The 71916-nt window shown below is 43.2% G+C and overlaps 5 long non-coding RNA genes across 6 annotated transcripts; 2 read left to right on the plus strand and 3 right to left on the minus strand.

The window, feature by feature from the left end:
- Positions 1-4750: 4750 nt before the first annotated feature.
- On the minus strand, positions 4751-12735 carry LOC115304392. Its single transcript, XR_003914421.1, has 3 exons — positions 12694-12735; positions 9262-9417; positions 4751-4831 (listed from the first exon to the last, which is right to left on the minus strand). It is a non-coding gene; the product is annotated as an uncharacterized LOC115304392 (long non-coding RNA).
- On the plus strand, positions 7682-11201 carry LOC115304339. The gene is made up of 3 exons (XR_003914402.1): positions 7682-7767; positions 9480-9543; positions 11070-11201. It is a non-coding gene; the product is annotated as an uncharacterized LOC115304339 (long non-coding RNA).
- A 287-nt stretch (positions 12736-13022) lies between the features above and the next one.
- LOC115304216 lies at positions 13023-16427 on the plus strand. 2 transcript variants are annotated; one of them, XR_003914356.1, is made up of 5 exons: positions 13023-13168; positions 13455-13485; positions 14471-14494; positions 15246-15355; positions 16133-16427. It is a non-coding gene; the product is annotated as an uncharacterized LOC115304216 (long non-coding RNA). The 2 variants fall into 2 exon arrangements; XR_003914350.1 differs by having other exon boundaries at positions 16139-16427.
- A 2106-nt stretch (positions 16428-18533) lies between these two features.
- Positions 18534-26776, minus strand: LOC115304290. Its single transcript, XR_003914376.1, has 3 exons — positions 26402-26776; positions 21910-22020; positions 18534-18656 (listed from the first exon to the last, which is right to left on the minus strand). It is a non-coding gene; the product is annotated as an uncharacterized LOC115304290 (long non-coding RNA).
- A 23190-nt stretch (positions 26777-49966) lies between these two features.
- On the minus strand, positions 49967-59955 carry LOC115304444. The gene is made up of 3 exons (XR_003914451.1): positions 59601-59955; positions 54283-54483; positions 49967-50170 (listed from the first exon to the last, which is right to left on the minus strand). It is a non-coding gene; the product is annotated as an uncharacterized LOC115304444 (long non-coding RNA).
- Positions 59956-71916: the final 11961 nt, after the last annotated feature.

A 71916-nucleotide genomic window follows, 5' to 3' on the forward strand; every position in this document is an offset into this window, starting at 1 on the left:
ATATTTCAGGGCACTTGCAATTTGTCTTTAGTGTCATGTCCTTGGCTCATTTTTCTGTTGAGTTTTTGGCCTTCTGTATTTTTAAAAGCTCTTTGTTAGAAAGATTAATGAATTAAAAACATTTCTCACCTCTACTTTTGTCTTTCTGTGGTTTTGAAATTATTTTAAAGAACTAATAACTATTGAATAATTTATTTAATAAATAAAAATAATAAATTCTACAGGAGGTCTCACCAGACACTGAATTTGAAGGCATCTTGATCTTAGATTCCCCAGCCTCTAGAACTATGGGAAATAAATGCTTGCTGTTTAAGCCACACAGTCTATAAAATGACTAAGACTATTACCCTACTCCTGAAATATCTGAATAGGAATAGCTTATGTAAATGAGACAGGATGTTAAGAAAAAGAAACAATCCGAAACTAAGATAGAATTCTCAGAAGTTAAAACATTTGATTGTAAAATATTAAAGTTTAATGGCAATGATAGAATATAAAGTTGAGAAAAATCTAAAATATATAGGAAAAATGGAATAATGTGTAAAATATGAAGGAAAAAGGCACAGAAGATCAATTCCAAAGTTCTGACATCTGCTTTTATTTAAGAGTTCAAAACTGAGAACAATGAAAAGACAAAGGAAAAATAATAAAGGAAATAATAGAAGAAATGGTTCAGAATTTTCCAAACTAAAGGGCTACCAAATGCCCAGCAGGATGACGAAGAAAAAGAGGAGGAGAAAGAATAGAAGGAGAAGGAGAAAAAGAAGGAGGAGGAGGAGGAGGAGGAAATAATGTTTCTAGAACACCAAGGATCAGAAGATTCTAAGAGATCCCAAAGAGGAAAAAAATAAGTCCCTTGTTTTTCCAATCCAACTGGCATCAGGTTTTGAATCCAAAACCACAGATGCCAAAATGCCTTAGAATAAAATTGTTTGGAGTTCTCAGAGCCAAATTATTTTAAAACTAGAATTCTATATCAAACCAAATATTTAAATGTGAATGTCTAATGAAGTCTGTTTCAGATATTCAAGAATGAAAGAAGTTACTCCCACATATGCTTACTGCAAGAGTTACTTAGTGTGTCAACTCCAGCAAAACTAAAGCAAAACTCCCAGAAAATGGCAAGTTTTTAAATAGAAGAAATGATAGAATTTACTAAAAAAAAATTCTGAATACCAATTGTCACTGACCTAACAAGCAATTAGTCTAAATTCGGGATATCAATGGACTCAAAAGAAAAATGTTTTCAAGAAGAATGGAATGGATTAAAAAAAAAAAAAGGTAAAGTGAGTAAAGGCTGAATATGATAAAGAAGGCAGATGTTTCTTCTACAAAAAAATATTACCAAAAGAAAAGGGGGAGCCTGGGTGGCTCAGTCAGTTAAGTGTCTGACTTTGGCTGAGGTCATGATATCATACTTCATGAGTTCGTGAGTTCCAGCCCCGCGTCGAGCTCTGTGCTGACAACTCAGAGCCTGGAGCCTGCTTTGGATTCTGTGTCTCCCTCTCTCCCTGCCTGTTCCTCACTCATGCTCTGTCTCTCTTTCTCTCTCAAAAAATGAAGATTAAAAGAAAAAGATTAACAAAAAACAACAACAAAAATACCCACTCAGAAACTCCAGGGGGGAAAAATTGTACAAATAGGCACTAAAGTATAGCATTATTTTGAGCAATTGGATGAGTGTGAGAAAGAAGACTCTATTTGTTCTTGAAACATTTTTCTTTGAGTGGTAGTGGGGCCATGACATTGGAACCGTAGAACAGAAATGTAATCGTGGCACACTGTTTAGCTCAGCAACAATATTTACCCATATCAGAAGCAGTGTTTTCTGGTTTTCCATTTTTAGAATCAACCTATAAACAAAGCAGGGGAAACTTAATTGTGGTTACAGAATAGATGGAATTTGAGAGGTAGAAGCGGATAAGGAAGTAGAAGAAAGAGACATTTGGCTTCCATCTTTATTTTACTGAATGAGGAGTCAAAGGTATCATTAACTGTTGACGAACAAGAATTAGAGGTTTGTCTATAGTTACAAGAGTACAGAGAAACCAAAATAGCTAAAACTTTCAAAACTTAGGAAGGAGTGGGGTGACATAAATTAAAACCTTATCTACCCTAGAAGGAAGTGGATAGATAATGTCTACTAAGGCTGTTGATCAAGACACAGCAGTATAAACATATTATTTGAAGATTCAGAAGAAACCACAAGCAGAACTAAAAACAGAAACCGATTAAAGTCTGTCATCTATGGGAAGTGAACGAGGGTAAAGAGAGGTGGGTCAGGGTACTGTTTCTTCACATTTACAAAATCTTTTGGACCGGTTGGTGTTTTAATCATGTGCATGAATCATTCTGATAAAATTTGAATGTGAGTCCCAGAGACCTATTTCACTACCACATCATTAAAATACTAAAATTGATTACAAAATAAATGAAATGTTCACAATAAAGTGAGAGAAAGCAGAGAAAACTCAGACAGGTGAAGTGATATTTTTCCAACTCACGCTGGCCTGTGGCTGAGAAGTAGGAGAGCTGGAATTTGAAAAGTACGCCTACTGGGCAGTCACCATTGGCCTATATGACAAAGATCCCATTTCTGCCTTTCAGGAATATAGGGTCTAAGTGAGGTATTGCCATTCTTTCAAGGACATTCCTTTTCTACACATCTGCTCCAGCTAAGCCCCAAGCTCAGTTCTGATTCTTGCACTGACTGTGTCTCCTTCCTCCTCCTGGACAGGATAGGTAGTTGCAAGTAGAATTTGAATTCTTCATCCTTTGGTGTTTTTGCCTGTTAAAAAGGATTATTCCCATCCTGGACCCAGCCTCTCATCTGCATTTATTGCTTCCTTGTTAAGCAAGATAAGAATATTGAGAAATTCCACTTCCAATGGGTAGCTTGACAGAAAGCCTTAAAGACTATAATCTAGAAACATAAATCAAATATGTATTTACATAGCTAGGAGGCCATTAGGGAAAAAATCCAAGTTCTTAGGAGGTAACATACAATCACCGAGTTGAGCCCTGAGAAAGAAAATATAGTCTGACAATGCCAGAGTTTGGAGGGAGAGAGCCTCTTCCCTGAATGTTGGAAAGACTTGGTGTAGGTCTTGGTTGTTGGGTTTAATGTAGATCAGACGGGCCTGAAGGTAAATAAACGTTGCCAGGTGGCAGGGATGGGGTGGGACTTTTGGCCAGGAGACTCATGTACAGTCACTAGCTGATGGGTGTTTTGGGCTCTGGGCAGGAGGGAGCTGACCTGACCTTCCTGAGTGTTGATATGAATCCTGATTGGGAAACCATCTGTTTTCCTTTAAGATCTCTCCTGAGGAACCCTGCACATTGCCAGTAGATCCAATGGGAGATGAGGGGTATTCTGGTTAAGTGGTCCTCAGTCTCCTGGGAAGCTGTAGAATTTGTAGGATGCCAGGTGCCCATGTATACATTCATGTGCAAAGCAGGCATGGATTCTGTCTTAGATGTACAAACTACCTTTTCCTACGTGTATATACATGATCTTGTGATTAGTAAACTACAATAATTGTATTTATTTATTTTCAAATACAAATATTTTTTAATGTTTATTTATTTTTGAGAGAGAGAGAAACAGACAGACAGAGCATGAGTGGGGGAGGGCCAGAGAAAAGGGAGACACAGAATCCAAAGCAGGCTCTGACAGCTCAGAGCCTGATGCAGGACTCAAACTCACACACCGTGAGATCATGAGCTGAGCTGAAGTCGGATGCTTACCTGCCAAAGCCACCCAGGAGCTCCTAAATACAAAGAATTGCAAAGCATTATTCAATTGACAGTAATGTTTTACATTACGTGGTTTCCAAAGGACATTAAAAATACAACCACAAGTCTTTTTTGTGCTCTCTCCGCCCCTCATTAGTTTTCTATATTACACTCAGATAGCTATGCTTTCTTTTAAAGCATTTAACACAATTTCTAATTGTATTTTTATTTTCATGGCCATTTATTTTATGTCCGTCTCTTCCTTACTAGACTATAAGCTTCATCAGGGCGGAGATGCATCTGTTTTTCTCACAGATTGTATTCCTAACTCCTAGTAGAATGCCTGGCACATAGTAAGTGCTCAGCAAATATTTGTTAAGCAAATGAATGAGGAGGCAGGGATTGGGGAAGGGTGTTCAAAAATTTTTTTGTTTGATTATTAAAACGTTTGGGGAGCAATGATCTGGTTATTTTACAAATATAACCAAGACCCAGAAGAGCCGAGAGACTTACCAAAGAGACATGTTGGTTCATTGCAAATATGGAGGCAAGCCCAGCGCAGTGATCTGTCCAACATCGTTGCCAGTTTCTAATAACATTTATTTTTGAGCTTATTTGTAAGTAATGTGATGCTGGACATGATTCAAAGCACATCAAGCAGAGGCTCAGCCTCTTCAGTGATTATAATCTAGAAGACTGTTCAATGGATATTTTGGGTTGATACTTTCTCAGAAGGTTTACCGTAAACTGTATACTTAGTCTCCCTCCCCTCCACCCCCCCCCCCCGCCAGGATGTATAATGGTGTCAGTCACAAACAGCAGTTTGCTAAAGGGAGGTGACTCTATTTTTTGCAGCTCTTTCCGCACTCCATTTACCCGAGTCCCTTCCTGAACGTGAAATTCGACTGTGCCATTTATGGAATAACAAAGATTAGAGAGAACTATTCTAGGTGCTGTGGGGAAATACACAGGACTTAGAAGGCATGGTACCTGCTTTAGAGGTGACAACAAGCACGTCTCCATTTATTTTCCTTTGTAGCTGGGGCTCTTTCTCTCCAAAGATCTATTCTGGGTACTCAGCAGCTACAGAATTGACCTGCAAATAAATTCAACCACATTCACAGTTCCTAAAAATTACTGTAACCAGTTCACTCACAGAGGTGAGAAGAAAATATTTGCAGAGAGAGCAGGGGTACATAAGAAAAAGTTGCATAAAATAAGTAAAAATAAAACAAAATAAAATAAAAGACCTGAGATTGCATTGAATAAACCCAACACAAATTCTTGGCTGTTAGAGCATAGCAGTCACTTTAGTTATGGAGAAAAATCTCAACATGCATCCTGCATGGGACCATGGCAGCAGCCTGTGGCACATGTCATTGTCTTTCTCCATTTACGGCAATCTGCTGCCGTTGCTTGACAAGGAAAGTAGGTGGGAATACTCAAAGACTCAACACTCTACTCCTGATCCACTGGGACTCCCAGCTCTGGAGGTCACTGCTGAGGAATAGGATGACCAAAACAAATTTCTTAAAGATGAAATTTCCTTTCACTTTGATCATTAACAGCAATACCTGGATTTCTCTTTTTTTAATGTCTATTTATTTATTTATTGAGCAAGAAAAAGAGAGAGAGAGAGAGAATCCCAAGTAGATTACACACAGTCTACTTGGGCGGCCAACACAGGTTTGAACCAATGAACCGTGAGATCATGACCTGAGCCCAAATCAAGAGTCCGATGCTTAGCTGACTGAGCCACCCAGGCGCCCTTCTGGACTTCTAAAATACCTTTCCTCGGGTCATTTAGATTAGTGTACTTAGAGATGGCCTCAGGGCAGAGAGTGGTATAAATAACCAGGTTACTGGTGATGGCATGAGGCCTGCAGCTTGTTTGGGATGGAAGGAGGGAAAATAATTTCAAAAATAATTTTTCCTCTACCATTCTATATTCTTGGCTGAGACCCCCTATCATAAAAAGGCAGATTAACAAATTTAATTACATACATACATACATACATACATATGCCCCACAAAGATAAAAGACTCCAAGGCGGACTGGCAGTTGAGGTTTATACACTATTCTGAAATAAGGAAAGGCGTAGGGGTGAGCCTCTCTCTTTTGTTTTTGGTTTTGGTTTTGGGTTTTTTTGGCTATTGGGAAGGGAAACCAGGTTCCTGGGAGATCTGCCATGTACCAGGAGCTGTACTGGGCATTTTCCATATAATAAGCTACTTAATCTACCCAACCACTCAGCGAGGGGCTTAACAGTCTCTTCATCTTGCAGATATTAAGAATAAACAAGTTCAGAAACATTAAGTTCCTTGCCCAAGGTCACACAGCTAATACATGCTGGAGGCAAGATTGGAAGCCATAATTTTTTTTATCACAAAGCAAGATTTACTTACAGGTGGGAACTGTGTTTACATCTACCAAGAAGCCCTCCAGATATCGTGCACAAAACAGCATTGTGACAGACTTTAGGAGAATTGGGACCTTCGCAGACCCCACCTTTTGCACTTGAGGAGCGGTTGCTTCCTGCCTTGCGGGGCAGAAGGGCAGAGCCCTGCTTTGGTTCCTCTGCAGAAAAAAGCAGGTGCATGACAGACACAGCAAGTTCACTCTTCAGACCTTTCTGTGAAACTGCAATATTGTCTGTTTCATGTTTCCTAAATTATTTGCAACAGGCAGCTGGGCTTGGTCAAAATCTCAGAGGTGCTGTGGGATTCCAGACAGGGTGGGGGCTGCCACCCTGCTCCCTCTGGCTGGGAATAATACAATTCACAAATGTGGAGCATCTGGGGAATTTAGGGGCTAAAAAGAGAAGCTCCTGACTGGAAGTGGCTAAGATTCTTGGACTTTTCGTGGTGTCACGGAATAGTTTCAGGGATGTTTTGCTTCTGCTGTGGAGCTAATAATAAAGCAGTGTGTATTGAGAGTCACTGTGCTGCAGGCATTGTACGAAAGGACCTTTTACAGGTATATATGCGCCCATTCCATCGGTCCTGACGGAATTTAATCTCCCAACTACCTTGAGAGGTACACATTAGCAAGCGCATATTGCAGATGAGTAAATGGAGGCTTGGAGATCATCAAGAATTCGCTCAAGTTTTCACAGCTTCAAGACCAAATTGGGATTCAAACCCAGGCTGCTTGACCTGAATGTTCATATTTTAAAAATTTTTTAATGTGTATTTATTTTAAGAGGGAGATAGGGAAGAGGCAGAGAGAGAGAATGCGGAGCAGAGCCTGCTCCGCCATGGGGCTTGACCCCAGGAACCGGGAGATCATGACCTGAGCCAAAACCAAGAGTTGGACGCTTAATCAACTGAGCCACCCAGGCGCCCCTCAATGTTTACATTTTTAACAACAGTATATTGTTGCCAATGAATTTATTGTGACATTAACGAATACATCAGACAGGTTTTTCTCTATTTCATACCCAGCAAATGTTTGGACAATTAAGATAGTTTGAGTTCACTTATGAGGGGAATGGAAAAACAGCACTTGGGCTTGTCCCAGTTACATGAATTAATTCCGTCTTGGGGTTCTGATGGCAGCATAAACCAAAGAGCCCAGAATCCCATGATGAAATTATATCATTAAAAGTCCTTGGCAGCTTAGCTATTATTTTATGTAAAATATATGCATGGCTTCTGAGAATTCCTCTCCACCAGCAGACAGGATGAAAAAAATATTAGCAACGATAGGATTCTTTGCTATCATGCCGGTATTTATGTGCCATTATTGATAGGAATGTTGCTTGTTTGGAATCTGGAAGGTAAACAGAGTTTCAAATTCCAACCCTCTATTGTGGAAAGTAATAACCCTGCAGCATGGCCATGCAAATTAAGGAACTCTGAAACCTCAAACCTCCAATCATAGCACCGTCGCACCAACATTCCAAACACGCCTCTCTCCCCAAAGAGAGCTTGGCTCATGCCACGGAATCTTTTCAGAGCCAGTATCAAAGGCTGCGTGAGGCTCAGTATTTGGGACATCTCATTGCAGCCGCAGTCCCAACGTGGGGCGAGGTCAGTGAGGGCAAATAACTAAATAGTTTTCTCCAAAACGCCATAGTTGGAATTCCCTCTCCTGGCCTGGGTTCCCTTGCCCCCTCCCCCCCTTGCTATCACACATCTCTTAGCCTTACAAAGTCCTTTGGGCCCAGTGCCTAGCTGATCCCCCCACCCCACCCACCTGCTGCACAGGGCAGTGCCCAGCCCAGGCATAAAAGAACTCAACTCCCGCAGAGAGGGACCAAGCTCAGCGCTCAAGACAGGCCCAGGCTATCTATAGAAAATCCCTCTGGAGGTTCTGCTGACAAGTCACTCGAGATCCCTCCTTGGGCTTTATTATGTCACAGGAACCCTGAAAGGAATGCAGAGGATTAAATTCCAAGCCCTTCCCAGTCGGCTGGGTCTCAAAGGAGGGGAGCCAGCAGCTTTTAGCCTGGCTTAGTGGCCATCTGGGCTCTCAGGTGCCCCCTACTGAATGTTTTCGTTCCCTGGTCCTGACGCCTGCAGCGGCTCAGTGCAATAGTCTAGGGCTCCTGAAGGAAAGTCTGGGGTCTGTTGGCAGCTAGACCCTCCGCTCCCTTACAGCCTCCCGGGTACATAGGTGGTAGGGTAAGAATGCAGTTTTGAACCTCAGAGCTCACTGAGTGGGTTTGAGCAAGTCGCTACTCCCCTCTGAGGTTTGTTTTCCCCCACCAAAAGAACCCTGGCTCATGAAACTGTCAACGTCATTACCATGTGGAAGTTGGAGAGCGTACAAGGGAAGGGGGGCATCTCAACAAGTGCTGAGGGGAGGTTTGGAGACCCCCAGTTATGGGTACAGGTCCACACACATTGAAAGATGGCAAAAAAGATGCCAGAGCAAGGAAACACTTCAAGCTTGGGCTAATTCTTTTAAAAGGCAAGGATATTGTCAGGTTACTTAAACCTAACAGCCTGTATATTCCTCATCTGTAATATGAGAGTAATAATAGTACCTACTAGATAGGTCTGTGGTGATGAATATGTGGGTTAATTCATCAAAAAGGCTTCAGGGGCGCCTGGGTGGCTCAGTCAGTTAAGCCTCCGACTTCGGCTCAGGTCAGATCTCACGTTCATGGGTTTGAGCCCCGCGTCAGGCTCTGTGCTGACAGCTCAGAGCCTGGAGTCTGCTTCTGGTTCTGTGTCTCCTCTCTGCCCATCCCCCTCTCATGCTCTGTCTCTCTCTGTATCATAAATAAATAAAACATTTTTTAAAAAATTTAAAAAAAGGATTGTTAAAAAAGGCTTCAAATAGTGCCTGGTATGTAATAAGACACCTATTGTTATTATTATTCTATAAGTTATTTATTATTGTTGTTGTTATTACAAGATCCCAGAGCTTTTATAGACAGTAATGCTTTGAAAAGATCGCTAGTTTGGGTAGCATTTATTGCACAATTATGGCATGTCAGTCATTCTGCTCAGGATTTAAAATAATCTACCATTTCAGAACAGCCCTGTGCAGTAAGTACTATCATTTCCATCTTTTACCTGTGAAGAGCCTGAGTGGTTAGTGACTTGCTCTAGGTCAGAGAGCTGGGAAGTGACTGGGCAAGCGTGGTCATTCCTGTCCCATCAGAGCTTGCCCAGGCTGGATTCCTCTCTGGCTGTTTGAGCTTGCACATGCCCTTGACCTTGCTGGATCTCCTATGGAGATAACAGGTCAGATATTAATACCTGCTTTTTTTCCTTCACATGGTTGTCTCCAGGAAAGTGCTGTACAAACTCACGTTCTACCCAAGAGTGGGAGGAATTTAATCTTCATAAAGAAAGGTAAGTCAAAGAAGGAAGTTGCGAACTTGAACAGTCACAGGGAGCCTGCATTTTCATGGGATTGTCTTGTTCTCTCTCAGAAAAAAGGGACTAAGGGGACAGAGTACACACTGGATTTAAGCCGGAAGCCCAGGAAGGCTCCTGTAGTCCCGGTGAGGCCACTTGTGCTATGAAAAGTAGATGGTTCACCACTTTCAGAATCTGTCAGATTTTGAATCTTTCAATGTGCGCGCATGCACACAGGCGCACGCACACACTGATGTTCTCAGTAATAATGCATCACTGGCTTCCACCTTAGCAGAGCATATGAAACATGTAAACAAATAATAAATTATGCCTGTGCCAATGGGGCATAGAAGCAGTAACTATAAAATACTACCCAGGGGAGAGAAAGTTTATTGAGACTGTGATAGAACACCCCAATCTCATTGCCAATGGCATTATTTCACACCCAGAGTAAGCTGGCAGGGTTGTTACTTCTTGAAGGAGAGCTTTGTCTTTTTCTTTTTTCTTAAACATTAGATTTTTTTCCCCCTTTAAACAATGCAAATCCTTCCTTCTGAGGGATCTTGAAGAGCAGATTCCTTCCATTGTTATAAAAGGAATGCAGGTTGCAAAGAATGAAGAAATTCCTGATAACAAGGTTTTTAACTACTGCTAATTTGGCAAGGTGGGTGTTGTGGTATCTTTCCTTTACATTAAAGGTAGACCTTGCTTGGTTCCTCCAGGGAAAAGATCACTTGGGGATCATGTCCCTATTGGACTGGGTTGAGAGAGGATGCTGCATAGACTAAAGTAATGGTCCAAGGTGGCGTGTCACACCCAGAGGGTACTATCCCCAAATTTGAAGTGAAGAAAGTATTGAATTTTTTAGATTTACTTTTATGTTATCAATACAAAACCTTTTTTTTTTTTTTTTTTGCTATTTAGGGTTAAATGTATATAAAACATAATAAAATTTTCGACTTCATGTACCCATATAACCATGTATCCATGAAACCATCAACTGACTTCAAAAATTATCAATTCGTGGCTCATCTGTTTTCCCCTCTTCATCCACCTCCTTGCTCTGTTCCCTTCTCTTCCCACATTGTTTGAAGCAAATGCCAGCTGATAGGTTGGGAAAGGCAGTCTTGCACATGCAGTCATTTGGCACCCCTCACCACCCCCCAGAACACTTCCTTATCAAGTGGTAAAGTGCCCACCCAGCCTATGCTGGGGTTATTGTCTTTTGTGGGAATATCATTCCCTATTTTAGGCTTTGTTCAAAGCACGCATATCAATGGCCCTCAGACCTTCAGTTTTCAGATATTTCAGACTTCATGGAGGAGAAGTTGGGGTCCTTCCACTCTGAGAGGAAGTGCTGGCAGGTTACTTGCCCTGTATTGGCTGCTGGGAGAGACCCAATGGCCATGGGTACCAATGCCCACTATTGAAGTTGATTTATTTCATTTCTTCTCTATGTAAGTAAAATGTTCTATCTGTTATTTTCCTTGGTGACTCCCATACCACAACGGAAAGGGCAGAAGAGTTTGGAGTCCGCATCTGGATTGGCAACCAGTGTACAGTGTTCTGCTCCCTGAAATTGATAACTGGTGCTCCATGCTTTACTGTATACTCTATCATGACAGCAATAAAAGTTTCAACATATGAATCTAAAGAAATTCCTCCCAGGGCACCTGGGTGGCTGAGTCGGTTAAGCGTCTGACTTTGGCTCAGGTCATGATCTCACAGTTCATGTGTTCCAGCCCCTCATTGGGGTCTATGATCACAGCTCAGAGCCTGGAGCCTGCTTTGGATTCTGTGTCTCCCTCTCTTTCTGCCCCTCCCTACCTCATGCTCTGTCTGTCTGCCAAAATTAAATAAACATTAAAGAAAATTTTTATAAGTTCCTCCTTCTTTAAAAATGTAACCACAATACCATCATTATATTCCAAAAGGATCAATGATAATTTCTCCATATAATTTAATATCTAACCAGTGTTCACATTGCTTCAATTGTCCTATATATATCTGTTTACAGTTTGAATAGGGATCTAAACCAAGTCTGTATGTTGTAATGGATAAAATATATCCCTTATATCCCTTTTAATCTATTGGTTCTTCACTCAACCTCCTGTTCTCTAATTTTGCAAATTGTTGAAAAACTTGGATTATTTTTTCTGGTTAAGATTCCACAGGCTAGATTCTGCTGATTATACTCCCATGGTATCACTTATCATGTGCTTTTATCCCTTGTATTTCCTATAAACAAAAAATTAAGAGTCTCCCTCAGGTTCAAATTAAATATTTCTGGCAAGAACACTTTGTTGAGGGTGCTATGGACAACTATCAGGAGAACATAATATTTTGGTTTTGTGTGTGTGTGTGTGTGTGTGTGTGTGTGTGTGATCAGCAATCTGTGATGATCATTGCCAAATCCTGTAATTCGCTAGGGATTACAAAATATGGTATTCTAATTCTATCTATCTGTCCTCATTTATTAGCTGGAATACTTCCGTTAGGAGAATCTTCTCATTAGCTTTTTGCTAACCCTGAGGCACAGTTATGATAGGAAAGGCAGGACAAATGATTCTTTTTCTTCATCAGTTTTCAAAATAATTAGTTCATTACCTAGTATTCTCTAAAAGTGATTACCAGGGTATTTTTTAAGTATTGCTATAAACATATGAATTTACATATATAAACATGAATATATATATATATATATATATATATATACACACACACACATATATACACACACACACACATCTATGGTCTAAAAAATGTGATCTAAGCCATTGTGGTTACTCTAAGTGTCCTAATTTTGGGCCAGAGGAAACCTATCCAAGTTGGCTCCTGAGTCCTTTTGGTATGATGCCAATAATAATTGATATCTTCCTTGCTTTCTGGTATGAAAAGATGTTCCAGGAGCACTTCCCAGACTTCTCCAAGGAGCAGATTCCTTCTAATGGGAAATGGTATTTAGAGACCACAGTCTATACTTAGAATTAGATTATCCCTTTATTTTAAATTCTAATATACATAATATATTAATACTATGGTAGATACATATAATTTATAAATGACAAACATATATACCCAAATTTTAGAGAATACTTGTTTACTGTATATGTTTGGTAAAAGTGCTTGAATTCTGATACTAACCTCTCTTCTTCTCTAGATGTTTAGCCTTTGTCAAGTTCTTTTTTCTCTCAATTTCTTCAAGAGTAAAATGAACAACATAGTTATAGCCACTTCAGGAGATATTGTGATGATGAAATAAGATAGATAGTAGATAGAGATAAGTAGATGATAGGTTAATAATTATATATATAGACATATAGATACATATATAAATAGATACATACATACATACACACATACATACATATATACATATCTTGGCCTCACTCAACGAATGGGAGCTATTCATAATATACCAACTGAGACCAATATTGACAGAGCTCTTCTCTTACAGAAGTTACTCGGTCTGCCCTCAAGGAGCTTGCGAACCAGAGGACTAGAGAAGCACTACACACGAGGAAACTCATGCAGCATCCATTGTCCCAAAGATTTATTGAGTAATATGAAGGTTAAGTCTTTCAGAAGGTCAGAGGAGAACTCCCTGGCACCTGGAGAGGTCTGGAAGTCTTTGTGAGAAACATAGGGTTTTAGCTGCACCCTGAAGGCTCACCTGAGAAGGTGGGAGTGGGATGAGGTTGCAGGGAAGGCATGCTGGGGTGCGGGAGATGGTCGGGTGCAGAAAGAAGGGGAGGCAACAGAATAGCTGTAGGTAGAGAAGCTATGGAAAGAAAGAGTCCCAGGAAAGAATGAGTGCTCCAAGGTTTCAGCCCTCCACAGAGGTGAGCCAGGAGAGGACAAGAAACAGGACCCTGTTGGCTATAAGAGCCCATTTTGTCTTTCAGTGGTGGAGGGAAGCCAGGCTGCACCTGAGAGGTAGGAAGAGGACGCGGTGAGCACAGAAGGGTTCCTGGTGGTTGGTCTATAGAGAGACAAAGTAGCCCAGATATGAGACAGCCACAGTGCCACCTAGAATCACATAGGCTGGCATCCCCCACCAGAAGGGAGATGCTGCAGGAAAATAAAGACTTCCAAAATGGCTTTGACAACCCTGGCCCCAGGAACAATGGAAACACAGTGTTTGCCTTTAAAAACTCTGCTAGGAGTCTGGCTCCCATCTGCTGGGCCATGTCAGGAACTCACATTCTCACGATTCATGCCAGGCACTGTCTTAAGCACTTAACATACATTCTCTCCCATTTAGTCCTCACCAGCAGCCTCCAAGATAGATAAAGTGTTCCCACCTAACAGATGAAAACACTGAGGGTACCAGAAGTCTAGCAATTTATTGCAAGTTAAGTACAAACTGAAGGTTGGATTCAAACTCAAGTCTGTCTCTAAAACACTTTCCCCTACACTTTCTGATTTCCACTGTTACCGACTTGCCCTTAAAATAATGATCCGATTCATTTAGTGCAGAATCTATGGTCCCCCCAGTTATAAGCTGCTATCTATTGAACATGTGCCTGACACATTCCACATTTTTTATATACATTACCTCTTTTAGTTCTCTCATGCCTTATGAGAAACTCTTCTATTACTCTTATGTTAGGAACTGAGACACAGAGAGGTTAAATAACCTATCCCAGGTCACATAGTAAGGGCAGGGCTAGGATTCAAACCCATCTGGATCTAGGGCCTGCATCCTTGACCTTGTGCTGCACTCTGCTTCACAGTGGGTGCCCATGTGGGCCAGGTGTCTTCTCCATTCCATGTTTCCTTGCAACCATGTGTCCACCCAGAAAGCACCGTGAGTGAGTAGGCAGGAAGACCGGCTTCACTAAAATAGCCTGGGAACAAGATGTTGGAGGTGGAGGTGGCAGGTGGCAGTTCTATGCTAACGACAACTGTTTCCTTGCAGCGGCAGCTCTGATACTAATGTGAGGTTAGTTCCATTCCTTTTGGCACTTGGCTTTGGGAATCTGAAAAGCCTGAATATTAGGGGTAACGGTGCACATAGCAGGGAGAGGGCCCATGTTACTACTGTGGTGTCAGAATTCTCTTTTTTTAATTAAACATTCTTCTTGGGAGATTTTATAGGGAGAGCACGAGCAGGTAGTGTTAAGAGTGGGGGGGAAAAATCTTCTTTGTCCCTTGGGGACTAAGAGCAATGCCTGTTTTACTGAGATTTGCAGTCCAATTTATCTCCCTTAAATGACCACATAGGAAAATGATGACAGCAGCGAGGTGACATTAGAAATGTGAACTGGATAAATAAAACGTTGGTGAGCGCTCTGGCTGTTGAACCCACTTGAAAAATGGAGATCTAAGGAGCACACAAACCAAACTAGAAGAGGACTTTAGAAGGAAGCCACTAGAACAAATGTCAAATATTTATCTGGACAAAAAGAGAAACTGATGTGCACAAGCCCTCAGGCCCCTTGCACAGTCCTTTCTTCTTGAGCTAGTCTGAACATTTCCACAGGTCATTTCCCCTCAGTGCTTACAGCTGCTTCTAGTAATGACGGAGCAGCACTGAGTGTTCCGAGCGGAAGGGGCCTTCGAGGTCACACTTTATAGTCTGACCACTTCACTCCCCAAATGAGGAGCCAGGCCCAGAGAGATGAAGTGACATGGCCTGACAGTTGACGTGCGTTTTCTTGGGGGATGTTTACAGAAGTCAAATCGTTTCTCAGATTGGCGTGCAGGCGGAAGCAGCAGCAACCGCAGACATCTGTGAACCCTACTACGCTCCAGACACCAGCGAGTGGCCACCAGGATGTCATCCAGGCTTCACCACAAGCCGGTGAGCCTAGGACTACACAGCCCAAATTTTCAGAGGACACTGAGGCCTGGGGAGAGATTAGAGGTCTTGCCCAGGGTCACAATGCTAGGAAGTGTCAGAGCCTCATCTCAACCCAGCCCTGGCGCCAAATTCCCTGCTCTTTCTCTATTGCCTTCTGACAAGAACAAGCAAATAGGAAAATAAACCAGGACATACCTCCTGGGATATCATTTTACAGTCATTATGAACTTTATGTAATAACATGGTAAATGTTCATTATATGGTGTTTAGTGTATTACGCTGTAATATCAGTGTAAAAATATGCAGAAGAAAAATGGAAGTAGAAGGTTTAAATACTAACAGTGGCTGAGTAGTATGATAGGCTTCTTTCTTTTCCTGCTTTTTACCCATTCTAATGTTTTTATGATGTGGTAGAGATCTTCCGTAACGAAAGAATGAATGTAACCATTTTTCTCCAAAACTAGTAGTATACTCTTAGAATCGATAAAGAAAAGGCTAAAATGAATAGTAATATATTTTTCTTTCCTTGGCAATAAAAGCTAATAAGTAATTGATTTGCAGCCTGAGATAGAAGACCATTACACAAAGTCCATACATAACACAATTCTCTTTTCACAATTCACTGATGCAACAAAAACTAAAACCAAAGAACTTAAAATGTGGAGCTACCCTATTTTTATGGCATGTGTAGCCTAGTCTATTAATAAAACGAGATGATAACCTTCCTATGTTTACCAGGGTGGTGACTAATCATTCTTTCCTCTGTCTTTAACTGAGTTCCAGCCAACAGTGAGACTCGTGGACACACTAGGAGAGAAGATTCCTTCCCATCCACTCTTTCCTTCCACATGTGGAAGCTCAGGCAGAAAGAAGTCAAGTCACTTGCTCAAGGTCCGTGAGTCTTAATATTTAAATCCTGAAGACAAACTCCAAGCCCTTCGAAGCACGGCCCTTTTGATTTTGCACCGATTCCAGCAGCCAGTGAAAAACTTGTCCTTCACTAGATGCGTTAGAGCTTCACTGAGGGCACAGGTTGAAAAGTCTAGTTTAATAAACACAGGCATTAGCAGTAGCTCAATTCTCTGAGTGCTTCCTCGGTGCCAAGCACTATGCCGAATGCTTTACAAGGAGTGATTTAGCCTCTAAGGTAAGCCTGCAGCACAGGTAATAGTATCAATCTTATTTCTGTACTAAGGAATAGGAGCTCCAGAGGACGGAGCCTCGTGCCCCAAGATGCATAGCCAGCTGGCAACCGGCTGTGTCTTAGCACTGGGAGGGACTCACAGCGCCAGTTCACCCACAGGCAGAATTTTATTCCCATAGAGTCAAGAAACTTACCTGAGGCAAGAAGGGAACTCAAATGAAAGCCAAATGTATATAGTCCTGAAACATGGCCAAAGCCTTGAAATGACCACCTCGTAACAGCAACCAACCAACCCCTCCTTCCTCCCACCCAAGGTTCCTCCTGGTCACCTGGCCCTTATTTACACAGCATGCCTCACTCCATTTTTAATAGAAACCATCACCAAGGGTAAGCTTGACAAATCATTCAACATTCATTCAACAAACACATGCCTGGTCTCAGGCCTCTGCGAGGCACGAGGTGAGGATGGAGGTGCAAATTCCGCTAGTGCGGCACGTGGCCTCAAGGTCTTTCAAGGGCACCAGCAGTCTTACTTTACCAGATAGACATGGAGGAGCCTGAGAGGTGATGCCTATTGCTGTTACTCTTTAACAGCAAGCAGTGCGTGCTCCTCTGTTTGCCAGAGGAATTATGCAAATATTTATACATCCTAATACCCATCAAGGCAGGCCTGAAGCAACCTACACTGAACGGCTTGAGTTCTATTTCCTCTGTTAAAATTAAGTGGCCCTGGTTGAATTCAGGGTACACTGTGTTAACCAGTCAATGAGCAGAGCCAGGAAAATCAGTTTCATAGGAAAAGAGAAAAAAGGAATGAACAGATTTAAGGTGAGCAACTGGAAAGCACATACTTGGAAAGCAAATGCATCAAGAATGGCCTTTGGAGCCAGTTATGTCTGATTTGGATCTTGGCTCCCACCAATCACAGGCTGTGTGACGTTGATAAATCCTGTAGTTATTCTCAGGTTCCATTTAAAAAAAAAGTGTTTTTTTTTTATTCTTTTTTTTTTAACATTTTATTTATTTTTGAGAGACAGAAAGAGACAGATCATGAGCAGGGGAGGGGCAGAGAGAGGGACACACAGAATTGGAAGCAGGCTCCAGGCTCTGAGCTAGCTGTCAGCACAGAGCCTAACGCGGGGCTCGAACCCACGAACTGTGAGATCATGACCTGAGTCGAAGTTGGATGCTCAACCGACTGAGCCACCCAGGCGCCCCTCTGAGGTTCCATTTAAAGTCACTAAATGATGTACTAATATCCACCTTGCAGGGTGATTAGATTCGTGATAATCTATTGCAAAATGTCAAGCACAGTATCTACAATCTTGCATAGCCCAATGCATGGTAAGTGCCATTATTATTTACAATCCCTGGAGATTCCACTTACACTTGGCTTGTCCCAGTTGTAAATTAAGCTGAAGACTTACAAAATTGAGGAAAAATAACTTCTTAAGGCAAAATTCAACAATCAGTTGAGTTACCAATTATCTGCTCTGGACTTTGGTGGGGGTGGGGAAAGCAGGGAGCACTGTTTTTTTCTTTTCTTTTTTTTTTAAATGTTTGTAAATTTATTTTTGAGAGACAGAAAGAGGCAGTGTGAGCAGGGGAGGCTCAGAGAGAGAGGGAGACAAAGAATCTGAAGCAGGTTCCAGGCTCTGAGCTAGCTGTCAGCACAGAGCTTGATGTGGGGCTCAAACCCACAAACCGTGAGATAATGACCTGAGCCGAAGCCAGACGCTTAACCGACTGAGCCACCCAGGTGCCCCGAGGGAGCACTGTTTTCTCATGTGACCATGAGAAAATAAAAACACAAATTAAAATGAAAACTGCACTAAGAAAACTTATTTTCAAAACACTACGCTAAGCCTCTGTGGAGAAAGCAAATGAATTCACCAACTTGTTTCAGATCCAAAGGCAAACTATAAATGAACAGGGATATTCCTTTATCACCAGGGTTGGCCATCTAAGTATGCTCTAGAGCCAGGTGGAGTAGATCAGGTAATACGAGCTGCAACAACAGATAAACCCCAAAAGAAAATGTTGCTTTCTCATTTGCATAAAGTCCAATAAAGTGGGGATGGGAGAGATGTGAAAGGGATCCTTCAGGCTAATCTTCAACAGGAGGCTCCCACGTCTGCCCTGGCATCGACATCCAGCCTACAGATGAGAAAGCAGGAAGACACACCTATCACCTCTGCCTCCACACTCCATTGGCTAAAATTTAGTCACATGGTCATATTTAATTGCAAAGGAGGCTGGGAAGACTCAGCCTGTTGGCTGTTTGCTCAGCAGGAACTGGAAATGGGTTTTCAGAATAGCAATCAATTTCTGCTACATGGCACCTGCAAACCCCAGGTGTTTCATGTTTGGGAACTCTAAGACCCATTCTTTCTTGTTTTCATTCTTGCAATCCAACTCAAGTATTTAGTCCCCAGGTTCATAGTACTACAGGCAAATTTCACACAACTCAGTAACAAAATAGGAAAATAAAAGGGAGGGTGGTAGATAATAAGGACTCTAAAAAGAAAAAGTCAAATGAAATTTATACTCAGAGGAAATATTCAACATTCACCCTCTCTGCTTATTCAAGACCCTGAAGGTAAAGGCCCTAAGAAACCAAAGCAGCACTCACAGAGCTGCATCAGCAGATTCTGCTTTGTTTTGACAAAGCTAAATTTAAGCTAGAACTTGAGTCTTTCTCAGAATGAGAGCCTTTGATTGACTGTTTGAGTGTTATGATTCCTGGATATTGTGACTCAAATCTACATGCCCAAATAATACCATCTGTAATGATCACACCTTGTTCTGGAGCATTCATTTCTTAGAGCTTCCAGGCTTTGGAGAAATGACTTCCTTTTTTGGCATGTCCAAACCAAGTACCCACAACTCATGTAGGTCTGTCTCTGGATCACTGCCCATTTCCTGGACCCTATGTGGCTCTAGCCCAGGCCACAAGAAGCTCAGCTGAAGCTTCCTCTCCCATCTTCCACACCCTTCCACCTTCCTGCAAAAACTCTGTTTTGGAGCTCATATTGTCTCAGCTTCAAATTTTTTTTTTATCATGACTCACAATAATAAATAAATTTTATATTTTGACCCAGTACACACAGACACACAGAGACACACACACACATACACACACACAATTAAAACAAAAGTTTCTTGAAACATTGTTATTTTAGTAAGAATGGTGTACTCTGATAATTTTTGTTCACTTCTGTTTCAATCCATTAAAAAAATGCTCCTTAGGACTCACTAAATGGTTTAGACAAACCATATTCCACAGATTGTCATGTTTGTAATCTACTAGCCTATAGTCACTGTCCAACATTAGCAGAATTATTTTTTTCTCTCCTTGAGGCCAATGAACTTCATCTATGCTGCACTTTTCCCATATTCTCCTAAAACCACACTCTCAGCTTTTTCCCTCATCACTTTTAAAATCTTTAACTCCAGTATCTCCTTGGACCTCAGCCCTCTATCCTGTTACACCCACTTTACCTACACTTCAAGCTTAATCAGGAGCTTTAGACTCTTACTCTTCTATTGACTCTTCTTTATCAGAAATTTCCTGGTTTATATCTTCCACAATCTATACAGACTCCATGATTACAACCTCCTGATCTGTCCACCAGTCCATCACTTGGCATGAGATATTTTGGTTCTATCCTCCTGATAACCAAGCCTACAGCTTGGCCATCAGACCAATGGGCAGGGCCAAGAAAGTATCTGACCCAGGCTCATCAATTGGTGTTGATGTCTACACTGACTTACCACTGCTAATGTATCTATTCCTTAGCCCACTATAATTTTATCACTTCCAATCCCTCTGCACTGTTATATAGACTGAGAAATGCAAAGCATACTCTATGGGCCTTATTTTATTGTCTCTGCAGCATCTAAGATTATTAACCTTCAAAATCTCTCCCCATCACTTTAAGGGCTCCCTCTTCCCTAATTTTTCACATTCTCTCTTGCCATTCCTTTTCAAGATTCTTTATAAATTCTTTCTCCTCTCTCTACCCCTTAACTGCTGGTGTCCTCAAGTTCCTCCCCCTTTCAACATACTCTATAATAATCTGAGGCAAAATCATCCACATCCTGGTTTCCACTTCCATCTGTATGATGATTCTCACAAATATTCTAAATTTTCAGCCTTCTGTGGCTTCACATCCAATGCCTACCACATCCCTTTATCTGATGTCTCACAAAGCCTTTCAAACACAACATGTCCCAAACTGAAGTTGGATCTTTATCCCTGTTTAGTGTTTTCCAGTGGTTTTATACTGCATTTAGAAAAAAAAGAGCCCATGATTATTACCATGGTCTTTCGGGGCCAGGGGTCTAAATGGTCTAACTTTTAGCTCCCTTGTCTACCTCATTGTCTAGACTTTCTTCATGATGTACTCTGCTCAAGCCAAACTGGCTTCCTTGCTGTTCCTCCAATAAGCCAAGGATGCACTTATCATAGGGCATTTATCTTGTTACTCTCTCTGCCTGAAATGCTATTGCCCCGGATCAGATAACCACAAAACCCTCTTCCTAATCTTACTCAAGTTTCTGCTGAAATAACAGCTGCTCATAAAATTCTCTGACTAATCTATCAAAATAGCATCCTCATCACTCTCTATGCCCTTACGCAGCTTTATTTTTCTTCAAAGTAGCTACCATTACATTATATGAATGTGTTTATTGTCTGTTTACCCTGTTCACTAGAATATATAGGTTTCTTTAACTGAAATCCTCACCACCTAGAAGAGGACTTGAGACAATGTAAGAACTCAGTGAATAATTGATGAGTAAATGATTAATTTATCTCCTTCCCCTCTCTTACTCCATCCCTCCAAACTGCTTTCTCCCAGATTCTAGGTAAAAGGTACATGATTTTCCCAATCCTAGCCTCACCCAGAAGCTTGTCCTTTAGCCTCAACCTCTACTTCTCTCCACCCACATCCCATTTGTCATGCATCTTAGTGTATCTTCCTAAGTCTCTCCTATCACATCTGATTTCTCCATCTTCACTGCTGCGGCCTTGTTTTCACTGTAATGGATCCCTTTGTAAATCTGATAAAAGCTAGGGGGTCTTCTCAAGAAAATGTTCATGTAAACACCATATTCTTCATAAAAGGGTCTCTAGATTTTCCAAGCCCCGTGTGGGCTTCCCCAGGTGCCACAATGGCCAAGGGTAAAAATCTCTGCCTTAAAGATTCCTTATTTCTTATCTGAATCACTGTGATGTCTGCTAAGCTCTGAATGTTTGTGCCCCACCACACCACACCAGAAAATGCATATATTCAAATTCCAGTGTGATTATATTATGAGGTAAGCTTTGGGTGGTGATTATATCATGGGAGGAGAGCCCATATGAATGAGATTAGTGACATAAATTGACTCTGGAAAACTAGCTCACCCTTTCTCCATGAGAGGTTACATGGAGAAGATAGTGGTCAATGAAGGAGTGAGCTCTTGTCAGACACCAAATCTGCTGGCATCTTGATCTTGAACATCTCAGCCTCCAGACCTGTAAGAAATAAATGTTTGTTATTTATAAACCATCACATTGGTGGTATTTTGTAATAATAGCCCAAATGACTAAAACAACGTCCTCTGACAGGTCTTCCTGCCACCAATTCTACCCTTCCTTCCATCCACTTTCCACAAGAGCTGCCTAAGTAATCTTTCAACAGTGCAGCTTGGTCCAGGGCCTTCTGCGTGTCCCCTGTAACACATGTTAATGGTCCTCCAGCACCTTCAGAGCAATCTCCTCGATGTGGGTGCAAGCTGCTGCTTATTCCTCCAGCCTCAACCCTTTAGTGTTCCACACCCACACTCAGCTGGAGCTATTCTGAAAAACTCCTCTCTCACACCTCTGTGCCTTTGAAAGTGAAGGATCTTGGCCCTGTCTGGCTCCTCACTTCCATCTGCTTGGCTACCTGCTACTCACCTTCCCCCGAACAGCTCAAGGATTATCATGAAAGCACTCTCTGATATCTTGGGGCTTAACCAGAGACTCTTTCCTCATATCCAACTATCTTGTGATCATTATCTTGTCCAGTTTCCCTGTCAGATGGTGCATCATTGAGAACAGGGGCTGTTTTGTTAATTTCTGTGGCACTTAGGTGCTCAATATTGAATGACCAGATGGAATGATCAGGTAAAAGAAGGGAGAGGTGGAAGCAGCACATTTTAGATTCATATAAATGGGGCAGGTATAGTCAACCCAGCTTCCAAAATAGGAAAATCCATATTTACAGAGGAGATAAAGCTGATAGTTCTTCCATTTACAAAAAGGATTCACCACAAGGGGCCTCTAAATAGTGGGTACTTTAACCAGCCTATGTAAGTGTTTGTTTACAGATCATTAATCATTTTACAAAGAAGCCAAAAGCTCAAGTGCAGCCAATCAGAGCCTTTAGAACTGAATTACAAGGCTTCTGAAATTACTCTATAAGTTAACAGGAAGAATGATTCAATGTTAAGCTATACAATTAACACATAACTTTTCAGGAACAAGCCAGAGAGAGAGAGGAGAGGAAGGGAGGGAGGGAAAAAGAAGAACCACAGCAACAGGAGCATTAATTTTGAGAAGTCTAACAGAAAGACCCAAGAACTGCCTTAAACAAGGACATCTTCACTCTTGTGTGGCAGGTGGATGGCTAGGTGGGGGGAGAGGGGTGCTACAAAATGATTAGACACCTACAAGAAGGCCTTCATAGTAGTCAGTAAAGACAAATATCTCAATTTCTAGTGAAGACTAGGATACAGAGAGATCTTGTCTTTGCCATTATTATGCACCTAACAAGTCAAATGTATTTCCTCTGGCACAAACCCTAAAGTTCATACATCTATTCATCAAATATCGGTTGAATATCAGTTAAGCCCCTGGCACATGTCAGTCCATGTGAGACAAAATGCTAACCAAGATCTAGGCAATTTCTTGCTCTCAAGGAACTTGCATTTTAGAGGGAGGAGCAAGTGATCAATTAACACACAGGTAATTTACGACAATGAAAGTAGTAGCAAAGGATTAAGAAAGTGATGTGACACTGAGGGTGGGGATACCAGGAGCATCTCTAGGCAGGGAAGGCGAATGAAGCCTCTCTGGGAGCACATCACCAGGGCTGAGCCTGATGGATGAGAAGGAGACAGCCACAGAAAGATCTGGAGAAGGTACCATCAAAGTCCAAAGTCTGAGATGGAAAAGACCTAAGAGCCAAAAAGCCCTTAAACCAAAAGGAAGTCACTATAACTGAAGTTCAGTGGAGGAGCAAGGCTTGGGTGGGGTTGGGAGGCAGACTTTGCAGAGCTTTGTAAAATAAAGAACTGTGGAATTATTCTAAATGTGGGAAGCCATTATTTTGTCAGGAGACAATGTGCTTAGAAATAATCACTCTGGTGGCTCTGTGGAGAATAGGGCTTGAGGGAAGAAGAAGAAACTAGCACTCTAGTTAGGGGGTTATTGCAGCAGTACACACGGAAGATGATAGTGGTGTGGAGCAGGGTAGTGGGAGAGGCAGACAGATGTGGACAGATTGCAGATCTAGGTGATATGGGGCACAGAACTGTTGTAAACGATGACAGGTGAGGCCTCTCCAAGGTTCTTTCTCACGCAGACATTCTGTGACTATTACTTGAGTACCATGGCTATCAAAGTGGAGCTCTTTGTTGAGGAAATCTTCCTGGCATGACAGCTGGGCAGAGCCATACCTGCGCCACATTGTGATCATCTCTGGCCCATGAGTTTGGGGTAAGAATTCCTATAAAACCATCACCTGAGAAACCCAGAAGAAATCCATCCTTTGCATTCTAAAAGTTCTTGGTCCTGGAGCTAGTTCTGTTTCATCTTCCTTCTTGCCCTAAGCCAGGTACACTGTCTTGGGGATTCTCTATTTCAGGGAATGGCGTCACCCATGCAACCAGAAGACAGCTCACCATTTTTGACAACTCTATTGCAGACTGACCAAAGTCAGGTTGGTGAGCTACAATTACTTTGTATTGGGCAGCTAATGGCCGCTCTCAAGTGTTAGACGAAGTAGGAGCTATAGGTCTCTTCCCCAACAACTTCACAATCAGAGCATGTCTCAGACCAGATTCTGCCTTCACTGGCAGACATTTACTAGCAGGCGAGCACAAAAATGACCACATGACTAGGTTTGTAAGCTGAATGGAGGCCCAGCTTCCTATCATCTAGGCACTCAAAGCACTTTGCATGAAAAGTTCACCTTGAGACAGATGCAACCATTCCCCATTGCAGGATTCAGTTAACTGAGACTAGTGGTTCTCGCCTGGAGCAGACATTGTCCCTCGGATTTGCCTTCCAGGCGACTTATGGAGATATTTTTGTCTTTAACAACTGGGGAAATGCTCCTAGCATCTGGTGAGTAGAGGCTGGCGATGTGGCTAACCATCCTACAATTCATTCTATCTATCCCCAAGGTCTATATGGATACCTTTCCAAATAGGTATAGAATCAATCTCTCGCCTCTGCCCTCTACTGCCCTAGTTTGGATGGATCTTCAGCATTTTAGACAAAGTCTTCCTCCCATCCGCTTCCCAGCACCCCCTGTTTCTTCTGGCCCAGTCTCCCACCCTGCTATCGGACTGCTCTTCCCAAAATAGGACTGGTATCCCACTTTTTAAAATTCTCCAGTGTCTCTTTTGTGCACAATAAACTAACTCTTTGCTTTCTCTCCTGCCTTTTCTCCCTTGGGCATTTTCTTTCAACCTGCTATAGTTGCTTGAGTGTACCAAATTCTTCCAAACCTTTGTGCCTTTGTACATGCAATTCCTCTGCCTAGAAGGAAGGAAGGTGGAAGGGAGTAAGATACACAGAGCTTGAACCTAAACTCAAATACTGTCTCATCCTTTGATAACCCCAGGCCAGTCCCGGGCCTCCTTACTGACCTTGCCTTATTCTATACAAATCTCCACTGAAGTCAATGTCCTAGTTATCTTTCTGTACTGTGACAATTTGCATGTCTACTACCCTCCTAACTCCAAACTTTTATATAACTAATTCAGGGTCCAGCATGCTACCTGCTACACCATAGGCAGCAGCTAAATATTTGTTCAATAAATGATCACTTTCTATGCCCTGGGTTGTCTGGGTTTTGCTTTTAGTTTTGTTTTTTAACAGATTTTAAATTCTTCAAATTTTCAGAGGATGAAGTGATACAAATGTGATACTGTGGTTTTCAAATCTCACTGTGCCTAAGAATCCTCCTAAAGACTTGTTTCAAAAGCAGATTCCAGGGCCCCAAATGCCCAGGTAGTTTTTAAAATTAATTAATTTTTTTTAAATAAGATTTAATTTACATATTTTGAATTTAATACTTTAAAACTGTATAATTCAGTGATTTTGTAGTATATTCACAAAGTTGTGCAATCATCAGCACTATCAAATTCTAAAACATTTTTATCATTCTAGAAAGAAAACCGTATTTATTAGGTATTTATTAGCTGTCACCACCGTTTACCCACATCCCCAACCCTTGGCAATCACTAAATTCCTTTCTGGTGTCTGTGGATTTGACTAGTCTGAACATTTCCTATATTCCTATTTCCTATATTGGGTTGTTTGGGTATTTTTGTTGTTATTCAATAGTAGGAATTCTTTATATATTTTGAGTATTAATCCTTATCAGATATATGATTTGCAAATATTTTCTCTCATTCTCTGTGTTACCTTTTCATTCTCTTGATAGTCTTTTGATGTATGCATTTTTTAAAATTTAATGAAGTCCAATTTCTTTTTATTTCTTGAGCAATTGATGAGAACCCAGTGAGATTGGAACCCAGACAGAGGGCTGTACAGCGGGACCTACAGCCATTGGCACGAAATGGGCAGAAAAGAGCCCAGCATTTCTCAAGAAGGTCGACCAGAGAATCGTCAGCATACTCACCCTTCTTTGAAGTGTTCTGATTCTTTAACTTCCACGTTACATTCTCTGTTTTCCATCGTCCCTCACTGGGTTCTGGACACTTTACTCTGTCCTCTGGTCCCTTCACCTAGAGATGGTCAGGACATGTCACTGTTGCTAGTCCCACAGACTTCATTTCTTCTTGTCCCCTTAAGGAGGAACAGGAAGACATGGACATTCAACAATAATCCAATGGAAAAAGCAGAGATGTAGGGAGCTGAGGTGCAGCAAATCAGTTAAGCTTCTTAGTCTTCAGCTTACTTGACCTTTTTGGAATGTTGAGCTTTCATTAATTCATTTATCAAATACTTGAGTCTTTTTATGTTGTCAGCACTGTTTTTGGTTTGGGTATACAAAGAGGAATAAGACACATTTCCTGCCCTCAGAAAGTCTTCAGAGGGGACTGAGGGACACAGGCAAGCAATGACAACACAATACGATAGTGCAACAATCGGTGTATTTGTTGCCTAGGACCGCCATAACTTGCCCAGTAACAAAGTACCACAGACTGGGTGGCTTACATAATGGGAATTTACTGTCTCACTGTTCTGGATGCTGGAAGTGTGAGAGCAAGGTGTCAGCAGGGTTGATTCCTGCTAAGATCTGTGAAAGAGAATCTGTTCCAGGCCCCTCCCTTAGCTACTGGTGGTTTGCTGGTGATCTTTGGCATCCCTTGGCTTGTAGAAGCATCTTCCCAATCTCTGCCTTCATCTCTATATAGCATTCTCCCTGCGTGGTCTATGTCCAAGTTTCACCTTTTTATAAAAACACACTAGTTATACTGGATTAGTGGCCCACCTTACTCTATAACCTCATCTTAACTAAATACATTTGTAACAACTCTATTTCCAAATAAGATCCCATGTAAGGAACTGGGGATTAAGACTTCAACTATCAATTTTGGACACAGAATTCAACCCATACAGTGGGGATAGGCTCAGGGTATTATGAGAACACATACAAAATGGTTGTGGAGGAGTAAAGAGGAGGAGGCAACTTTGTTGGTCTTAAGGGGATGAGTGAAATTTGGCCAAGTGAAGAGATTAGCAGAGGAGGAAGAGGACAAGGGATATGGGGAATCAAGAGATCACACTGGGATTTAGTGCTGGAGCAGAGAGCTCAAGGCTGCAGAGAAGGACCAGCACCTCTGGTCACATAGGACTTATACAACGTGCAAAAAGTCCAGGCCAGGAAGACACAATGGAAGGGCTTTAAGCAGGGACTTGACCAGTGCAGTTTTGCCTTTCAAAGGGGTCACTCTGTCAGATAGGTGGAAATGGTAAGGACTGCAAATGGGGCAAACATCTGGGAGGCTGTGGTAGTGGGCCAGGTGAGAAAGTGGTAGCAGGGATAGCAGGAAGAGAAGGGATAGGCTTGACAAATACTGGGCGGGACTTGGTGATTGCAGTGCCTGAGCAGAGAGGAGTAGGGGAGCAACAGCCCCACCCCTGCAGCAAGGCCTCAGTGTCATCAGCAAGGTGCAGAAGAGGCAGTTTTAACAGGAAAATTGTCCCTGATTGTGGCTCTGGTAATACTGGATTAGTGGTGCCTATGGGAGAAGATAAGGGTAAAGATCTTGATTAGAAAGAGGGACTTAGGAGTTCTCTGCAGGTCCCACAAGAGAGAATGAGCTTCACCAGGGAGTGTGTGTGGCAGAGCAAGATGTGGTGTGAGTCAGAACAGAATCCTGGAGAAGACTCCATGTGCCTACCCCCTGTGCCTATGAGAGGCAGAGGAGAGGAGGGGGCCTCTCTGAGGGACGGTGGAAAACAGAGAATGTAACATGGAAGTTAAAGAATCAGGACACTTCAAAGAAGGGTAATCCATATTCTTTTTTCTTAAGTATATGTATTTATTTTGAGAGAGTGCAAAAGAATGGGGGAAGGGCAGAGAGAGAGGGGGGAGAGAGAGAATCACAAGCTGACTCGTTGCTGTCAGCATAGAGCCCAGTATAGAGCTTGAACTCACAAACCATGAGATCATGACCTGAGCCAAAATCAAAAGGCAGAAGACACTTAACTGACTAAGCCACTCAGGCACCCTGGGTCATTCATATTGTTAAATGCTTCAGGAAGTTCTAGTAAGAAAAGGGCTGCAACTAATCTATTCAATTTGCTGCCAGGAAAGTCATGGGCCACCTCGGCGACAGCAGTGTTAGTATTGTGGTGGGTAGGAGCGGAAACCAGAGGACAAGGAGCTGACGATGAATGGATGTGTAGACAGCAAGAAGTCTGGAAGACAGTGAAAGACAGGAAGTTCTGAAGTGAGTAGAAGAAGACATGGAGCATGAAACTTGAGTATAATTAGAGGCTTAAAGGGAGATGGAAGAGATTTCATCAAAATGAAATAGAATAACCATCAAAGTATGCCAGTAGGCATCAAGGGGGAGAGTAAAGGGCACAAAAAGGGGAGCACACCTCTGAGCCATGAGGTGAAGAGGGGTATGCATGTGTAAGTGTCTGTAGGAAGTGGGTGGGACATTGTGGAGGAATGAGCCTGATGACCTTGAAGTTGGAGACAAGTTTGTCTGGTGAGTATGAGAGAATGAATCAAAGTTGAGCAGGAGCCTTGGTGAGAGTGTTGGAAAACTTGGAGTGGTCACCCGGGGCACAGAGAAACAAGCTCTCTGAGGACAGAGGAAGCAACATGGGCAGCATGAGGACCTGGGGAGGCTGGGGTCCATGAACCTGTGATGGCCCAGCCTTTACAGGAGCGTCCTTTTCCCCAGGAGTGTTCGGTCTCTAAGACAGAGCAAAAACATTGAGATAAGGGCTTCTGTGCATCCACGTCTGGATTTTGCTTGGTGATAGTTGTGGGCAGCTAAGGGATCTGGGGAGATCTGTGGGCTACTGGATCCAGGAAGGGGATGAAGGAAGAAAGGGCAGGAGAAGCCTGATGAACGAGAAGATGGGGGCGTCAGCAGAAGTATGGATGCAAGCAAGCTGGAAGGACATGCAGAGGTGACTTGAAGGGACATTCTTACCCCACTTACGGTTTTACTCAGTGTGCTGTATGAGTGAACAGCAAATCTTCACACGAACAAGTCCATGATCCCTTTGCAAATTGCTCATGTAAAACTGTTGAAGCTGGATTAAAGGGGAAACTATACAAGATGCATCTCAGCTCCTTTGGTCAGGGCCCTTGAGGCTGTGTCCCACCATGATGTCATGAATTATTATTCTTGGGGTGGGGATTGTTTAGAAAATGAAAGAGGAGGCCATCTGGGTTTGTTTGGGTTTTTTTTTAATCTTTATCAGAATCTGATGAAGCAGTTCGGCTCTTTTTCAAGACAGTGTCTTGCAACAGACACCAGTGTCTTTCCATGAATAATGAATCCCTGCTTTACAGGGAGAGTGTGGATGAAGGGCAATAAGTTGAAGGCTCTAGCAGAGTCTCCGGTTGCATTTTGTGAGCTGAGAGTGACTGATCAATGGCAGAGACCCTGCAGCTGACCAGACGCAGCCATCCCATGCTGAGACCGAGTTCTGATATGCAAAGAGAGCCCGGGCCTCTTGTCAAATCACCAAACAGGATGCTGGCCATGCAGCAAACAGGCCTGCAAGCTGTTGACAGCCGAATGTCAGGCTGCCAGAGCCGGGCCCCACCACATGATGGGCATGGCCCCAAAGGCTGGGCGGCAATCTGTATTCCGGCGCACACCCTTGCCCACACTGCTGGCGCTCCAGCTCGACGCATCGAGCAATGCCCGTGCTCTGGGTCCAGAGACACTGTTGTGCAGTGCACACAGGCCCCTTTGTTCAGAAACAACGCAGGCATGAATGGAGGCAGCTTCCTTTGGTTCTTTCCTCAAGGCTTGGAAAGAAAGGCCTCGTAGTCCAGCTGCCTGACTCATCAGCTTCGGGAGTGGAGGGGGCTTCTCACCAAAAGCAAGTTGGTTTTAGCACATCCAAACATGGAGCTTAAAGAGGCTTGGACAAAACTGTGGCAAAACCCTACTCAGGTGTCCCCAGGCCTGCAGGGGGCTGGCCGGGGGCCCTTGGCAGCCCCCTGCTCGTGAAATGGGTTAAGAAAGTGTCTCCAGCAGAGAAGGCTCAGTCAGCACCTATGCTCTGGTGCAATCTTTTCACATGACAAAGAGCCTCTTGCTTTGTGTGTGAAAAAAGCTGAAGAGCAGGATAGATTCAATATGGGACCCAGGAGCGGTTGAGTAATTACCATTTTCTCCTTCTGTGGCTGCTTCATCTCCCCTGAAGTGATCCTCTATCCGCTGAAGGACACTTGGTGATCCAGGTCAGGCCCGTTCTCTCTCTGCCTGCACTGCGCCACAGGACACATGGATGCGGGAAGCAGCCAGTGCAGAAGATGGGTTCTGAAGACCATCTTTCTCTGACCCTAGGAAAGTACCCAATCACCCCCTCCCAGGCCTCTGCGAGTGCTGACAAATGGGATCCACCCTGAGGAAAGAGAGACCTGGTTTCAGTTCACAATGAAAAACCATTTCCCTTTAAAAAGAAAAAAGCCTTTGTGACCCTAAAGGAACGATTTTCTTATTTGTTGGCTCCAGAAGACCTGCTGCAGAAAGTCTTTGAGTAATTTCAAAAGCTCTCTGCATGGCCAACATCCTGTTTGGTGATGTACAATTTCCCAGCAAGGAGGAAGGCCCAAGAGAGTCCTCCGGGTTCCTGGCACTAGGTACCTTGGGCACCCTCAAGCCAGTGGTGACACAAGAGCAGTGGAGAGGAAGGTGGTGGTAGGAGTTTTGCTAGGTGACAGGGACTGCATCCTTCCCCTGCCAGGGTCTGCAACATGGTGCCCTCCTCCATGGGTTTCCTTAATGAAAGAAAAGTCTCCCCACTTCCCCCCCACTTGACACCGGCTCAGGGTATGATTCATTTCCTGTCAATTCAACACCTAGTTCAACAAGCAGCAGGGATTTCACAGGTATTCAATGGATGGATAGATGTTTTAGGGACTGAGGAAGTGGGTTTCTTTGTATTTTAGCTCTATCAGCTTTGTTTGGAGACCAGGGCCTGCATCTCCTGATAGTCTTCTGAACCTAGAAATCTGCACATTCTTATACCACGTTTCCCAGCACTTCACCAGGGCCCCCTCAAGGAGAGAGCAATGCAGCTGAATTGAGCCTAGACAAACCTCCTTCCTCTCCCAACCGCATCCCTGAAGCTGGCACAGGTCCAGGAGAGTTCTAGGACTTGGGGTATGAGCCACAGGAGTTGGGGGCACACTGTAATTTGGCTCCTCTACTTGTTCTCCCTGATTTCTAAGAAAATGTAAACTTCTCTAGGGAGCTAGCCTACCCCTCTGCTATTGACCTTCATACCTTCTTCCTCCTTGCTTCTCATCTTATATTCATTCAACACACATTTATTCAGAGTACTGGGTGTTGGACATTGTTGGTGACTAGGAATGTAAGATGATTCAGACCCATCTGTGAGTTTACAAACCACTGGAATAGGGAGAGATGCAAATATTCAGCATTTGTCTCAAAGTTGCTGACACATGTCCACATAGGGAGCTACACCGGTGGGGGCACCTCATGGTAAAAAAAAAATCCCAGATCTTATTTTTGTATTTGGGAGATTTGGTTTAGTAGTGCCCTCATTATCACCTTAAATTGATATTTGCATCTTTTGATAATTTGCACATTACCTCTTTTATTCCTCACAATAATCTTGAGATCAGAGATTTAATCTGGTTTACAAATGAAGAAACTGAGTCACAAACTAAGTGGTTGTTCAGCCTCCAGACTAAGAGAGGCTTTGAACTCAGGATGCCTGAGGGTAGCCCCGGCTCCTCCTACCCCACAAAGTGCCTCCCACCAGCCCAGCCCCTTCAGACAGGGAACCTGGTCAATCCTTTTAAAGGGGAGGAGAAGACAGCTCCACAGCCAGAGTGTAGCCCCAACTTTTCTTTTTTTGGCCTCAGCTGCTTGTCTGTTTTTCAGTTTCCAACTATGAAAAGGAAATAAAAATAGGGATAAGAGTGTTCTGTTGCTTCCTTAATGAACCCACCTGCTGGCTATTGCCAAAAATTCCTTTAAAGAAGCACAAATCCCTTCATTCTGCAGGTATAAATAAAAAGCTTAAGATGCAAATGCCTGGAAGCCTTAACACAGATATAAATAAGTTCCACTCAAGTCCAAATGATAATAGAATATTCTATCCTGCTTATTCTGAGTTAGAAAGCAGAAATAAAAATCACCAGTAGTCCCAAGGCTTTGCAGTATTACTTTCAGTAAAAGTATATAGATATAATGTTTTGAGCATCTACTCAGTGCCAGGCACTGTGCTGGGTGCTAAAGATTCAGTGGTAACCCAAATAGACACAGTACCTTCTTCCATGGCACTGAGAGTTGAGAGAGAAATGCAAAACGTAGGTGAGTAAATAAAAGCAAGCTTATTGTGAAGAGGACTAGAGAGAGGCCTTCTCAGGCAGAGGGAACCACATGTTCAGAGGCTCCAGGGTCAGTGTGGAGCAGGTAAAGGGACCCAGGAGTGGGCAGGTAAGGGTGGCAGCAAAGTTGAGAAAGATCTTTGGTGAGGGACCTTGGGACTTGAACTCAAACTTACGGGTCACTGAAGAAGAGCTGGAAGGGCAATGGGAAGACATTTAAGGACTTTATGGCAGGAAGGATAATAGTATGACTTGTACTTTCTTTAACCTTGAATTGCTGCAGCATCAGGAATGAGCAGGACTGTAGTAAGAGCAGTGCCATTTGCAGTTGGTTGGGGGATGCTATGATGGAAAAGGGGAGATGGTGGGGGGACACATGTTCCAGAGATGCTAGCATCTTAGAGTCTTAGAAAAAGAAATTAATGAGATTTGGTGATGGGGGGGGGGGTGGGGATAAAGAGGAGAGGAGTCCAGGATAATCCAAGCGGCTGAGGCCAGGCTGAGATGGGCAGGGGACGGTGCTGCAGGTTGACAGAAGGGCCACCACAGAAGGAACAGGCCTTGCAGGGAAGATGATGAACTCGGTTTGTGGCATGTTGGGTTTAAGTCCACATGAGCATGGAGACACGTGGCGTTCACGTGGCATTTTTGCCTCTTAGTGGCTGAACCTGCCTTCCCTGGTCCATGTGGCTGGATCACCTCAACACCCAGCCATTCTAGTCTGGTCCTTCCTTCTGTCGTCCCTGAATCCACAAAACACAATACCTACAGAGAGTGAAACAGAAACAAACGTTCCTCATGCCTTCAATGTTCCTCTCTGTGCCGTCTTCATTCCCTGGCAGAAGAGCAGGGGGAGAAGCCAGCTTCTGTGATTTGCACACTGGAGACGTTCTTCTTTACCAGATACTGGCTGCAGCGCGGATCGCTGCCTCTCAGCAGCCTGTCGCAGGCACACGTGCCAAATGTCGGATTCCAGAGAGCCCAGGACAGGAGGGGAAAGACTGCCTCGCTCTGTCCTCATGTACCTCTGTGAGCTCTCATGTCAGCCCCGCTAATGGAATGATGGGCTGCTATTGACACGGCCCCATTTTTCAAAAGGCAAATAAAATTAAACCACCATGAGAGAAGCAATGCAGATAAAAAGTCCATCTCAAGACTCCTTAGTACTCTGCGGCTCATTTTTTTCTAAATCCTTTCATTGATTATATTGTCTTGAGAGAGACAGAGAAAACAGAAGTCCTTCACAGTGGCTGAACTGTGCCTGCTATGATTTCTCCTTTCTGAGCAAGTTTTTAGTCAATGGACAGAAAAGAGCCTTTTCCAAGCTACTCCCAAGCCTCGAAAATGCTTGTCAAACTGTTCTCTCTAAATCCCACCCCCATGAAGATTTCTGTGTTCCAAGCCTCTTTCTAAAAAGCTTGGATCATTGTTTACAGACAAGCAGCAGAATTCCACTTCAGGATAAAAGAAGGTCTGTGAATGGGCTTCTAGGAGCAAGTGAGAGACCCTCCGTCTCTCTTCTTCCCCTGCTCAGAGGTCACTTCCGCCCTCACACCCCTTCTTAAGTAAACAGCAAATAGAAAGGCCATAGTCAGAGATGTCTGAGATCCCCGTGAGGAGAAGCAGACAGGGGTGCCTGGCTCTCACAATAAAATTAAATGGATGTTTGGGCTCTGGTCCCCTAGATAAGCAGAGACTCAGGCAAAAAAAAGTGAGAGGTACTAGAAGGTCAGAGGCAGGTAAGGTAAGTCAAGGTGAGAGTTGATTCCACAGGGTGTGCTTCTACTCGGTCCCGGTGCTAGCTGAGAAAAAGAGCCAGGAGCTTAACAAAGGTCTTTACTTGACGCAAGGGACTTCCCTGAAAAGAGTACAAGGAGAAACACATCTCATACCTCAGAACGGTGCACAAGAGAGAGAAAGGGGAGAGATTAATCTTTAGGGCTTCTCACCTATCTCTCACCTCCCATTTGTTAAGTTTCACCCCAGAAGGAGCCCCCCACCCCACCCCCAGACTTCCAGATTATGTCATTCAGATCCTCATCTCAGGAGCAGAATGTCATACCTTCCAAGGTGGTGTTTCAGTCAAACTGTAAAAGTCAGGGGTGGAGGTACAAAGTGGGATACATGGGGCACTGAGAAGGAGGGAGAGAGAGAAGGAGGAGGAGGAGGAGGAGGAGGAGAAAGAAAAGAGGGAGAAGGAAGAGAAAGCAAAGAGAGAGGAGGAAGGGGAGCCCAATGAGAGGGGAGAGAAGAGGGGAGGGGAGGGGAGGGAAAGGAGGGAGTGGCAGTGGCAGCGGCTGTAACTAAGGAAATCAGAGAAGGAGCCTAAGGTCTCTGTCCCAGTACAAGGGTAAAATGGGTGATATCCTTTTCTCTCCATGGAATAGGTTTTGGTAGAAATGGAAGGGACAACACAAAGGAGGACCTGGGAGGGGTGTTTATAACAAAAGGCTGAAGGATATACTGAGTGTTCCTAGAAGGAAAGGAGTGAAGGAATAAGGCTTGTTAGGCCATTGCATTTTATATCTCAGGGACCCAGGGGCAGGGAGCTGTGAGGGAGCCTGATGGAGGGAACCCCAGAGCCAGGATCTGAATTGTGGAGGGTTAAATAGAGGCACACAGGGGCTTGCTCACAGAAAAGAATGCTTATAAAACCAGTCGCAATGGTTCGTGATGAGAAATGAGCACCCCTATTTCCTGGACAAGGACAGGACTGGGCCTCTCTTCTTGGCAGAGAGGGAAGGAACCAGGGCCCTCTTTAAAGATGTCCCATGGCCCATTCCACTTACCTGGCCAGAGGAACGACAGCTCACCCTGCCATTTCTCTTCCAGGCCCCATGCCCGAGTGGGACTTGTGGACAAAGCACTCAGTTTGGCAAGGTTTTTGGGGTCCCCCTGTTGGCCACATGTTGCTCTCTTGGGAGTAAGTTTATTGGCTTTTTCCTGGCAGATACCCATCCAAGCCTCCTAGACAGTGTGGGTGTGCTGGACCCCTGTGGAGTCAGTGACAAGGGAGACAGGGCTTGGGCAAGATCGGGGTACCCCCTGAAGCAGGCCCATGATGTATTGGACCCCTCAAGGCTAAAGCTTGGTGACAATAAATATTGTTCATGTAGCACTCTACAGAGTGCAAAATGCCTTCACCTTTACATTCTCCTGTCTTTTTATAATAACAAAACTGAAGTTGATGATGAACAATCTAGACTCTTGAGGTTATTAAGAGTTCCCAAGGTCACAGAGCTGATAAGGACCTGAGCCCAGGTTTTTTATTCCTAATTCTCCTCTGATTCTGTGTTGGACACCTGAAGAGGAGCCTGAGAAATGAGACTTACGCATTTTGATTATTCGAATTTAGAAACATGGTTCTGAATGCCTGCGTCTAAGGTGGCGAGGGAAAGTCTCATAGGCCTCCGTCTTTAGATGGCACCTACCCCTGCTATCATGGGCTACAGCCCTGTAATCCTCCCTATCAGGCATTTTCAGTCCGCACTTCCCACCCCTCCCACCTGAACTATTTTGAGAAGGAAAATCAACAAGCATTTCCCAAGCTGCTTGTCTCTTGCTGGCTAGCAAACGCTTTCTCTCTCTTTCTCTTACACACACACACACACACACACACACACACACACACACACACACACCTCCTGCACCCCCCCCCCCAATGTCCCCCTCTCCAAGTGCTGCCAGCAGAGAGGCTCCCTGGGAATTTTAATAGCATCAATCAGCCTCACAGCTGGGGGCAGAGATAAGGGTGAGGAGTTCCTCCCTTAAAACCCTTCCCCAGGATTTGTGAGTCTAACTCTCACTTCTTCAATTTGGGAGCCCTTCACACAAAGACAAACACATACAATTACCAGTCTCCAGCGTGGAGAGAGAGGAGGAGAAATCAGCCCAGCTCTCAGCCTGCCCATTTATCTCCTTACCACAAGGATCCTTCTGTTTCCTCCAGGCAGCCTTTAGGTCTTTCTTGGGGGAGCCACGGGCAGGGGAGAAGAGGGGGGAGCGGGAGGATTCCTGGAACCCAGGGAAGCCTTCTTTGAGGACCTGGGTCACTACTGGACTTGAGGCTGTGGTGAACCCAGAGCAGCAAACTGGGCCTGCTTCCTGACCCTCCTCTTCCCTTGGATGTCCTTCAGACCAAACAAGCGGAGGGGCTAACCTTCTTCCTGAAAACACTTGTTCCATCCTTTCTTGTCCTTTCTTTATACAATAGGCTTTCCTGGACCTTCTTCCTCCATCTTCCAGATTTTACATGGCTTGCAGGAGAAATCACTGAGCTATTCATTGTTTTATAGTCCAACATTTTCAACAGGCTAAGTGGCCCCATGATGTAATATTAGGAGATGATCAGAGGAACTGTATTAAAATACTGTTTATTCCCCTTGCTGGTATGTGTCTAGGGCCCATGGCTTAACCACTTTCTCTCTCAGTTTCTCCATATACAAAATGTGAATAATTACTATCTAGAGGAGTCACGGTAAGAACTCAATGAGATAGTGCTTGGGAAAGTCATTAGCCCCCTGAGGGACTCAGTGAGGCATAGGTCCCTTCTCTGACACAAGGTTCTGAAGCGAGTTCCCAGTGTCTTTATACCTAATTGAAAACCAAAGAAGAATACCACCCTTCACTCTGGAAATGACTTTGTCCTTGTGGTTCTTTATTTCTCCTCTTAAAAACATACTGTCAGGTGCCTGGGTGGCTAGTCAGTTAAGTGTCTTGACTCTTGATTTTGGCTCAGATCATATCTCACGTTTTGTGGGATTTAGCCCCAGGTCAGACTCTGTGTGGACAGCAAGGAGCCTGCTAGGGTCTCTCTCTCTCTCTCTCTCTCTCTCTCTCTCTCTCTCAAAATAAATGAAAATAAATATTAAAAAACACACTATCATAAACATTAATTCTTTTTTTACTGTTATTCATCCCATTTCACTTAAACTCCAAGTAAAAAAAAATGCACCTCTTTTCTAACCCCTAGTCACCAGGGCAATTCTGGTTTTCCCTCCCCTACACACATGTGCACATACAATTGGGAGAGAAAGAGGTCAGTTCATTTATTCATGTATTTGTAATCAATAGGATTTCAAGGAAATCAACATGTGCCTCTACAATAAGATACATATTTAGATAGAGCTACAAGTAAGCAGGTGAGGACACCGGGCAGGGGCAGAGAGTGGTGGGAGGGGTAGGAGAAAGTTGCAGTGACATCAGCCCTCAAAAGCAGCTCAGTTCTGGGAGCAGCTCTCAGAAGAGCTGGAGAGTTGACCATAAGCCACAGGCTTCTACTCCCAGCCCAGACGGGTGCTTTCAGGGAAAGGATTAGAAAAGAAAGCCCCTGAAAGTGATGATCTTGGCAACATCCTCTGTTTTTTCAAGGGGAGAAAAATGTGTCAGAACCATGGAGGTTTCTGGGGCGCCTGGGTGGCTCAGCCGGTTGAGTGTCCAAATTTGGCTCAGGTCATGATCTCGTGGTTCGTGGGTTCGAGTCCCGTGTTGGGTTATGTGCTGCTAGCTCAGAGCCTGGAGCCTGCTTCAGATTCTGTGTCTCCTTCTCTCTCTGACCCTCCTTGGTTTGCGCTATCTCTGGCTGTCTCTCAAAAATAAATAAAAAACATTAAAAAAAAAAAAAAAGAACCACAGAGGTTTATCTGTGTGGGGTTAGGAGGACGTGAAATCATGGCTGCTTTCTGGATGAACTTGTCAGGAGTGGGTCACGTGGTGGACATCTAGGGAGCACATATTCCCACAGGTTAAATCACCAAAAATGGGTGATGGGCCTTGAGGAGGGCACTTGTTGGGATGAGCACTGAGGGTTGTATGTAAGCCAATTTGACTATAAATTATATTCATAAAAATTTTTTAAAATAATAAGTAGACAAATCAATCACCAAATTGAGATAACCTGGGGCTTCACTTGGAAAATGCAATTCTGCCACAAATTCAAGCAGGCCCTGACTTTATGACATGGGACCACTGTAGACAGCTTAGTAGCCCAATAAATTAAACAACAAACTATTATCAGGTTGTGCTCAGAATTCAAAAATTGCGGTGACTACAGACAGGCACTCCTACATACACACTCACGCGTCGTGCAGGTTCACGTGGAGTCCAAGTGAACCGGGTGGGGGGCGGGCATCCAGAAGTATCTGTTGTAAGGGAGGACAAAGTTTTGTTGGGTCCTCTTAGGCTGGGTCTGAAAAGTAAAGTGAAAAAGATTAATAAGAGAAAAGCATCATATTTTATTGAATTTGTCTACGGAAGTAGGAGCTTTCACAAGAACATGAAGACCCAAAGAAATGGCCTGAGCCGGAAGCTTTATACCTTTAAGACAAAAAACACTGCAGGTGTGGAGAACTGGGGAGACAAAAGTGTTTGGGCGGGGTGGGGGTAGTCCAGCCGGGGCTGGGCCGACTTTAACCTTTCTTAACTAGGAAGATAAAGGTTAGTTTAACAAGCTTTGTAAATTCCTCCCTCACTTTCTCTGGGCTATTAAGAGTCTGTCTCCCATAAAAGGAGAATTTATTTCCTGCTTTTAGGAAGAAAAGGGGATGCTTTTGACGCATTTCTTGCTTATAAATTGCCCTTAGCTCAGTGGCATCCCTGAGTGGCTCACTTGGTTGAGCATCTGACTCCAGCTCAGGTCATGATCTCATGGTTTGTGGGTTCAAGCCCTACGTTGGGCTCTGTGCTGTTAGCCTGGAGCCTGCTTCTGTCTCTCTACTCTTCCCCTGTTTGCCCTCTGGCTCTCAAGAATTAAAATAAACCTTAAAAAAATATAAATTGTCTTCAGCTCAAACCAATTTTTAGGTCAAAGAGGTATATTGGGGGGGGACATAGGCTGGTCTCCTTCGCTGCCCTTCTTGTATGGAGGAAGAGCCCAAGGTTACTAGTCTGAGCCTTCCTGAAGACTGGGGACCTGGCAGAGCTCTTGACGCCCACTCCAGTATGTGTCTCTCCCACATTTCACTGCCTTATTTCTTGACTCAGCCCTTTGGCTCTGCCCATCCCGTTCTCAAATTCTAGTCCTCACCTTTCCATCTTCCCTTTCTCTCCCCCCACTGACCGGCCCTGCAGGAAAGCCACTACTGGTATTTTAACTACTCCTTTGTGGGAATGGGACCCTCAGAGGCCACAGCACCAGGGGTCAGATTCTCCCCTGTTTCTAAGCCGATACCTGGATTATTTGCAATACAGGTGTTTACACCACGTACCCAGGATTCATGTTGCTTGTTTCTGTTAAACTATTAATTCTTTCTCTTGGAGGCTGATGGGAGGCTTTGATGTGGGGCTGTGTTGTAGTTTCCAAAGGAGGGAGAAGTTGGTGGGAGGATTTACAGCTGTTTGAAGCATTCCTCCGCCCTGCCAATTGTTCTGGAGGGAGGAGCCCGTTGATTTTCCCCGCTGGGGGCAGCTTTCCTGAACCCTGTTTCTCTCCCAGAAGGAGAGAAGGGAAACTCAAGTGCTTCCAAATAAAGATCTGCGTAATGAGATTTGATCTGAAGGGATTTGTTCTTAAACTCGAAGAATTTCCAGATGCGATCCATAGCACCAGCAGATTTTGGTCCTTCCAGAAGGGTCTGCTCTACTGGGGACGGGGCCAGAGGGGAGGGTGTTTATCAACCCCTTCACCGCTCTATTTCCCCTTTAAATTTTTCTGCCATAAGAGACATCCCCTGTTTTGTTGCAGCAACTCTCAGCAAGTGAATAGTGCTTTCTGGGGACCTCGTCTTTGTTAAGTAGATCCGCAGTGATACAGTAGAGATTTTAATGTGCAGTGCTGTGTTTTAATAGACTATTAAACTACAGCATTACACATTAGCTGGCTATGGCACAATTGCAGAAATATCAAAGATGTGCTCTCAGGAAAGCACTCTTTACTTTAATGGCGAGATGCTGCAATAGACTGAAAATCTCTGCAAAGAGAGCAAATGAGGAGGCAGGGGGGAAGGAGGACCCGGGGACTGTTACCTGGGCTGACACAAACCCTCTTCTTACTCCAGGGCTCGCATCTGGGAGGGTGATCCTCACCTATTTGTAACCAACCCAGGACCCACTGACTTGTGGCTTCTTGTTACCGAAAGATTTTTGCCAAGTTGTGCATTTCAAGGTCATTGGGCGCTCAGGGTCCATTCTCACTGGTCTCAAGGTTGAAGTGACTTTGAGGCATGTGGTCATTTATCTTCGTTTATCGGGGGCATGGAGTTTTCATTTTTATGGTTTTATGGTTTGCTCTGTTCTCCATGGCCTGAATGATAGGAGTATGAGGTGGATAATGTTCTTCTCTGAAAAAGTCATTTTGCTCCAGGATTTCTTCTCCCAAGTGCTCCCCTCCTCCCTTGCACGCCCTCATAAGTACCTGCACCCACACCAACTTTCTGTCTCAGTAGTAAATAAGGAACTCAGGAATTCGAGTCTGTTCCCCCTCGTCATTTCAGAGGAGGCTGGGCCCAGTCTATCCCCGGGAGAAAATGAGCAGATTTCTCATCAGCCCTATTTTCAGGGATAGCCTCAGTAGCTAGAGGACCTTCTCCAGCCATTATGCAGAGTAAAAGTCTAGGCAGGTTGCTCTCCACCTGCATTACTGTGCAGCAGAAATAAACCTTGAGAGCAGAGCCATCCAAGCCTTACCAGATGAGAGCTGTGAACAGCATTTTCCAAAAAATCTATCTTATCTTATAAGCCTTTTCCTACTGTGCCTTCCTGCTGTACAGCAGCATTTAAAAACCAAATTGCAAATTCCAAAAAGAGGCCAGTGCCTTCCCAAGATTTGCACCCCCAAAACACACGCTTTATGCAAACGTAGGCCCACAGGAAGCCTGGAGGAGGCAGGAAGAAATGGAAAGACAAGGGAAATAACCCCCAAATCAGTAGTATAACAGGACTTTCCCCATCTGCCTAAAGAGTTTGCTCATTCAGCCTTGGAAGTAATCGCTTTCTTACTCACTCAGTGACATTTTATTCTAGGTGAGCAGACGAGAATGTTAATTTCATTCATGCTCTCTCCTATGTATTATTATGAGGACGGGTGAATTGCTTCCTTTTTCTCTTTTTAAATGGAGGCTTTGTGAATAGGGTAGGCAAGCCACAGTCCACAGGGTAGGATTGGTCTCCTACAGCCAATGCCTGTCGTGCCACCTTTATAGCTTCATCTCTGTGAGGCTTGAAAGTGCACACACACACACACACACACTGCCGGAGTCCAGCTCCAGCAGGTCCAGGGCTCCCTGAAGGATGCACGGTGTCGGTGAAAGACAGGGAGAGAGCCTTGGCTTCTCTCTGCTCACCAGGCAGGCGTCTCTCTCCTGACCTGAGAGTCCGCTTTATTTATTGAAAAAATGTATGGGGTACAAAACAGACGTAGCAATTGCCTTAGACAATAATTTCTAATAACAAATTGTTTGGTATGTAAAAATTTCCCAGAACAGAGATAGGTGGAAGACTCCTGCATAACCTTTATCAATAGGTGACTAGATGTTTATCATTTGGGACGGGAAGGGATCTTTAGTATTCAAGTACAAGGCAAAGTTTTTAGCATAGCAAAAGCAAGAGTTAAGTCTTTGTGAGCAAGGGTCAATAGCCTGTTTTCCGAGGGGAGGAAAACCAGGTTTTCTCAGGAAATGTAGCATTTGTTCCTATAATCGCAAAAGAAGAATCCTATAACAAGTTTTTTCACAAGGTACAATTCACATGTCTTTAACGTAAAAAGGCAAGTCAGTCCTCATATCAGTCAGTCAGGGGCCTTGGGGGTCAGTGCTCAAGCAGAAATTGAGTGAGGGTTGAGTGGGGGTAGATGCCGTCTCCATCTATGGTGGGAGGCCTGGCAAACCCACCTTGCCTCACAAGGAGACTTTTCCTCTATTTATGAGTTCAGAGAGACCCAGCTTCCCGCAACACACACTCACACACGTGCAAGAATGGAGTTTCACAGACTGCACATTTAGCCTCTACAAACAACATGCATGTGCCTGAACATTTTTTCTGGAGAACACAGGAAGGTATAAAGTATAAAAGAAATACCCTTTTCATCTACTTATCTCTAGACTAATTCCTCAAAGGCCACTAATAGATTGTTTTTAATTCTTTTGTTAGTCATTATAATTTTATTTAAAAGTTTTTTAAATGTTTATTTATTTTTGAGAGGGAAGAGAGAGAGGGAGACACAGAATCCAAAGCAGGCTTCTCTGAGCTGTCAGTGCAGAGCCTGACATGGGGCTCGAAGCCACAAACTGTGAGATCATGATCTGAGCTGAATTTGGACATTTAACCAACTGAGCCACCCAGGTGCCGCTGGTAGTCATTATAATTTTAAATTATATATATTGTTTATTTCAATTCAAGAAGCTCTCTAACCATTTCCTATGAGAAAGGAGACAGATATATACCTCTCCACCTGGGTTGTCCCTCTACTTAAATTGGCTCAACATCTCAGACAACACTTAGAAATCAATTGCAATCTTAGCAACAATTAGTTAAGAGTGAGCTAAAAAACACTTAAGCTAGGTGCTGGGAAGGCTGTGGGGGAAGGAGGAAACTCCAGGAGGGAAGAGAGAAAGAGCCATAGACGAATTTCTTTGATTACATGGCCTTGTCAGATCATAGCTGCCTTTCCCCCATTAGTTAAAGGATTACAGGTATGGGAAGGAGGGCCTTGATGGGGGACGTGTGGGCTTGCTTTTAGAAACCTCACTTGCTCACATCTGTCTTCATTCACTCAAAAAACAGGTATTTTTGTGTCAGCAATATATAGTTCATTGCCTCCTGTGGTAGATTTCATTAATGGCCCAGTTTCACACCCCTTCCTTTCTCGATGTCCTTTGCCATGTAACTTTGTAGTCAGAGTGAAATTTCCATCCTGGGTTTATCCACGTGTCTTTTTCCATTAACCAATGGGATATTAGTAGCAAAAGTGCAGGCATATACTGGTCTTGCTCCTAATTGTGCTTCTATCATCACCATGTTAAGCCCCGTCTAGTGTTTAGTCTCCACCAGCGGATGAGAAGAAGCCCATTGAGTAGCACTGTCCCAGCTAATTAGCCCCGGCTGAGGGCAGAGGCATAAGCCAGCCAGCGCAGGGGACATCAGCCATGCCCAGCCTAGATCAGCTAGACCCTACAGACCTGTGAAAAATAAATGTTGCTGGTATTAAGCCATTGCCATTTTCTGATTTGTGTTATGCTATAATTTTGTGGCAACAGTCATAGACCCACACCCCTGCAGCCTTCCAGGAACTGTTCAGCCAAACTCCAGAGGAGGCAGCAGGGAATAAAACAGCCTGACTCTCATGGAACTTGTATTCCAGTTGAGCACGTTACAGTTTACACACCCATCTTACCCGTTTTGTCCTTTTGACCATGAGTGGCAGTTCCATTTTTGAGATGGAGAAACTGAGGCTCAAGAAGGCTAAATAACTCACTCATGTAATAACCTAGTAAGTGTCAGAGCTGGAATTTGAACTCATGTCTTCTGCCTCCAAGTGCCTCACTCTTTCCGCTAATCCAGAGCCACCAGCACCTCTCGTGCAGGCCGGTGCCTCTCACTGGAGTTCCAGAGGGACCTGATTTGGGTGGGAAGACAGATGGGAACAGTAAGTCTGACCCAAGGAGTACTGCTCTGTTATCGACAAAATGAGAAACAACTCTCATTTTTATCCCTTGAAATTGTTCCTCCTTGCAATTAAACCAATCTCTGTTTACAAGTATTTAGCATGATTCTAGAAATTACATTTTGAAATTATGCGAACAGAGAGAGAAAGCAGCCCACACAGTGAGCGATTTCTTGTGGGTAATTGGCTGCTGGTTCTGGCTCCGATGATGCCTTCTCTTTTAGAGCATAATTAGTGATTTCAAAAGAAACTGTTAGAAATGGCCTAAGTCTCCAAAGAAAGGCTTTTCTAGCTCCTCGCATTAGGAGAGCTACTCAAAAACATGCTGACAAATTTCCCTTTTTGTTTTTCTCCTTTTTATAATGACCTCCCAAGCTATTTTTCAAAGGTTGAAAAGGTTGCGGGTGTATAGAACTCTTCCAGATATGGGAGAAATCCCAGATTCCCATCAGAAAACACAGAATCTCTTTCTCCTTTCTTTCTGTCTCCTCAACCTTCTTCCTGAGAAATAAACAGAGTATTTGGAATTTAATAAGTTACATTTATTAGGACTAGACTCAAAAGTTTAAACAAAATAAAAGCTTATCTCTCTCTTCTATAAGAAAATATTTAGCCACTCATGAACTGCTGTAGCGGTTCCATGTTCAACGAAGACGGGCTTCTGGAGGGATCTCTCAACCTCGAGCTCAAGCTTTCAGAAAACTGAAAGATAGCTAGAGATTCAACCTTGACACCCACATCCAAGCACCAAGAAGGGGGCAGAGCTAGCTCCTTCCAACTGAGTCACTTTTAGGGACATTTATCTGAAGTCCCACAAAAAAATCTGACTTACAATTAATTGGCCAGAACAGAGGCACATAACCATATCTAGTTAGCTGCAAGAGAGTCTGGGATCAGTGCAGCTAAATAGAAGGTTCTGTCACTAAGGAGAAAGGAAAAAAATGAATATTGGGGCAGGAAACTAGTTTCTGTCACAAAAGTAACAGTGAAGAGATGTGGACATGTAAATTGAACGAAGGTATGGCTTGGTTGGTTTGCAACTAATATTAAAACTAAAGAGATCTGGTTAATTTGTCGGCATCATGCTAGGAGCTGGGGGTGTAAAAGGGCTTTATCTTTTGCCCTGTTCTGTTCAACAATGTTATCCATGATTCAGGTGAAGACTTTGAGAGCTCTCTATCTCTGCCGATGGCATAGACCAGCTAGTTTAGCTACCATGTAGGATAACAAATAGGATCAGGATTCAGAGCTCTGGAAAGACTGAAGTGCTGGGCAGGAAATAACAAGAGAAAACTTAAGAAGGAAAGATATAAAATTCAATATTTAGATCTAAAAACTAACTGCACAAGTGCAGGATGAAAGAGACCTCGCTTAGCTGCAAATTTAATCTTCCTGTGTTAAAAGTGAGATGTGGCTATCAAAAGACATAATTGGATCTGGCCCTTGGCAGAAAGGAACATGAAGCTAATATTTATAGAATGTCTACAAATGCCACACCCTTTGATGGGCCCTTACAGTGATTCTGGGAGGTAAGTATTCCTATCCCCTGAAGCACAGACCAAATAATGGCCCAGAGGTGCCTACAACTTGTAAGAGCAGAGCTCTGTTCTTTCCTCTCTCCACAGTTGCGGTCCCCCTGGGGTAGGACTGGAGGGATTGAGAAACCCTGTTGTTTACTCCTGGCCCTATCTGAAATTCCCTTTGTAGGGACTTCTCCTCAGGGGACAAATTCTAACTGACTTGGAGAGTGCTTTAGCCAGGTAGTGTTAACAGCAATTAGTTCATCTGATTAAGCAATTAGCAGTCTTTGTCACTTAGCAGAGATCAGGAGCCCAGAGGAACCAAGGCAAAACATAAACTATGAAGGGAAAAGTTGGGAGGGAGACAAATCAGGGAGCAACTGAGAATTGCAGGGAGAACCAGATGCTGTGAGGTGAGCAACTGTAGAAGTGTAGCCGCACGGAAGACCTGCGTCACCTCCACAATAGCCTTCAGATGAGGAAATTGAGACACAATGTCAGAACAAGAATTTCCCAACTGGTGGGTTCCAGCTGGCAGGTTGAATGGTTCTCTGCTCTTGCCATACATTACCTGAGAACTCTTAAAATACCCATGCCGGGGCTCCACTCCAGACCAATTAAATCAGAATATTGGGGAAGGAACCAGGCACTGATATTAGTAAAAGCTCCTGGTGATTCTATTGTGCAACAAGGGTAGGTGGGCTTGGAGACCCATGTGGTGGGTGCTCAGGCAGGAGGTATAGCTCCAGCCAAGAATTTCCCAGGGCAGGGAGTGTAAGGGCCTCCCCTTGGTTTGCTTGGGAATTTCATTACTATCACACAGCATTCTCTCTGCTTGGGAATGAAAGCACTTCCTTAACAAAGGCTGAGAATTCCAGGGGAGCGAAAGATTGCAAATCCTGGAGCCATTCATTCTGGCCTCATTCCAGTGGGAAAAAAAAGTGGTCTGTTCTTAATCCCTCCGTGGCTTCATTTCTGCGTAGAACTCCGCACTCCTCCATGAGCCTCTTCTGAAATACCCATTCTTCCATGAATTGTTCCCCAATTTCAGGAAAAGGAAGGCGTTCTCTGCTTCTCTCACTTTGCAGGATTATGAAACCAGCTCAGTGCACCTCACTTTTTGCTGTTGAGATTTATCCCAGTTTTTACACCTGGGCCAAATAAAGCGCCATCGTCACCTAGACATAAGGACTCTTGGGGCTTACCCCCAAAACCCAGGTCCAGGGAATCTGTATTACCAAAAATACTGCCCGCTTTAGCTAGCTTTGCTCTTTGGCTTTTACAGCATGGTTTAAAATGTTAAGGAGGAATCCTTCCGAGATAACTGTGGCTTTGTGCAACTATGTGTGTATGTTCTGAGTGTGGGAAGGTTCACCTGTGTTACCTGGGAATCGCTGGGTATTCATATTTCTGCCCCAAAGGAGGGGATACTGGGGAAATTAACTTTGATTTTATACCCCAAATAGGAAGTGACATTTTCCACCAAAAAAAGGTGAAACTTCCCTTCCATCTTCACAGTGTGGAAAATGCTCAGTGTAGCAGAGGGTAAAAAGAGAATACAGACACTGAGAAAAGGAGAGAAAGAGGGGTGAGCTGTGGACAAGCAGAATTTTGTAGAGGTTTTAGAAAGACTAATCTTTAAAACAATTAGTTGATAGTAAATGGAAGGTGAAACTCAAGATTTCATGCAAACAAGAAAGAGATACTCCAGCTGAGATCTCTGCAAGATAACTATATCATAGGATGTGTGAAAGGAGGGATTGGTAAAATCTCCATGAAATGACTGTAACTCAGACAGAAAAGACACTATTCTCTGACTCACCATCTACAGGTCTGCGTATGTTCCCTGAGGAAAAATAACTGAAGACTGAGATCAGATCTTCAAGATACAGTCTACATACCTGCATGTGAAAAAACACTGGAATAACATGTATTTCTAAATTTTTTTAAACATTTATTTATTTTTGAGAGACAGAGAGAGACAGATCATGAGCAGGGGATGGGCAGAGAGAAAGGGACACACAGAATCAGAAGCAGGCTCCAGGCTCTGAGCTGTTAGCACAGAGCCCAATGTGGGGCTTGAACCCACGAACCGTGAGATCATGACCTGAGCCAAAGCCGGATGCTCAACCGACTGAGCCACCCAGGCGCCTAACACGTATTTCTAAAATGTTCTCACTCACAGAGCACCTGGGTGGCTCAGTTGGCTAAGCATCCCACTTTGGCTCAGGTCACCATCTTGCTGTCTGTGAGTTAGAGCCCCGTGTCCGGCTCTGTGCTGACAGCTCAGATCCTGGAGCCTGCTTCAGATTCTGTGTCTTCCTCTCTCTTTGCCCCTCCCCCAATCTCTCTCTCTCTCTCTCTCTCTCTCTCTCTCTCTCTCTCTCAAAAATAAACATTAATTTTTTTTTTTAAAAAGATAAAAACAGGGAGGCAAACAATAAATACAGAGAACCAACTGAGGGTAGCTGGAGGGGAGGAGGCAGAGGATGTGCTAATTGGGAAAGAGGCATTAAGGAGGGCGATTGGGAGGAACCCTGGGTGTGTATGTAAGAGATGAATCACTGGGTTCTACTCCTGAAATCAATACTACACTGTATGTTAGCTAACTTGACTTTAAATAAATAAATATTTACAAAATGAGTAAAACTGGAAAAAAAAAATAGAGACCTGAAAAAAATTTTCTCATTCTAGAACGTGGGCTCAGTGGTTATCTTTTTGTGTTAGGGTAAAATCTCAAGATTAAAAGCAACAACAACAGCAACCTCAGGCGGCGATTATGAGTAGGAAGATTGGGGCGCCTGGGCGGCTCAGTTGGTTAAGTGTCAGACTCTTGATTTCAGCTCAAGTCATGATCTCACGGTTTGTGAGTTCGCCCACGTCGGACTCAGTGCTTACAGTGCAGGGCCTGCTTGGGATTCTCTGTCTCCCTTTCTCTCTGTCTTTGTCTCTCTCTCAAAAATAAATAAATAAACTTTCAAAATAAATAAATGTGAAGATTAAGAAATTAACTTCATACTACTGTCAAGATGTGGTGCTCAGGAAAAAAGAAAAACGGCAGTCCTTCCAGACCCTATTCCCAATAGGGCTTATTTGTATATGGGTCCTGCGACATGTTTGATGCATGTAGCGAGTGCTTTATCAAAGAGGACACTGGATGCCATTTAGCCATTGTTTTGCCCATGTCTTTCTGACAGTAGAAACTTCTTAAACTGAAAGTTCTTTGAGGACAGAAATTATGCTCAGCTCAGGTTCTTCTCTGGGACCACTCATGGGCTCGATGCTAATCAGGTTTAGAAAAATGTTCTCTGACCCTTAACCGGCTGTGTAGGCCTGGGACTCAAGCAGCCTTTCTCCACTTCATCTAGATCTCTTTAATGGGAAGTAATCTTTCTCCCTTACGTTTGAATTTTTTATGAGAAATAGAAGGTTAAACAAATATAGCCGATTGGGAGAAATAAAGCCTATGGCTAAAAGTGGATTGATCTGCATTCCTCTGGGTTGCTGGCTCATTCTCCACATTTCTCTAAGAGTTGAATCTTGCCTAATTATTTCTTTGGGAGGATTATGATCAAGAGTGAGTATAGGGGCGCCTGGGTGGCTCAGGTGGTTAGGCGTCCAACTCTTGATTTTGGCTCAGGGCATGATCGCAGGGTTGTGGGACCGAGCCCCACTTTGGGCTCTGTGCTTAGCATGGAGCTTGCTTAAGATTCTCTCTCTCCCTCTGCCACTCTCTGTCTCTATCTAAAATAAGAAAAAGAAAATTTGGGGGGGTGGTCTGAGTGGCTCAGTCAATTGGGCTCTGACTTCAGCTCAGGTCACGATTTCGTGGTTCGTGAGTTCAAGCCCCACATTGAGCTCTCTGACGTCACCTTGGAGTCTGTTTTGGATCCTCTGTCTCCCTCTCTCTGCCCCTCTCCTACGCATACACATGCATGCGCTCTCTCTCTCTCTCTCAAAAATAAAAATAAAGAAACATTAAAATAAATAAATAAAATAAGAAGGAAAAAGAGTATGTTTGGAGACACAAATAGTCAGACAAACATTTTATTTGTTGCATACAGAAAACCAGATAACCAAAGGAAATCCAAAGTGGAGAAGGGAGGCCCAGGAGAAACAGTGCATTAGAGGGCTAGAACCGGCTTCAGATAGCATATGAATTCCTGTTTTTGGGGGGGTGGTGTGGTTTGAGGATATTCCTAAATTCAGGTGTTGAATGTGCTGGTCTTCAAGCTCTTAGCTGAGCCTTTTGCCACTAAAGCCCTGTGGAAAGCAATCAGAACCATTTAAATCTGACATTTCACATTTCATGCTCCTGTGTAAGTACCTAGTAGCTTCTCCCAGAAGTTTTCTAACAGAGAGAGAAATAACTGCAGAGGATATTTGCAACTATTTTGAAGTTCTTATGTGTGCCGGGACTTGAGGTCCCCATAATGGGTCTCCTCTCTTCCCGGTACTTGGGGAGGCCCAACACTCTGGAGAGGTCCTTGAATGTTTTCTCTCAATATCAATCTACTGGTTTTCCCAAAAAAGATCTTGAACTTCCAACTTCCTCACTTTTCCCCTTGAAAGCCTTTGTAATATCCTGTTGCTAAATGTATTGTCCTTCATTACAGGCTCTCTGAAGGTAGACAGATTCTACTGTCCTTGACGATTCTCTTGCAGCCCTTGGCATCTCTCTAGCCAAACCCCTCACCCATCCTCAGCTACCTCAGTGTATAGTGTGTAGAAGTACTGGTATCATCTTCCTGGGTCTGAAATCAGGTTTGAAGTCAGAGCGATCCAAGAGAAGACATGGGTGTAGTGGGGAGGCTACAGTGCCGGGAAGGGGCTGGGTTGCTGGGGCAGAGGTAGTAGGACATTCACCCTAACATGTGGGGCCATGAGGAGGTCATAACTATCCAGGGTGGACAATGAGAGGTGGCATAAGAGCTCCCCAAGCTGAGCTTTATAGGGAGGGATAATCAGGATTATAATTTGATGGTAGAAATCATTTGAAATATTTGCCTAGATCAGATATTTATAAATACAGTAGAGGAGAGTTCTTAACCTGAGGAAGAGTCAACAAGGCTCCATGACAGACTTTAGGTAGTCTATAAAACCTCTGAAATCATAGTCAAAAGTGTGTGGGGGGGGGGGGGCGTTCCATACCTTTTATCAGAATCCCAAAGGGGTATATAGAGCATGAATATTAAGAATCAATCCGTGACAGGTGCTTTCAGCATTTCTAACCAGCCCTGTAGCAACAGGAGACTTCTGGGAAAGCAGAAGCAGCTCCTCATCAGTGTGTCATTGCCAGAAATATTGCATATTCTAACCCAGCCTAACCCTCAATGGGAAGGACTTCTAAGCAAGACAAAAAAACCCAGAAACCAGAAAAGAAAATATGGACAGATTTATTATAGAAAAATAAACTTTTTTTAAACTTTATTTATTTTGGGAGAGAGAGAGTGCATGAACGGGAGGGGACAGAGGAAGAGGAGAGGGAGAATCCCAAGCAGGCTCTGTACTGTCAGCGCAGAGCCTGACACAAGGCTCAAGCCCTCAAACCATGAGATCATGACCTGAGCCAAAATTGAGAGTCTGATGCTTAACCAGGCACCCCCAGAAAGTTTTAAACAGAAAAAAACACCATAAATAAAATTAAAAGCAAATAATAAGTTTTGCTATAAGAATATTTATCATCTACATAATAATAAAAAGTAAATAGTCTTAAAATACAAAAAAAAGTTTAAAAATTGAGACAAGACCTGAAGAGTTCATTTATAGATGAGGATATTCAAATAGCAATAAATATTTAAGAAGAACCACAAACCTCCCTAGTGATCAGATATGTACAAACCAAAATAGAGACACATTTCTCACCAGATAGGTTGGAAAATTGAGGATCAATAATGTCTCATGTCTAGTCATAAACTGTTGTGGGAATATAAACTAGTGAAATATTTTCAGAGAGAAATTCAATAGTTTCTAATTAAATTTAAAATGCATATAATTTTTGCTTCAGAAATTTCACTTATAGGAATTTAGTCCTCAGAAAAGTCATGCAAGTATGTACAATGTTTACTGAATCAATATATTAGGAAATATCTTATAACAATATAAATATTAATTGATAGTAGAATGATTTATAATACATTACTGTTGATCTATACTGTGGAATATTATGCAACCATCAAAAAATGATGTTCTTCTTATGTAGTGACATGGAAGAGAGTCCATGTTATATTATCAGACCAAAGAAATAAATTTACACCATAGTATGATACTATTTTATCTTTATTATAAACCACAAAACAATGTATATATGGGTGAGTAATGTGTATGTTCAGGGATACACATTTCCTATGGGCATAGCCAAAGTTCTGGAAAAATAGATACTTATCTATTAAATTTCTCTCTGTGATATTTGGGACTCACTTTAAAAATCTGTTTTCAGGGGCGCCTTGGTGGCTCAGTCAGTTAAGCATCTGACTTCAGCTCAGGTCATGACCTCGCAGTTTGTGAGTTCGAGCTTCATGTCAGGCTCTGCACTGACAGTTCAGAGCCTGGAGCCTTCTTCAGATTCTGTGTCTCCCTCTCTCTCCGTTCCTCCCTCACTTGTGCTGTCCCTCTCTCTCTCAAAAAAAATAAATAAACATTAAAAAATAAAATAAAATAAAATCCATTTTCAGTGTGTTGTTGAATTTTCAACCTCCATGTACTGCTTTTGTAATTATAAAAGAAATACCCCAAAACCTCTCCTTCAGAGTTCATCTCAACACAGTGTGATATGGTTTGTACAGAGGCTGTCTTGACCCAGTTTTGAGGCACTCGATAGAGTTATATCAGGTCTCCTACTTGAGCAGACAATTAATTCCACGACCCCAACCACCTAATTTATGGGGCTCTCCACTCCAGACCGCTATACACTTGTGCTAATCACCCCAGGGCCAGGGACCAGAAGATCATGGATAGGCCCTAAGTCCCACAGCCTGGTTACTCAACTAGGCAATGCTAAATTGGCTTACCTTGTTTCACATATTCCTTCCCACAGAAATCACAAGAATGTGGAACTTTCCCACAGTGCTGTTTTCTCTGTCTGCCTTGTGACTGACCCTGGTTCTTCCCCAAGTGGCCCTGCATGATCCACTATGCTCTTCCCAGTTAACTATAACTATCAAAGACTCTCTAGCTTCTCTCACTTGATGTGCATCTGGCCTTACTATATCTCGTCTGAAGTAATATGGTTAAAACATTAGTAAAACACGCTTGGCTGTGCTTTCAAGGGACATCCCAGGGGCAGATGCCCAATGGTCATAGAGTTACCAGAACTCTATGACCAGAACTACCCCTATTTTATCTGCCTTTGCCTGGCATCTCCCCTTGGCTTCCACCATGTTGACCTTTGCACAGGTTCTGATGCTTCTTCTCTCCAGAGTCTGCACCTGATGCAGCTTTGGCTCCATTTTCTGGCCCTGACTTTGTCTCTCCCATCTGGTCCAACATCTCAATGGAGCTGTTATTGGCTAATGACCTGCTGTCTGGCCCAGCTCCCAGCAAACATGACCCAGCTTCATGGACAGTCCTCTAGCAAACATGACCAGTGAAGCCCAGAGACAGAGCAAAATTCTGAGGTTGTTACACCTGGTACAGACTGAAGCTTGGGGCAGAGAGCAGGCAGATTGTTACAAGCTTAGAAACTTGGGAAGCCAGCAATTACCAGCAACCTCTCTGAAGCCATTCCTGTAAACAGAAATGTGAGCACATTGTGGACACTGGAGCTGAAGCAAGCAGGGTTTTAAGAGCCAGATGGACACAATGAAGGGCAAAGCAAGGGAGAGGCCAAACGGGTGAGTTGACCAGAAGACGAGGGACAGATAATAAAATGAGAGGGATTTTAAGAAGCTCAGGTTTGGAACCTGGGTCTGCTGATTCTGAGCTACCTGCATAGACGTGGGCACTTAAACCTTTCAAGCCCTAATTTCTTCATCTGTTAAGCTGGACATAATGATGTCCACCCATGCCCACCTCACAGGTCATTGTGAATTTTATGTCCTGTGTGTCTCCTCACCAGAGACCAGAGATCTAGAAGGCATAAGAACTAGAAGGCAGGTGGGGAAACAATTAAGAGGCTCCTTGTGGGGGACAACTTGATTCAGAGCCAATTTGCTTCTTTTATGTCTCTGCTCTGGCCCTTCTAAGGTCCTCTGAGCAGAAGCTGCCATGATGTGGTGACCATTGCCAAGCCATGGAGAACCCGAGAGGGAGGGTCCTGATACTTGGTTAGGCATGACCCCTCTCCCTTTCATTTCTCCTCATATTGAATGTGTAGCCTCCACAGACCTTAAAATCCCATGCCCTTCCCTTCAACACCCCCTGCCCCACACACATACCAACTTTCCTCTCATCCCTCTTTGGGGCTGATGAGTTAGGAGTTACACATCTGTGTCCAAAATCTCAAGCCAAGACATAAACTCCCAAAGCTACCTCTGCAAGCCCCTCCCGTTCACCAATTCCTCGGGAATCTCGAGCAATTTCCATTATTGGCAGACACGATGTTTCCTTGTTGCTTTCCACTTTCACACGACTGGAGTCTGTAGACAAGAAAAATACAGCTGTTACGCAGCACTAACTGGGCTTTTATGTTGCTTCACAGGCAGGAGACTGGCTGTGGAGTGCCACACACCTCCTTATCACGGCTTGCGTGCTGGGACCTCTATTCATTTTATGCATTGTGTATCTCGGAATTTTCCAGGATGTGGTGAAGTCGTGTTGCTTGCTCTCAGAATTATGCGAAAAGCTATTCTTTTTCTTGAGCAAGAAATCGTGGGCACTCCAGAACCCTTTTGACTCAGGCAGAGCTCTGGGGTGGGTTTTCCCACAAAAGGCAGAAGGAATGAATTGACACTGACTATGTTAACTAGCCCTCCCAAGGGGAGTGGGGGCCCCTGCTCCAAGCCAAGTATGAGAGCCATTCTGAGGCAGGAAGCCTTTAAAAACTCACCGTGGATCTCAGCTCCTTTAGCTTTGGGGCCCTATTATGTATTGGCTGAGAGAGCTGCAATCATCAGTTGCCGATTTTTTAAATTAAAAGAATTAGGCCAATGTAATGTTCAGGAGAAGGCCAGAATTGACAGCCTCTGTTTGTCAGCAGCAGGATCCAGGAGGACCTGGGGCTGTGTAGGCCCTTTGGGACCAGCATCTCTTGAACTGAGAGCTGGAGAAGTATTACCCCACAGAGGGAGGAGGAGCAGGGGCCTTCATCCTGGACAGAGCCCTTGGCCTCCTGCAAAAGGGGGATAAGTCATGCTTGTCCAGCCATTGGGAGCATCTTGGGAAGCTCATGTTTCTCTCTGCTGCTTTCAGACCTCAGGACCCGTATCAGTGGACACTCACACGGATTTGCCTCCTTGGGTAACCACTGTAGCTGCAAGTTCCCCTGCAGCTGTTATGGGACTCCACTCATTTCTTCTCTGTAAGGATTCAGGATGTAATGGATGGAAGGGTGAAGAGGAGGAGAAATGAAGCAAAGCGCTTGAGGAGAGAACCTTCTGGGTGATGGCAGAGCATGGCAGCTTCTAAAGGGAAGGCTTTCCGACCTCTTCCAGGGGCGCGTCCAGCTTTTGCCACTCAAGGGGTTAATATTTCTGCCCCCCAGGGTAGGCTATGGGAAGTGGGGGGCTGCTTTCGCCCTGTGGGTGTCCAGCAGGTCCTCCCCCTGCCAACCACACCCAAAGTTTGGCGTGGAACTGTAGCCTGTGGGGCCTTTGTCCTAGAAATTTCATTAGGACACAAGCTCAGTCTCCTTCCTTGTGCCTAATTTTGCCACGTTAACCTGCAGATCAGATGTTTTGATCTACACCCTATTCTGACTGAGCTCCCGACTCCCCTTTCCTCACTTTCCCATTCCTTTATAATATACACAAGAAAATACAATTTTATTTTTTTGTCTAAACCTCCTCTTAGTCAAGGCTCCACTCATCTCTGTAAGGAAAGTTTGTTCAAAGGTCTCCCCTACGATAAAGGGCCACCTTCCATCTCTGATCAGAATTCCACCTCTCTGCTGGAAGGCCAAAAAACTGGACTAACTTCTCTCTTCGGCTTTCGGGGGCAGGGATGGAAGCCAGCCCCCATGGGGGCCAGCAGGCCAAGGCCAAGGAGGAATCTGAGTGGTGGGCTTCGGTGGGCAGTCTGGAAGACTCTGTACAGACACTGATGATCAGGGCCCAGCAAATCAGAACCAGGCTCTTGGGCAAAGTGTGAAAGACCATATCTAAAGATTAGCAGACTGGGAGAAATGGAAGAGAACGGCCAGGTCAGTGAATTCAATTCTCTCAACTGAAGAGGAGGACTCTGAATTGGTTAAACAACCGGGCACAGCCAGCGATGGAAGGTCTCAAATCGCTGTGATGCCAGAATATAGCAAACTGACTCACAGTGAAATGCAAGCATATTGCGGAAAGTGTGGTGGTGCTGGGGGAGGCCTCACCAATGAAATAAGCACGCTTCAGAAAAAGTTTACTCTGGAATGGAATGATTTTAAATAAATCCCACTTTTCTTTTGATTTCTGGCATAAAATGGGAACGTTCCCCTTAACAACGCAGCAAGAGTTAAATCCATGGGAGAGTGTGAGTGTGTTTGTGTGTGTATTTTAACTAGGAAAAAAAATTCAAGAACTTTTGTTGTTGTTACACACCAACAATACTCATGTTGAAAAACAATGCATTGTTCTACTCAAAATGAAGGCAGTGATGGGCAAAGGCTAAGCAATCAATGAGTACTTGCTGATTGATTGAAAATAAATCACAAAATAAAAAATATAAATTAGGAGTTCGTGCTTCTGCTGACTATCCTTTCCCTAGACTAATGAGTTGTTTATTTCGCTGGCAACAGCTTCTCCTTAGGGTTTGTTAGTACAAAATGATGTTTACTGAGGCTGGGCATGTGCTAATCAGCGTGAGAGATGAGTCTTTACGTCCAGCAGTGGTAGCTACAGAGACAAGACAGCAGGCACAAAACTTCATTTGTTTTCATCTCACAGTGGGTTCCAATGTAATTCATGAGTCCCGAAACAAGGAATTCTGTGATTGGCATCTCAGTAAGTGGAGGGGCGCTGTACACTTGGGACATGTCCTGTGTTTGAGGGGCTAAGAAAGAGGCACTTGCTGGTTAGGAATTTCAAACCAGACAGTTGGGTCTGTAAGCCGGAGCTGTGAATACTTGTACTGCGTGTGGCTTGTGCATGACACTCCCATTGCCAGTAATAACACCCACTGAATGGGCATTTGTTGTTTTTGCTTCTAAGTGTCCATTTCTCCTTCTTCTGATGAAAGCATCTTTACAGATTGCTTTGGAGAGAGTGATGTTTCTCCTCCCGTCCCTCCTATTAAAGGGATGGCTTACTAGCCGTAAGGAAGACACTCCAAAATGTAACATCTCAAAAAAGACGCAGGGTTACTTCTTTCTCATATGACAGACAATCCGGAGCCAGGAGACAGGCTCTGCTCCACACAGTCGGCCGGGGACCTCGCCTAGCAGGGCAGATCCGCCATCCTCCTGGTTGCCCAGGTGGCCCCAGTCTTTGCCATTTCCACCCAGCGGGAAGGAGAGGAAGCATGGAGGAGTGCCAGTCCTGGAGGTGGCTCTGTATCGCTTTAGGTCATATTCCACTGGCATGAACTTGGTCCTTGGCTACCTTTGGCTGCCAGGGAGACTGGAACTTGGAGATTCCAGGCAAGCCCCATGTGTTCCAGCCATACTCTAGGCAAAAATCAGGCACATAATCAAAGCTGAGGTAAAGGACAGTGTCCCACAAACACTCGCCCTAGAAATTCAAATCTTGAGCAGCCCGGCAAAAAGACTGGAAACAGCTGGAGACAGTCCATCACAGTGGCAATGTCCTGAAGAGATGGTCGACTGATTTCTGTCCCCCAGACTCCTGGAATAGCCCTAATTCATGTCTGGCTTTTTCAGCTCTTCCTATGGCATTGTTGTAGGTACCCGTTGTGCTTTCTCTAATCTAAGTTGGTGTTCACTGCTTTCAAGAAAGAGCTACCTCTCATCAACTGCCTGACGTCTGCCCCAGTGACAAACATTTCTTGTGTCAACTGTGTGGCAGAATGTTCTAGGCACTGGGTTACATCATTGTGCGTGCCCTCACTGAGCTCTACATCACAGCCACGTCCTCTGATTTCCCGTGAGCAAACCTCCTGGCATTCAGGGCTCTCTGCTCACATTCTCCCCGGCAGCCTGACACCCCGATGATAACGCTCAGCAAGTTTCCCACAAGGGCGAGCGTGGGTGAGGAGATGATCAACACGGCTTGTGCTTCTCATGGGCATTCTCACTTTTATTTTGCCTGGTTTTTTATGTTTGCAATATGTAAATTAATTGCCAGTGCATCTTGCAAGTAGGTTATGCCCGGGCAGCGATTTGACTATTGCTCTGCAGCCTCAACAACTCCACCAGCCATAGGCATAATTTTGGTGACAAGCTGGAATTTGCATATTTAGCGGGCATCAGGGCACTGCTTTCCCGTGAACCCAAATAAGAATTCCGTCTTCCTTCAGGCGATTATTACCCGAATCCAACACCAACAAGCACATTCAAAAACAGATGCCTTCATTAAGGTCTCCCCTTTACCTCATTGTCATGCAAATAGCCCGAATCAAGGCGTCTAGAAAGTGCTGGAGAGGTGACAGGAGAGCAACTTAAATAAGTAACAAGTCAGTGTTCAGGGCATTCCTTGATTAATTGGGAGTTATAGCGAAGTGCTACCGGCTTCAGCCAATAGGAGCTTGCTGACACCAAATTATCTTTGAATACCCTCCAGTAAATCTGAGAAACTCCCTCTCACTACTCTGTCAATGCTCTCTGGGGTTTCTTCTTTTCCCCAGTTTCCCTAGAGGAGTGGAGGTGGGACGGAAGAAGGGGTGGGGCTTGGAAGGCGTTGCCCTTTGCAAATAACCAAGATAATTAGCAGAGCGCTGGGGCCAGGCCGCCGCCTAAGGGGCAGGGGTCCGGGCAGGGTCTCTGAGTCTGAGTCGGGCGGACCCCGCTCCCTCAGTAATAGCCTCTAACAGGTTTCAACCCTAAAGATATGTGGTGGCAAGAGGGCATGAATAATTCAGTGAGCATGAGGTCCCGAACCCACGTTTTTCTCTCATAAAGAGGAAAGCCACAAGCCTCAGGTACCAAGTTTCAAACCTATCAGAGCTAAATCTCTCTCTTTCAGAGCTTGGTTACTAAGTGCTGTGTAGGTGTGAAAAGCCTCATTACCATGTAATTTTGTTGGGAGCAGACTTCCAAGTACCTGCTTTACTTTATATTCACATACACAAAAAAGATCAAAATGCGTTTTATTTCCTAACAATAGCCAATTTGGCTATAATTATTGTGGAATACTGAATTTTAAGGCATAGCACCCAAGTGACTCACCACGTCACTCCCTTCCATACACGAAGATATTCTTATTTATTGCCTTCCCCATAATGAACTTTGAGATAAACAACAGAAAAAGTAATTTGTTTTTTGACAATGCTGAACCCTTGAATAGAGAAAATCACACAGTTAAACACAGCGCGCAGTCCTGTGTGGTAAGTGGTATCCATGGCAACCAATAGATTTTATGCTAAGTCTGGCCTTTAAAAACATTTCACGTTTACCACTGAGAAAAAGATGGCCTTGATTTAAAAATGATACAACAAGTACCTCAAATGGGCATGCTTCCTGCTCCGAGCTGCAAACACAATTAAGAGGCATCTCCTCCGCGCGGATCACCTCAATAGTATCTATGTCGTCCTCGAGGAGCATCACGGCCAGCCGGAAAAAAAGAAAGAGGTTGAAGATTGTGTATTCTGCTGTAGGGGCTGTGAGGCAGTTTGTTTTTTACTTGTTCTCCTCGTATTTAACACCAGGAGTAAAAAATAGGGAGTAAAAATAGCACTTTTTCCTCTTATCTTAGTCTGTGATCATGGTGACAGTGAAAATATTATGGCCTGCTTATCTTGGGAGTAACTCCAATCATGCCCGCTTATTATAACTTGAAATAATGGACGGAGAAATACCTACCATACCAGCGACTCTAAATTAGTTTCTGTTCACATTTAGAAAGTTGGATACCAAAAGTGGAATGCAGTTGTGGCAAAGAGAGGATGTCGCCTTAATCATACACTTGAATAAAATGAGAAGAGACAAGCCCCCTTTTTCTTTAAGAAGAAAAAAGAGAGAGATTTGATTGATGATGCACGAAAGGAAGGAAACATAATTAATAACTTCGGGGGGAGTTTGTTTTGCTGAGCTATTTGTAAATGCTTTGATAGCTCCCTTAAGATGGCATTTCTTTTTTTTTTTTTTTTTTGCAAGATGAATTGTCCTTTATTCCTCAAAATGGGATTATCTTGACCGTATCAAGAATTAAAGAAACCTCGATATCCTCTGAAGGTATTTTCAGCTTGGAGTGCTTTTGCAATTGACTGGTGTTATGGGCTGAATTGTGTCCGCCCAAATACGTGTGCTGAAGCCCTCACCCCCAGTAGCTCAGAATGTGACTTTATTTGGAGACTGGGCTTTTCAATAAGTGATTAAATTACACCGAGTCGGCTAGTGTGGGTCCTAATCCAATCCAACTGGTGTCCTTATAAGAAAAGAAGATTAGGACACACGGAGAGACACAGGGGATATGCATTCACAGAGGGAAGGGGACGTGAGGACACAGCGAGAAGACGGCCATCTGTAAGCCCAGAGAGGCCTTGGAAGAAAACCAAACCTGCCAACACCTTAGGCTTGGACTTCAAGCTTCTAGAACTGTGAGAAAATCTGTTTCTGTCATATAAGCCACCCAATGGGGCATTTTGTTATGGTAGCCCTAACAGAGCAGTGCATCCAGGGCGGAAGTGAGGCATCCTTTCACAGAAAGAACAGCTTTTCAGAAGGTGTGTTAACACATTGGGGAGGGCGGGCAGGATGGAAGAAAGCCTCCAACTTTCTATCTTCCCTGAAGCCTGGGGGCTTTCTGGGGGACCGGGTTGTCTACTTCATAAATACTTCTACTCTCTCCTCGGACTCAGTCATTCTTATCTGTCAGTGGCAAAAAAGAAAATTTTGTGACACCTCACTATCGCCTTTAATTAAGCAAGGGTACTTTCTGAGCCATCCACATCTCATAAAGACAAAAGCTTACACTTCTTACATATTGCCAAATGCCTGAGCAGTGATGTAGACCCAGGAGGGTGGTGATGCCAGAAAAGAATGTGTGTATGCAAGGAGGGAGGTGGTTGGGGAGGTGCTGTACTTTGTTCCTAACATTCATAAGCTTTGCTTGATGCCTCGGCCTCAGGCCCAGGACCACACATCAGCCACCTGCCCAAAGGCATGGGCCATTCATCTTTCTGAGATAATTTTCTTCTTTCAGTCCACGGAGAGCTCTGGGCTATCTTTGGCCAGGGAAAGAATGTTGACTGTTTCACATACTGAAACATAAATCACTCTCTCTAGGCCTTGTTAACTTTTACTTATAAACTGTTTTAATGTAGAACTGTCAGGACCCTGTGAAAATAATGGGTGGTGACAGGTTTAGGATTAAAATCTTCTCAGGTAGTTAGGATGGTGAGTTAGGTTATAAATTGCTTTTAAAGAGCTGAGGCATGGACTATGAGCTTCATATGCTTACTCCAAATGGACACCAATGAGGCAGCTGGGACAAGTATATGCCAGTAATTCATCTTAATTATTTGTCAGCAAAGCCGTCATAATAAGAGATGTCTTTCATGTTGATTAAAATGACCCTTGGTAATCTATAAAGGGTCTTGTCTGAAAAGTACCATTGAAAAAGAGGAGTTGAGTCTTCTAGGGCTTGAGGTTTTACATCTCAAGCAAGGAGGCCTGAATCAGAAAAATATACCAACAGATGTGAAGATATAGCTCAAGTGTCCAATTATAGACACATCCATAATTCTCTCAGATGACCTCATTTGCCTCAGTGCCAGGGCGTTGGTGGACTCATAATTTCTCTTAAAACATATCATGTCTCAGGGCTTACTGGATAGGGATGGCTGTTTATTCACAGAGAGGCCAGGCTTTGAGGAAGGACCAGGACCTGTCACTACACCCACAGAGGAGGTATAGATTGTCAACGAGTAGACAAAGCAGACAGCAACCATCTCCAGCCAGAGTGAAGCAAATAGTTTTCTTGGGGGGCTAAAAAGGATGTGTGGATGGCCATCAGGTGAATGAAACTTGAATGGGAATCTAGGCAAGAACCAGGTTAAACACTGGGTGAGGAGAGAAGAGAGACCCACACTCTTTAGAACTCAAGCCCAGGAGTTCAATGATCCCATCCTTCCTGACAGTAATTTCTCAGGGCTTGGGGAATCTATGGGAGCATAATAGTCACACAAAGTTATCTTCAAGAAGCCAGAATCTTTTATTAATTAATTCAACGAACAGTTATTATATGCCTACTATGTGCCAAGACTATTTCAGGGACTGTGTAACCTCTATGAACAAAACTGACAAAAACCTATCTTCTCATGGAACTTACATTCTAGAGGAATCTGTTACTCCACATCAAGCCTCAGTCACCAAATGGCACAAAGGCAATGTACGTGGCTTGTTCCTTGTGACAAGAGTTGCCTGGGAAGGACTGCCTTAGGCAGCTGGGAAAATAACTTGCCAGGAAATGAGCTGGAGGGGTTGGTTCCCTCTGAACCACACAACCCATCCTCTCTGGCCAATGCTTCTGGGTGGAGAAGCCTTTCCACATCTTGGAGAAGCTCTACAATTCAATAACAATTCACTAAGATGTTTCTGATTCTTAAAACATGTAACTATAGCTACAGACAAACTGCATTACAGGGCTTCAGAGAACCATCTGCTAGACTTCAATTTGCTTCTTAGGACTGAGAAGATTATAAATCATGCAGTAACATATCTAGGAACATTCTTACCTCCATATTTCAGCTTAAAAAATTTTATGTAGTAGTATCAATTTACCTTCCCTCACCCAGAGCCTCTCATGGATGGACAGAAACAAAATCTCATTAATATGCTATTCAGTTTTACTAATATGATATGCTAATGCAAATATAAAGTAATTTGAAATACTTTTCCATAGGAAATTTTAACATTTTTTCTCTATTAAATCTATAAGGCAATGTCTATGTCATCCCAAAGAGTCATTAGCAGACTCTGAGAATGCAATTGAAGGAACATCTAAGATGCATGGATAAAATTATTCAGGGAAGATAAGATTTCCAGCCCACTACCTTTAGGAAAAACACTTAACTTTGTATTTGTAATAATCAAATCTTCCATTTACAAACATTTGTTGAGCATCTGTGTTGTGCCAAACCCAGGCCCTTCTTAGGAGCTCCCAATTTAGTGGCAGAGAAAGAAGTGAACATCAAATCAAATCAAATATAATATGGTATAAATAATCATATTTCAAGGTACCATGGATGCACAAAGATGGAAGTCCTTAGCTCTGCCTGGTACATGCTTCCCAGAGGAAAGGACATTTGAACTTCCTTGGGGAATTCCCAGAAACTGTGAACTGCACATGTAAGGGTCAGAGGAGAATGAAAGAGCATGGAACATTCTGGCATCAGCAAGTGCATCAGCAAGAACAGAAGCGAAGGTCCAGGAGAGAGTGATGAAAGATGAAGCTGGAAATATTGACTAAAGTCAGATCATAGGTGTATCTTTTCAACTCTACTCAGGGATTTGTACTTGATTTAAAAAATCAGCAGCTTTTAGAGGAAGGTTACTTTTTCTGATTCACCCACCAAGGGCTCACTCCATCATCTCTGAAATAATGAGATTCCAGAGTGGTGCACTCTATGCCCATGACACAGAAGAAAGTGAATGTATCCATCTAAGGACCAAACCTTGTCCTTGGCTTTATGCATCTATACCTTAGCCGTTGCTTTGCCTTAGAAAAATAGGGTAGTGATCTAGGAAAGAAAGGACCTTATCATATAACAGGACAGTGGTCCTGTCAATGGCCATTCCACACTGAACATACCTGATCTCATCTGATCTCAAAAGGACAGTGGCTCCAACTTTGGAATCAAAAGTCTGAGTAAGGAAAATGAGTATTTTTCTGGCTTTAAAGACCTGAGGTTTCTGCATCTGAGGCACCTTGGCCCAGACCATGTCTCTCAGGGAATTCCCTAAACTGTACAGTTATGAAACTTGGAAGGCTAAAGCCAGGGATGAAGGAAGGGGCTGACAGCCAACTAACATGTCCTGTTTTTTTTAGTTTTCTTTGTCTTGGCACTTTAAAAAAAATCATATGAAGAATAATGTCCAGGAAATGTTTTTCTTTAGATCTTGCCCGAACTACTTTCAGATGTGATGAGATGGCATTCTGCCTTATTTAACAAGCCTGGAAATGAGGAGTAAATGAGTTGATATGACTGAAGAATTTTGAAACCCTTTCTTTAAATGGCACTCATTTGTTTTAGAGTCTGGATGGGATGAAATTTAGCAAATCATACTTGCCTTCCATTGTGGAGAAGATTGGAATCTGTTGACTGAACATTTCTACTTGGACTCTCATAGTTTTACCTCCAGCATCCATCAGTTGCTCGGGGTGCTTTAAGTTTCACTGTCTTTTCTCTTTCATTTGCTGATTTCCACCATGGAGATATTTTAGCCAACTAACACTTCTGTGGAGAGAGAAGGTGTTGGCGGATTGAAGAGGGCCCTGTCAATTCTCCCTATTGCATTCTGAGCTCTGACAGTCTCTTGATTTGTAGGGTGGGACAAAGCACTTAACCTTTGTGTCTCCAAAAGCAAATGATAAATTTTGTCCCATTTACACTGTTTATTAACAGATGGGAGTTGCACATGATTAACTGCTTGGCTTCCTCATTTCTTTGACCTTACAATGGCAGCCTCGCACGAGGGGTTGCTATGCAGAGATATATAGCGTGCAGAGCCTCAGAGGAGGTGAGCTGCAAATGCTTGATGATGATAATGATGATGATGAAATTCACTTGACTTCTCAGCAAATGCCAAACTCTCTGCAGGATAACACATGTGGAAGCTAAGCTCTAGCTGCTTTGGAGCCCTGGAGGAGGCTGTGTAACATAGGAAATGAAAGTGAGGCCTCACCCAAGCTGAACATACCCTACTTTACCATAGAAAAGCCACTGATAATAACTAAAGTGGTTCAAAACCAAATGGCAGGTTAGATCTTTGATGAATTACTAGAGATTAAATCAGCTAAGTGCTGTTGACACTTGGCCACTAAGCCCAATGGGGATTCTTTGACCTGGGAAAACACTCATCATCACTATCTTGGCCGTTGAGGAGAGAAAGCAATGAAGTCATGCAGAGCCTAGCCTTCCATTTTCCTTTCACTTTATGAATCTGTTTGTAAGGTTTCTCCCAAAGTCTTCTGCACAGCAGCAAAGGATACTTCTTTATCCCCAGATGAACTGTAATTTTCTCCTGCATTTGTGTGTGTATCTGAATCCATGTGAAGTTGCAGGGAAAGATTTAGAGCTTTCTCTAAACTCATATTTTCTAAAATGTTTCAATGCTAGTTTCAAAGATAGTCTACAAGTTAAAATTCCTTCAAGTAAGTTTGGGAAATGTTTTCAAAATGTATTTCCTAAGTGCTGGGAATACAGTGATGAACAATTCATTCAATGCCTGAACTCTCATGGACCATGGCATGAGGTAAGGTCAGTAGAAAGACAGAGATGGATCATGTAAAGTCTTATAAACCATGGCAAGAACTTTGGCTGTTATGATTAGAAGAGGCAGTCACTGGAAGACTTTAAGAAGCTTTTATTCTATATATAATGGATACTAAAAGCTTCAGGAGCTTCTGAGAGGAAGAAATCTGTAAGGCTTTCTTTTATGTAATTATCCCAGTTTACTTGACTTACAATACCTACTAAAACTTTGGGAAACACAATTTTGAACTTGAGGAGAGGATTGCTTTGCCCAATTTTGATGCCCTTACTCATTGTGCCTATTTAACACTAAGATGCTATTCCTGACCCAAGGATTTTCACTGCAAAATTGCTCCAATTTTGGACCTTGACTACTCTATGCCTTTTCCCACTCTTCTGTTCACAATGTTGAATTATTGTTGTGTGGATTCATTTATTTCTTCCCCTGTATTAGTGTAGGTTAAGTGCTATAATTAATAGACCAAGAAAATATATACTGGCTCAAATACTGCAGAAATATATTTCTTGTTGATGTAATAACTATACACAGAGCAGGTTAAAAAGTCAGCAGTTATCCCTCCTCCACACAGCTCCACACAGTCATTCAGACACCCAGGCTGATGGGAGTTTTGCCGTTTTCAATACATGGTTTCAAAGGCTTCTCTGGAACTCATTTTTATTCTGCCCAGAGTAGAGGAAAAGAGCATGAAAAGTATATATATATATATATATATATATATGCAAGTATGGGGACTGGGGGGTGGGAGAGTCAGGAGACAGGGCTGAAAGACACACAACAGCTCTGCTCACACTTAGAACTAGAAATTGTCAGAGCGCCTGGGTGGCTCAGTCAGTTAAGTGGCCAACTTCGGTTCAGGTCATGATCTCACAGTTCATGGGCTCAAGCCCCACATCAGGTTCTGTGCTGACAGCTCAGAGCCTAGAGCCTGCTTAGGATTCTGTGTCTCCCTCTCTCTCTGCCCGTCCCCTGCTCACTCTGTCTCTCTGTCTGTCTCTCTGTCTCTCTGTCTCTCGCTCAAAAATAAAACATTAAAATAAAAAAAAAAAAGGAACTAGAAGTTCTCACATGGCTCTAACTAGGTTCAAGGAAGTTAAGAAATGTAGTCCCTGCTTGTGCAGCCACTGTCCATACTATAGATGACTTGCATAAAATGTGTTAAATAGCTACTCATTTCTGCTACACACCTACCATACTAGCTCTTTGGAAGAACTAAAAGTTTTAATGCATTCATCTTTGTTAGTTTCATAAACATATCATGGTTCTGGCATAAGACATATGTCCAGTAAATGCTGGTTGAAATAAGCAACAGTGTCCCGCAAATTTAAATATCTCAACCAGGAGAATAGAAGGAGTTGAAGAGCCACCAGGAAACAGAATAAGGTAGGTATTATGGTATTTCAGTCCCAAAGAGATAAACATTTGCAGAGAAAGCTGTTGAATTTGAAGTTTAATTTCTCCCATGATTTATCTAATGGAATCCTTAAGCAAAGCAGAGGCAAATTTAAAGACAGGCATGAGATTTTCAGAGGCTTGTCTACAAGTAAGGAAAGTTCTACATTTCTTCCTTGGGCTTTTGGCTTGGAGCCTCACACAAAGCAGCCTGAAATGCTCTCAGACGTCTTCTGGGGCAGAAACCACACAGACGCATGGTGAGCACTCAATCGATAGAGTTTCTAATTTTTGAAAAAGTGGGAAGGTGCTTATATAACCCTGCTGGGGAAAGAGAAGACCATTGGCAGCTTGCCTTGTTTATCCTGAATCAGATTCTCATTTGGAGGCCTCTCCACTCCCTGGAAGCCCTTTTGCTCAGATGGCATTGGAGAAAATGCTGAAATCTGCAGTCCTTGGACACCCTATTTCCCCATATTATCTTGTTCTAACCATAGTTCATTTTGCAATTGGAACCGACTAAAGAGAGGTGTTTACAGGGCTGTGCACTGTCACACTGCTAACATTTTCTCTTCTGTAGGAGTAAGAAGAGGTGGGAGCTGGAACAGAATGAACATTTATCATCAGGGACACCTTCCCTCCCAAATGTGATCATCATACCTCTTCAGAGAAAAAAGTATTTTGGGTGCTTATTTTGTATTATCCAGAAGTTTCCAATCCCTAGCCCATAACACCCCCACAAGATGATCTCAAAGCAAAGAACATCCGAGCAGAAACAGCCCATCCTTCAGCTCTCTAAGCTGCTCTGCCCAACCCACACCCTTTTTTATCTCCATCCAAAGACAGCTCAATGCTCTGGGCTTTCTTTATCAGAAAAGTGGGGTGAAAATGTGTTATTCTTTTGAGCAGAACCGAGGTGGGGGGAGGCCTGCCAGTTTAATACACCACATACCTGGTCCGTTGAGTCAGCCCAGTAGATTTCACCAGAGCTAGATATCAAAACTGTCCTTCACGGACCAGGGAGAGTTAAGTGGGAGAGAGATAAAAAGATGTGACATAAATGATCAAAGCAATAAAACTCACTGCTCAATTAGTCACTCAGAGAGGCAGGAGGTAGAGGGGATTGGTGGTTGAGGAAAAGTTGTATATTGGCTATGCAGGGATCATATTCATTTCCTAGTGTCACCCAACCTGCTTGGCTCAGCTGCAGAATTCAGGCTGGTTGTTAATTTTATAGGAAGTCCACCTCCCTCACCACCCCCCTTTCTGTTACTTTAAAATATTAGCTAGTTAAACTTAAGGATATCCATCATCCTATGCAAATCATGTCTCTGTTTTGATGGTAGTAGACGAAAACAGTATTGCACATACTACAACCATTGCTGGTAATTTAGGTTTCTTTCACTTTCCCAAGCTACCATTATAGGACACACTGAAAGCAAAAATCCTTTAAGACCCATCTGGCAACTTCAAGACACCTATATGAATATGTTTTTATAGGCTCAATGCTATAAGCAAGTCTTGATATTAAGAATTTCTGACAGCAGCTCCTAGCCTGACCCCGAAGGGTGTTCTAGGAAATCCAGAACTAGGGCAAAATTAGCTGTGCCCCAGAAAATCTGGTCTGTCATCAAGAAGAGCAATTTGTATTTTTGAATCTTTCCAATCTGGTCTAAATTAGCCCTTTTACTACCAAGGTCTGGCTACCTAATGAGAACAATTATTTCTGAATTTCAATTAAATTGAATTAAAGAAGTATTTTATTTGTAATTTTTTTCATTATAAAAGCAATGTAGCCACATTATAGAGACTATGAAAAATATATTTTTTAAAAAACTCTCATAATCCCCTGCCCTAATAAGACCACTGTATCAATCTTGGTGCAACTGAATAATATTTAAGGAGGACCTCCATGGTAGATGGGAAAAACAACTACATAACAAGAGCATAAAGTAAGAGGTTTGCAGGCCAGTTGGGAAGGCTGTACGTGTGCATATAACTCAAGTAACAGAATGGTACAGTGTGTCATATGGTCCAAACGACTGGTACAGGCCTTAGAGGGAGGAAATGAAGACAGGTTAGCAGGTCAGCGAGAGCTCCACAATGGGCATAGGAAAAATGAGCAGCACTTTAAAGGGTGGACAGATACGATGGGGGAGAGGCTGCTAGATTAGCCAGGCAAGGGGAGAGGGATCGGGGAGCCTGGACAGAACTAGGAAATGAATCTAGCATGTTTGCAAGAATAAAGAATTTTGGTTTACATAGGGGGAAAGTCAGGTGAAAGATTTGATAGAAAGTATGAACACTTATAGCCTGAAAAGTTCTTGTGAGAAAAGATTATATTATCCTGTTCACCAGTGCAGTATCTGTCACATAACGGGCACTTAATAAATTATTGTCTTATTATTCATTGATGTACATCTTCAGAACCACACGGTACCTGGAATAAAGGAAGTGCTCAAGCAGCATTTTTTGACTACATAAATCAGAGAATCGGGTCAGGTTATAGAAGGTCTTGCTTCTTCTTTAAGACTTGCAAGAATGTTCAAATTCAAGAATAAGTCTTACTACTGGGCTGTTTGAGTTAGAGGTGGGGGAGAGACAGAATGAGAAGGCAGCCTGAGAAGGTGCGGTAGCAGAGTGCCTGATGGAGTGGAGAAGGGGAGCTTAGAGGAAAGGAAAGGTAATTGGAAATTATTACAATAATCAAGGAGAGAATGTGATGAGAGACTGGAGGAAATGGTAGCAGGGGAAACAGAAAGGAGTGGAAAGAGATGAAGGAGAAACAAGCCTGAAGAATAAGTGGGTATTGAAGAAGGCAAAATCAAAGCTTTAATGAAAGCCTGGAACTTGGAAATCTGGAGGTATCAGTGAGGGAAACCGGGTCAAAAAATGGGCTCTCTTAGGAGGAAAAGAATATATTCCTTTAATTACCATCACCTATTTCACTTATTCCCCTACCCACCTCCCCTCTAGTAATAACCAGTATGTTCTCTATAGAGTCAGTATGTTCATATAGAGTCTATTTCTTGGTTTGTCTCTCTCTCTCTCTCTCTCTCTCTTTTCCTTTGCCTACTTTTTGTTTCTTAAATTGCACATATGAGTGAAATCATATCATATATTTCTCTTTTTTCACTTAGCCTCATACTCTCTTAGTTCCATCCATGTTGCAAACGGTAAGATTTCATCCTTTTTATGGCTGAATAATATTCCATTATGTATATATACCACATCTTCTTTATCCATTCATCTACTGATGGACACCTGGGCTGCTGCCATAATTTGACTATTGTAAATAAAGTTGCTATAAACATATGTTGTGCATATATCCCTTTGAATTAGTGTTTTTATACTTTTTTGGGTAAATATCCAATAGTGCAATTACTGGATCATAGGGTAGTTCTATTTCTAACTTTTTGAGGAAACTCTATACTGTTTTTCATAATGGCTGCTTCAGTTTTCATTCCCACTAGCAGTGCAAGAGTGTTCTTTTTCTCCTTATCCTCTCCAACACTTGTTGCTTGTGGTTTTTATTTTAGCCATTCAGACTGGTGTCATTATAGTTTTGATTTGTATTTCCCTGATGATAAGTGATCGCAAGCATCTTTTCCTATGTCTGTTGGCCATCTGAATGTCTTCTTTGGAGAAATGTCTGCTCAAGTCTTCTTCCCATTTTTTAAATTAGATTATTTTTTTGGGTGTTGAGTTGTATTAGTCCTTTATATATTTTTGATACTAACCCTTTATCAGATATATCATTTGCAAATGTCTTCCCCCATTCAGTAGGTTACCTTTTAGGTTTGTTGATTTTTTTCCCTTCACTATGTGGAAGGTTTTTGTTTTGATGTAGTCCCAATAGTTTGTTTTTGCTTTTGTTTCTGTAGGCCCAGGGAACATATCTAGAAAAATGGCCAATGTCAGAGAAACTACTGCCTGTGCTCTCTTCTAGGATTTTTATTATTTTAGCTCTCACACACAGGTCAATAATCATTTTGAAGGTTTGTGTGTGTGTGTGTGTGTGTGTGTGGTATAGAAGAATGTCCAGTTTCATTACTTTGCATGTAACTGTCCAGTGTTCCCAACACCATTTGTTGAAAGACAGTCTTTTTCCTATTGTATATTGTCTACTTTTTTGAGGATGAATTGACTATGTAATTGTGGGTTTATTTCTGGGTTTTACAATCTGTTCCATTACTATGTGTCTATTTTGTGCCAGTATCCTACTGTTTTGATTACTACAGCTTTGTAATATAATTTGAAGTCTGAATTGTGATCCCTGCAGTTTTATTGTGAGTGATAGTGAATATGAATTCATAATTAATATACTTTTAATAATTTCAAAACTTTTTGTTTACCCTCTGGACAGATCATTTTATAATGTTTTTACCTTGCATGTGGCTAACAGAAAGTTATATCTGGGGTAGAGTGTCAGCTTTGCTGTTTTCTTATTGTTTGCTTGTGCTTGTATTATAATAGGGTGAACACATGTTCCAGTTTGCTTAGGACTTTCTCAGTTCACATCAACTGAACAATGATTAATAGTGCTTCCTTTCCCCTCTAAAAAGCCCCTCTTTGGATGATAAATTGGAAAATCACTCTATTAGTACTATCCTCAATTTATTGTTATACTGCAAGAAACATTTTAAGCCACTTGTCTATCTTGGATGGGCTAGTTTGGGTAAAAATAAATGATACAATCCATAAACCCGCTTCATGGGCATGTATAAACATATACGCTGCAACTGCACTCAGTAAATGCTGGAGCCACTGTCGATCTCTCCTGATGTGGGCATCGATTCAGCCTTCAAGGGCCACTGTGTACTACACATGACCCACGGCTGTCTGACTTGTAGACTGAGTGAAGGATCACTATCCACAGAAATACAAATTACTAACAAAGCTTAATTTCTACCTTGGTTTTTGCATTAAA

The sequence above is a fragment of the Suricata suricatta genome, chromosome 1, assembly GCF_006229205.1.
Source record: "Suricata suricatta isolate VVHF042 chromosome 1, meerkat_22Aug2017_6uvM2_HiC, whole genome shotgun sequence".
Taxonomy (NCBI): Eukaryota; Metazoa; Chordata; class Mammalia; order Carnivora; family Herpestidae; genus Suricata; species Suricata suricatta.